This window comes from Cavia porcellus, unplaced genomic scaffold (genome assembly GCF_034190915.1).
Source record: "Cavia porcellus strain 051 isolate PalLab524CR breed Dunkin Hartley unplaced genomic scaffold, mCavPor4.1 scaffold_24, whole genome shotgun sequence".
Classification (NCBI taxonomy): Eukaryota; Metazoa; Chordata; class Mammalia; order Rodentia; family Caviidae; genus Cavia; species Cavia porcellus.
In genome coordinates this window covers 33,412,869-33,484,957 of record NW_026947507.1, presented here as the reverse complement: position 1 = coordinate 33,484,957, position 72,089 = coordinate 33,412,869, and the positions used below count along the sequence as shown (strand labels likewise).

Sequence of the window (72,089 nt, the reverse complement as noted above, 5' to 3'; positions counted from 1 at the left end):
AACAGCTCTCCTGCTTGTCCAGTTTCTGACGCATCCTGCAGATTCAAGAACTATCAGCCTTCACAATCATAAGAGCCAATTCCTCAGAACAGATCTTTCTTACCCCGTATGTTGTCCTATTGACTATATTTCTCTGGAGAGCCCTGATGTACTCTAAAGCATTGTTTTTGTAATGTCAGACGGTCATGGGAATCATCCCGACTCCATAAAGATGGTTCTTTGCCTTGTGTTTACAAACTCATTTATCTTCCTGCAATTTCTTAATCAAATTCATCTCGGGATGTTGCTAATCCATTTTAATAAGAGAACATATTTAGAACTTCTTGAAAAACTTTAAAAATAGTCACTATGTCCAGTGCAGTAAACCTCTAATTAGAATCCTCAAATAGCAGCCAAGTTTTTACTCTAATTATTATAAGATAATTTGTCTAAATTATAGGTGTGCTATTGTTATAGTTTTTAATAGCTAAATCTCATGTTATGTCTAACTGCCTTTTGAATTTGTTTTATTTTGGGCTGTTTGTTATTAAGAATATTAACTAGGATGCTGAATAATAATACAATAGTGCTCTCAGGCCAGAAGAAAAGTATAAGGATGGGTGTTTGCTCTTATGTAAAATGGTACTACACTTCTCAAGAGGAGTGTGCGTGTGTGCGCATGCGCGCAGGATCTCTGCTTTTTAATTAACTGCGTCCTCTATTGCAAATAGCAGTCACAGTACATGACCTACAGCAAGTTGTTTTACTTTTCCAATTTATTATGGTTTGGAAATTAGATATATAATGTTATTCAAATAAAGTATCCAGAAGATTGGACAAATTTTGAGGGGTAAATTCTAAGGTATGCAGTTCATCAGCTTTCATGCATAGTTCAGATATTTTGTGCAGGTCAGAGTACCTTAAAAATTAACTATTACTTCCTTTTTTATATTGTGAAAAAAATTTGAAGCTGTAAGTTTCTTGCAATGTGAAATTTAGAATTTGTTTGGCCATTATTAACTGGTTCAATCTCATCTTCACACTGAAGCTAGTGATAGCAGTTGCATTTACACCAGTGCCTACATCCACAGAGGAACCCACAGAGAGGCTGGGGGCAGCATTGTTTGGGTATCAGAAAAGGAACATGGTCAGGTGTGGTGGTGCAGGCCTATAGCGCCTGCACTCTGGGAGCCTGGGGGAGGAGGACTGCAAGTTTGAGCCCAACCTGGGCAACTTAGCAAGAACTTGAAAAGGACTGGGGATGTAGCTCAGCATGAAGCCCCTGAGTTTAGTCCTTCTACCTGACAGAGAGAGACAGACGGACAGACAGATAGACAGACAGACACAGAGACAGAAACAGAAACAGACACAACAGAGAAAGAAGAGAGACAGGAGACAAGAAAAGAGCCAGGATATCGTATAGTCTCATGCCTATTTCTTGGTCACCTGTGTTAGTTTTTAATAATTATTTCTTTCAGTGAATATTAAGAATGGCAAATTTAAAGAAGGCAGGAGGGAAGCAGAGGATAGACTCTATCCCAGCAGGATTCACATTTGGAAAGACAGTGGAAAAACAGGAGGCCAGCGACAGAGGGGATAGGGAGAAGGATAAAATCTCCAAGAAGCAGCAAAGACTAGGCCTGATTTTCTTTGAGCTCCTTTGCCCTGGCTTCTCCTCTCCGCCCTGGGGGTAGAGTTGGCTCTTGCTTGCAGATAGAACATATGTTCCTGGATCTTACGCAGTGACAATGCACCACGTGTAGTATGAAGAGGAAGCTCTGAGGTCACTGACGTCAATGATAGAAACCATTACACAAAAAGTGGGCTTCCTCCAACCTGCTGGACATTCTCCATCAAACATCATCTCACAGACTGCCAGAAACTGTGGTCTTGAGCTGCGACCTCAGTGCCCAAATGCTTCTCAGATGAGTTGCATCCAAGCTCTAATGTCCACACAAATTGTTCGGGGTCCAGTTGAGATGCAGAAGCTGACTGAGCAGCTCTGCGTGGGCCTGAGACTTCTAACGAACTTCCTGGTGAGGCTCCTGTGAATTGCTGAGGGCCACTCCTTGCAGTAGTGTTTAAGCTTTTACAACTCTGGTTGGATGAATGAGGAATCTTAGGAGGAAAGAGAACATAGATAGTTATCAAGCGAGTGCTGAACTTTAAAATGAACATAGAGAAGATCCAGATGGAGAGAGAACTAGCTGTCCCCAGACCCAAACTGCTGAGCAATGTACTCCTAAGACCCAAAGTCTGGGCCTCTCAGATTCCCATGCCTGAGTTTCCAGGACACCATGCTGCTTCGCCTGAAAGCAATGTCTGAAATCACTGAGAGGGGAATCTCTGAAAATGAAGAAGAAAATAGAATAGGGGGAAGAGTCAAGAGAGAAGAAAACAACTGTTTCTCTTACAAACTTGCAATCATGTAAAGGACAACTAAGTTAGAAGACATCTTTAAAATCTGGAATTTAGTTGAAATGGTAATAAGTGCAACTAAAATTTTAAGAAGCAGTCATTTGTTATGCATCAAATATCTTACTTTTGTGTCTCCTAAATGCAGAGCCTGAGGCAAGAGTTTGGGTGCAAGTAATTTAGTTGGGGATGTGATAGGCAGAATTCTAAACATGTATCTCTAAGATCCCCCCCCATCCCTGGACTGTGACTGTGATGGGATATCATGAATGAGATTATTTGACTATTATTTAGCAAAAGGGAAGCAAAAATCAGCTAGCTTTAAGTTCATCAAAAGGGAGATTATTCAGGTTGGTTTAGTCTAACAACAACCATTTTTTAAAAAGCACAAAAATTTCCCAAGCTGGTGGCAGAAGGGGAAAACCAGAGAGATTTGAAACACTTGTGTCGACGTGCTTTTCCAAGCTTGGGAAACGGAGGGGGAAAAAATGTGGCCAGCAGCTGAGACTAGCCCCAGGTGGCATTAGGGTTTCAGGGTCCTCAGCCCTTCAGCTGCAAGGAAACGGGTTCTGCCAACAACTTAAATAATCTCAGAAGCAGATTCTTTCCGGAAGTCTCCATAGATGCACACAACTTGGCTGATACTGCATTTGTTTTAGCCTGGTGAGATCCTAAGTGGAGAACTCAGGTGATCTCTCCAGACCTCGGACCCATGGAACAGGTTTTACATTTATTACAAGTAATAAAGATGTGGTGATTTGATCACGGTGATTAGTTATGCAGCAATAAAACACTTGCGCTGGAGGTGACCTCACGAAGTGGGCAGAAGAGAGTGGAGAGGGAAGCGGGGAAGAGAAAAGCCAGCCAGGGAGCACTTGATGGGAGGCGGTGGTTAGGAGCAAGGAGGGTTCAGTTCTCACTTGTTCACCTCAAAATATGCAGAACTGCACCCAGAATCACTCACCAAACACCACAAGGCGGCAGCATCTCCCTGCTGCCCCCCTCACCATGTCCCTTAGAGGATCTAACCTGGCATTTGAATGTAAGTGTAGGCCCCCAGCAAAGGGCAGAAAGACACCTCTTCAGGGTGGGTGGTGGGAACATTCACACTTGGACTCCCTCTGACTTCCCCTCCTGCCACCAGCTGGAGAAAGCTTTTTGCTTTCTAAAGGGATCTGAACTTGTATGGAAAGTCCTGGAAAGCTGCAGTTGGAAACAGAAGTAGGCCAAGGTGATAGGAGACAAGCGTTAAAAATAAAGAAATAAAGTAATAGCAGATTCACAAAAGTCCTGGTGTCAGATCTGAGGCTTGGAGACAGAAGCCTCTCTCAGAGGAGTCAAGTGTGCCCCGAGCAGGAGCAAAACGACAGCTAAGTCTCACGCTGGCACCGCGGCTGCCGCCCACGGCTCCTAGCTCCGCTGCTGAGTTGGATGAAGCAGTGTCAAACCTCAGAACTGCTAGGCTGTTCCTCGAATGTTCGTCATGCACTGGGCCTCATCCTTCTTTGTGCCACCCTGGACCATGAGACCTCTTCTACACCCCAGTTCATTTCACACCTCAACATGTCAAGCTTTGTACTAGTAGGTGTATATTTTAGAGTCACGGTGTATTAATAAAACAAAACCATGACAGGCAGCTTAGTGTTGCTTGCAAAGAATTATATATGAGAGTTCATGGGAAAAGTCAAAGTGAACTGATTTGTTTTGTTTTGTTTTTTGTACCAGGGATTGAACTCATGACCTCATGCTTGCCAGGCAGGTACTTACTCTGCTGAGCTAAATCCCCAGCCGCTTGATTACCTATATTTTCAAATTTGTTGTCTCTCTCCAACTGATTTGGAGTCATGTATACACTTTCAGCGTAACTTGACTTGCGTATTTCTCGTTCCTGGGGTGGCATGTCAGTCAGTGCTCACTAGAGAAACAGACTGAACATAAAATATATAAATATGTAAAGCTCCGGGTGTGATGTCCTATGCCGGTCAGCCCAGTGTTTGGGTGGCTCAGACTGGAGGATCACTATGAGTTTGAGGCCAACCTGGACTACATAGTGAGTTCAAGGCCAGCCTGAACTACCTAGCAAGACCCTATCTCAAAAAGCCAAGAAAAAAATAATACACATATATGGATTTACCAGGCAAGAGCGCAGTGGTGGCCTGCAGTCAGGGCCGGAGCATGTGGTAGGGCTGTCTGTTGCTGGAGCTTCAAAGGATCCAGTCGAAGGCTACTCTCCCCCAAAAGCAACAGATTCAAGCCTTCCTTCCCTGCTTCCCTTGTATTTCATTTGGGTGACAAGTCTATTGGTCGGCACCACTCACATTCCAGCTTGAGTCTTCTGTCTTCAATAAATCCCTTCAACACCTGGAACCATGCTGATCCAATTTGGTTAGGCATTTCTTACTCACACTGACACAGTTAACTATCACAAGTGAAGGGAAATTAGGAAGAAATGGACAAAAACAATTTTATGTTCAATTTCCTGTTGACAATATCTTGCTCACTGTTCTGGACCGGTCACCTTAATCTGTATCTACTGTATCTGTGGAAAACTAAGTCTACTCCTTCTAATCTGGGCATAAAGACATCCTACCCTGAGCAGCAGAATTTACATAAAGACTTGAGAAAGTCATTGACAGACTTCTTTCCATACCTTGGGAGGAGCTTGGTAAGAAGATTTCCTGAGCATCTCATCTTACTCATTTCAATTTGATTTCTTCTAGGGGTCTTCCAGTTACTCTTAAAATAAACCATTCACCATGCCCAGGAAGCATTTGCAACATATTTGAGCTTCATCCTAAATATCTAAGTTTAAAAAGCAAAAATTATGCAATCTGGACAGAAACCCCTGGATTTATAACAAGGGAAAACAAAGAAGTGATACTTCACAAAAGAGGAAGCAGAAACAGTTTAATAAGGGGTTCCATTAAGATGATGGGAAACAAACTAATGGTGATTGTGTTTCAAGGTTCCCTACTCAATGCTGGTTTATAAAACATCTCTGTGCCTCAGGTCTCAAAAACTTACCAGAAGTGAGCACAGCCCCCGCGCCTGGCAGAAGTACAGTGGTGCTTTGGATGGGACACATGTGTCCTGGCACAGGGGGTGACTCAGTCACGCCAATCCCCTGCTGGGGGAAAAGGAGGATTCCAAGCAGTGCGGGGGAGGAAACCAACTTTCAGAAGCAAATGAGCATCAACGGCAGGCCAGCGTCTGGGGAGGTGCAAAGTTCTGTTCTTATCACCATTCACCAAGCCACATTCCCCTAATTTCCTCTAAAGGTACAAAGGACCTCCTTATGTTTACATGTAATGACCCCTTAATCACTGAGCAAATATTTTATCAAGTCTCTTTCTTTGCAGAATGTCTCTATTGGGTTCTAATTGAAGGGGATGGCAAGAGTTGTAGGATAAACTGCCTGACCTTAAAAATAAAATCATGATTTCCCTCATCCAAGAACTTGAGCTTCAGACATGTGTACTGCTCTCTTTACTTTGCTCCTGCACGTCAGTATTCCATGATGATGAGGTTTTTTGATAAACCGCTACATGCATTTTCCAAACTTTAATCAATTTCATACACTTGACTCTTCCCTTTTCTCCCCACTCCTGCTTATCCCCTTCCATGTGTCCCGAAATTCACCTTCTGGCTTTCTGTCCTCTCTTTTGTCTTAATTTTTTATTAATTTATATTTTTAAGTTCTTATCTAAGAGAAAACAGAATGTTTAACTTTCTGAGTTTAGCTAACATCACCCAGCATCATGGTTTCTAGTTCCACTCATTTTTCTGCAAATGACATGATTTCATCATTATTTATGGCTGAATAATATTCCACTGGGCATATGTATATATACCACCTTTTCTTGATCTATCTATCTGTTGATGGGCAGCTTGGCTGTTTCCACAGCTTGGCTATTGTGAGTTGTGATGCTATAAACCTGGGTGTGTGACTCACTGTACCAGACCCATCCATAATTGTTTTGTAAATATGCCAAACAGTGGTATAGCTGAGTATCTTATAAAGAGCTGAATGCTGACAAACTGAGCTGAGAAGAGCTTTATCTGAGGTCACTCAGCTGAGCGAGGAGTGGAGATGACAGGAAGATCCCTTGACTCATAATTCTTTGCTTTTTTTTACTCTTCTCCTCACTGGTTGCTTTCAGCCAGCTCTCACAATTCATAGACATTTTTAAATTGAGCCATTAAATAACCTCTGCCATTGGGCAACTACAAATTATTCACTATCAGAAAATAAAAACCAGTTTCTGTTTTATTCTCCCTGTACTCACTGGACACCTCTTGTAAGCACTGTGGCAGTGTAACTTTGCTGGTCTTGTCCTCACAGCACTGTATGTGTTCTCTCTCTGCACCTCAAGCTGAAGCATTGTCAACGTGTCCCAGAAAACACCCCAGGGGACCAAAGAGCGAGTGCGCACTCTGGTTCAAAGGGGTCCTCAAGGGCAAGGGGAGGAAACTCCTGGCCAACCCTGCCGGGTTGTAGAGAGACTCTAACAGACAGTTCCCCACACAGGAAAAGGGCCCGGAAGAAAGAACACAGAGTGCGTTGCAGCAGAAGTGCAGAATCTGGGGAAAGTTTGCAAACAAAGGCGGGGGGGGGGGGCGCGGGGAGGGGGCAGGCAGCTGTGTGAGTGGGTGGCAGAGGCGGGGAGAGGCAGCTGTCAGGGCGGGGCAGCCAGACACCCAGGTGAGGGAGGAGAGCGGTGCCAGGGCTGGAGGAGCAGGTGTGGAGGGGGAGGTGAGCACATTCCAGGGGCAGACAGCAGGCGCTGATGACACAGCTGACGGGAGGGGAAGGTACCACAGGAGATAACCCGGGCATTTCCATTTGGTACCCACCGGCCCTATAGCAAAATGTGTGGTGCTGCCTAAAATCCACAGAGACAGACAACGTTCTCAGCAAACATCAGTCCGCCTGGGAGGAAATTTCCCTTGGGAGGAAAGTGTTCCATAGTTTAGAGTGTTGAAATAGACCTGGAGAAAGCGAACAGATTAGGTGGAGAACAGCGTCTCCTGCTGGCAGTCACTTAGCAACGCGACTCACTTTCTTTCAAAGAGCAGGTGGTGTGGATTCTTGTTTTGAGACAAGATCTCTCTATGCAGCCCAGGCTGGCCTCAAACTCATGGTCCTCCTGCCTTGGCCTCCAGAGCGTTAGGATTATAGAAATGCACCATCAGACCACGCTGGGGTTTTGTTTGTTTTCCAATCTTTACTTATGTTTTTATTATTATATGTTTGCAGTACATAATTATCACATTCCTCACGGGGAGTTGGTGCGTGTACCTAACACTTCTCAATTCTTTTTTCATCCTCTCCTCCTCCCTCAATCTCTCTTTATTTATTTATTTAAAGAAAAAAGAAAGGAAAACAAAACAGAAAAAAGGGTAGAATACAGACTTTCGAAGAAAAATATTAACAGAAATTACTAGTTGTTAAGTTACATTTGTCCTCTTAGAAATAGTTGTTCAGGTTACAAAATCAAAGCATAAAAAGTAGACTCTCAAACACTGACAGTGCAAACCATTCTGCTCAATGATCTAATGAAAACTTAGTAACATGGCCATCTATCTTACACACTTAAATGTTCATTCAGTAATATCCTTTAGAGCACTTTCTTTCCCTTTCATTTTTACAATATCTTTTATGTATTTTGGGTTTTATTACTCTTTCAGTTTTTATTATTTTAACTAGAAAGACAATGTGATATTTAAAAATGTGCGATTTATTTATTTCACTTCTGAAGATAGTCTCAAGTTGCCTCCATTTACCTATAAAGGCCTCAAGATCATCCTTTTTATAGCTGAGTAAGCCTCAAGATCATCCTTTTTATAGCTGAGTAATATTCTATTGTATAAGAATACCACATCTGGGGCTGGGGATTTAGCTCAGCGGCATAAGCGCCTGCCTTGCAGGCAGGCAGTCGTGAGTTCGATCCCTGGTACCGATAAAAAGGAGAAAGACCAAAAAAAAAAAAAAAAAAGAATACCACATCTTTTTCATCCACGCTGCAGCTGATGGGCATCTTAGTTGTTTCCAAGATGTAGCAGTTACAAGTTTTGCTGCTATAAGCATCGGTGTACATATATCACTGTGACATGACCTTTTCAATTTTTCTGGGAAAACACCCAGGAGGGGAATATCCCTCAATCTCTTGATTCTCTTCCCATTTGCCAAAGATCTATCTCCCTATTTCTTATTAACTATTTTTTATTTTGCTCTGTATATTTTATGTTTCTCGTGTAAGAGAATCCATATGATATTTAAGCTCACGTGTCTGATTTGTTTCATTTGATCTTATGGTCTCAAGGTACAGTTATTTCCCTAAAACTGACTTGAGTTTATCCTTCTTTGTGGCAAGGTAGTATGCCATTGTGTATAAATACATTTTCTTTATTCATCTGTGGGTAGACATATAGGCCACTATCAAGATTTAGCTGTTATGAGTTGTGCTGCTATATACATGAGTATGTACGTAACTCTCTAACAGGAGGTCTTTAACTGTTTCAGGAAATTACCTCAAGGGATATCTGGGTCAAGTAGAATTTCTAGTTTTAGTTTTTGAGGAATCTTCATAATGATTTCTGTAATAGTTGTATGAGTTTACATCTTGGTCAACAACTTAGATGGGTTCCTTTGGCTCTGCAGTCCTGCCAGCATTTGTTATGATTTGATTTCTTGACAATGGCCATTCTTTCTGGAATAAGATGGAGTCTCAGTATTGTTTTAATTTGCATTTCTCTAATAGCCAGAGATGTTGAACATTTTTTCATGTATTTATTGGCCATTTGTTCATCTCCTATGAAGTGTCTGTTCATTTCACTGGGGCTCATTTTTGATTAGGTCTTTTATTTTGGTAGAGGATCTAAGTTTTTTTAGTTCTTTGTATATTTTAGATATTAGCAAGGAAGAGCAGAATTTTCTCCATTCTGTAGGATGTCTCTTCATTCTATTGGTTGTATCCTTTGCTGTGCAGAAAGAGCTTTCTAATTTGATATAACTCATTTGCTGATTCTTGGTAATATTGCTTTTACAATTGGGGTTCTGTTCAGAAAGTCTTTGAGTCGCCTATGTCGTCAAGAGTTTTTCCTGCTTATTGTCCAGAATATTAAATGTTTCTGTTTCAGCATTCAGATCTTTGATCCCTTTTGGTTTTAGTTGAGTACATGATGAGAGATATGGATCTAGACTTAATCTTCTGCATAAGGCTAACCAGTTTTCCCAGAACCATTTATTAAAGAGGTATCTTTCCTCCTGTGTGTGCTTTTTGCCCCTTTATCAAAGATCAAAGATCTGACTGGGTTGGGGGGAGTCGTCTGCATCCTCTCTCTGTTCCATTAATCTGTGCGTTACCTGTACCATATTGTGATCTATTTTTTTTTTAATCATTGTGGCTTTGTAACATAACTGAAGATCTGGGATTGTGACACCCCTGTTTTGCTCTTGGTCTCCTGGATTGCTTTTGATATTCTGAGTCTTTTCTGGGTCCATATGAAGTTCGGGAGCTTTTTTCTAATGCTGTTGGTAGCCTGATTGGGCTTATGTGAAATCTGTACCAGTTTTGGAAACAGGGCCATTTAACTAAATTGACTCTGTTATCCAGGGATGGGGATATCTTGCCATTTTCTCATTTTCTCTTTGATCTCCTTTTTCAGAGAACTAATTTTTGGTGGAGAGAGATTTCATTTCTTTGGCTTAGTTAATTATCAAGTATTTCATTTTTCTTGGTGCTCTTTTGAGTGTGCTTCTTTCCTAATTTTTTCTCAGTGAGTTAATTATTGGTGTGCAGGAAAGCTATCCATTTTTGTGTATTGACTTTTTTCATCCTGCTAGATGTCTGAATTTGATTAATAAATTTAGGAGTCTTTTGGTGGAATTTTTGTTGTCTTCTGCAGAGGATCATGTCATATGTAAACAATGGTAATTTGGCTATTTTTTGTATGTACCACTTTTGTTTCTTTCTCTTGCCTCCTTGTTCTGGATAATGTTGAACAGGATTGGTGACAGTGGCTATGACTTGTCTTGTTCCTGACTTAAAGGGGGAGCTTTCAGCTTTGCCCACTTAACATGAGCTTGGTAGTAGGCATGTCATAAATAACATTCATCAAATTGAGATGGTCATTCACTATCTTTTCTTCAAAGTTTTTCATGAGTGGATGTTGAATTTTGTCAGAGGGTTTTACCCATCTATTGAGATGGTCATGTGGTTTTTGTTCTTGCTTCTGTTTCTGTGATGTATCACATTTATTGATTCGCATACACTGAACCGTCCTTGTATCCCTGGGATGAAATCTACTCAGCCATGATGTATGTCATCTTTCTAATGATTTATTGCATTCTATTTGCTAGTATCTTATCCAGGATTTTTGCATCTGTGTTCATTAAAGTACTTTTTCTTTTTTGGTTGAATCCTTTTCTGATTTTAAAATTGGGACAGTGCTAAGTTCCAGGAATGACTTTGGGAATACTTCTCTTTTAGTTTCATTAAAGAACATAAGGAGAGCCAGGGATTTAGCTCAGCGGCATAAGCACCTGCCTGGCAAATGTAGGGTCATGAGTTCAATCCCTGGTACAAAAAAAAAGAAAGAATATAAGGAATATTGTTGTTAGATCTTCCCTTAAATTTATGTAGAATTCAGCCATAACTCCATTAGAATCTTGGCTTTTCTTATCTGGTAGCTGGTAGACACTATTATTATTATTATTATTATTATTATTATTATTATTACTGCTTCAATTTTGTTGCTGGTCTTAGAATTATTAGAGGTTTTAGTCTTCTTGGTTCAATTTTGATAATTCATATGTATCTATGATAATTTTGATAGTTCATATGAATAGGAATCTATTCATTTCTTTTGAACTCAAAATCTATCGGAGTACAGGTTTTCAAAATAGTTGTAAATAATCTGGATTTTGGTGTTGTCCATTGTGATTTTGTATTTTTCATTTCTAGTTGCATTGATTTGGGTCTTTCCTTTTTTGTAAGATTGGATAATGGTGTGTCTATTCTTTTTATTCTTTCAAAGAATCAGCTCTTTGATTCATTGAGTTTTGTCTCAATTTCATTACTTATGCTCGATCTTCATAATTTTCTTCCTTATATTAATTTTGCATTTGGATTGTCCTTCTTTTTCCAGGACCTTGAAATGCATTGTTAGGGTATTTATCTGAAAACATTCTGTTTTTGTGATGTGACATTGACAGCTATAAACGTCCCTCGTAGCACTACTTTCGTGGTCTCCCATGAACTCTGGTATATTGTTCTGTTTGATTTCAGGAACTAATTTGCCTTTATTTCTTCTGTGACTCATTAGTTATTACAAAGTATATTGTTTGAATCATTTCTTTTGAATTCATCAATCTGTGGGCATACAGGTTTTCAAAATAGTTGCAAATAATCTTTGGGTTTATTTGGTGATTTCTTTTGACATTCACCTCTAGTTTTATTGTGCTGATCCAATAGTGTACATGTGATATTTAAGTTTCTTTGCATTTACTTAAGCATTGTGATGGATTACCTAGTGGTCAGCTTGTGAGATCCAGCTGAACTGAATTAGTGTAGTGCTGGGTGTGGATGACCCACCTAAGGATTGTTACCAACAGCATAAAAAAAACTGGAAGAGAAGATGGTGTGCTGTTGATTCTCCTAGAGAAGCTTGTCCCTCTGGATTTCCTGATAAGAACTCAAGTGTTATCATTAAAGAAGCTCAGGACCTCACTGTTGCTGACGATAGCTACGGTTCTTTTTGGGGAAGCCCTGGTCCCTACTTTGAGCATAACTTCCTGGCTCCAGTGCCATTACTTCAGCCTGCTGGCTTAGATCCATCATCCCACCAGCACAGACTCTCTAGCTTCCACTGCTGACCTTTGAACTTTCCAGTTGCAGACTCTTGGTATAGACTTGTATGAGACATTGTTGGGGCTTTAGGCCTCCAGCTGGACTCATGCAGGACATTGCGTTGGGCTGTAGTTCTTCATCTGAACTTGTGTAGGACATTGGCATGGGATCCCTCAGCTGATTAAAAGAAGTCTCTAGTCTGTGGACAGATCTCCTGCACTCTTTCACATTTGACTTTTTGGGTGAATATTATAAAATAGCCCTACAAATTATGTGTCCTGTATTAAATAGTTTCCCTTGTAAATCCTAACTATAGCAAGTATGCTTTATTAGCCAATATGTGGTCTATTTTGGAGAAAGTTCCAAGTGCTGCTGAGAAAATCCATAGTCTGTTGTTGAGTGGACTATTTTGTAGATATCTCTTAAGTCAATTTGGTCAAAGAATTGTTTCAGCTCTTATATTTTGTTGTTTATTGTTTTGTCTGGTTGACTTATTTATGACAATGAGGCATTGAGGTTCCCACTGCAATTGTGCTGATGTTTATCTGATCTTTTATGTCTAGTAGTGTTTGTTTTATGAAGTTGATCACATGGGGGTTTAGTATGTATATGTTTATATAACTGTTATCTCTTCCTGTTGAATTGTTTCCTCCAACAATATATATTGACTTTTTTTGCCTTTGCGGATCAGTTTTAGCTTGAAGTCCACTTTGTCTGACAACAGAATAGCTACTCCTGCTTAGTTCTCATTGTAAGGCATAATGTTTTCCATTCTTTAAGTTTTAATCTGTGAATTTATTTTTTGGATTAAATGTATTTCTTGCTTATAGCAAACTGTTGATTGTGTCTTTTGATCCATTCTGCCAAACTATGTCTTTTGATTAGGAAATCAAGGCCATTTACAATGATAGTTATTATAGAAAGATATTGACTTATTACTGTCACTGTATTGTTTCCTGGTCCTGATTTACTTTTTTTCCTTTCTATTTTATTGCTCCCCTTGCCTAATGTACTCACTCTATTGAAACTTTTCACATTTTAAATTTTTTTCTCTCATGAGAATATCTTTCAGAACTTTTTGGAGTGCTGATTTGGTGGTCATTAATTTCTTTAAATGCTCTTTATTAAGAAAATATCATATATTGCCATCAACTCTGAAACATAGCTTTCACGATACATCAGCCTGGATTGGACATTGTTTTGTTTTAGGGCTTGAAACACTTCAATCTCTCCTGGCCTTTAGGATTTGTGTTGAGAATTCTACTGTAATTCTAATAGCTTTACCTTTATAAGTGATCCATTGCTTTTCTGAAACAGCTTTTAATATTCAGCCCTTGTGTTGGACTTTTAAAATTTTGAATATATTGTATTGTGGCAAGATTCTTTTCTGATCATCGATACTATGGGCTCTATATGTTTCACTTAGCAATATGCTGTTACTTTCTCATATTCAGAAAATTTTCATTTTTGTGCCTTTTATGCTGTCTTTTGACTTTTAGCACATGCCAGTCAATCCCAAATTAGTCTTCACTGCCTTATCTAGCAGCTGTTGGATCTATTTTTCATGTTCTTATGTTGCTTTTTAAGATCTCCCTAAATAAGTGGTCTCAGACAGCAGCCCTGCTTTCTAGTTCTGACTCTCTGTCCTCACATTAGTCTCTGCTGCTGCCCATAGTTTTAACAGAATTTCTAATCTCCTGAAGAAAATTTTGGTACTTCTTCATGGACTCTTAATTCATTGCTAAGGAGCTGGTCATTCATGTTTTATAACGTTTTGATTAGCTCAGCTAGATTTTTATTAGTGCTTTCTATAAACCCACTCATCATGTAATATATTAAGGCCATTATCTGTTTAATTATATTATCTGTAGCTTGCTGTGACCCTTATTCAACTATTTTTAAAAAAATATCTCTAGCTTTCCTTTTGAATAATTTGGTTGTGTGGCTTTTGATTGCCTTTCCCTAAATGTCCATAAATCGGGTGCTGGGGGGAGGCATTTTGTCATCTTGTCTCATGTTTATATTGTTTGTTTTTCTTTTTATTTGTCTGCTTGCTAGGGTTTACAGATCGATGATAGTAGAAGACTTTGTTGCTAGAATGGTGGCCACTGTAGTTAATACTTGCTTCTCTATCATGCATAACTAACTATAGCCCTTTTCCTCTGTCCCCAAATCCAACTACCTCCATTTACTTTGGATGAGAGTATGCAGTGTATTTGGCCCAGCAAGCAGTTCTCTGGGAAAGAGCTGCAATGTTATTAATAGCATAAAGGCAATCTGGATTTTGGCATACAAAGAAAACCAGTTGATAGCAACAACTAGGTTTTCTTGGCAATAGCAATAAAAACAGCAGCAGAAATAGCATCAAAAAAAGTCCTGGATAATGACATAACCTAAAAGAAATGTATCACCCTTAACATAGTATAAACACTAAAAAAACCCAAATATCAGCATATAATAAATATCTCCTAAGTGAAACTATATCTCTACTAAAAACAGAACTGTATGCAACAGTATTAGGGCTTGTGTCTAAATGTTCTCCCTTAAAGCCTCATCAGTCATGGGGTGCAGGCTTTTCGGGAGTGGCTGAATCTAGTGTTTGTGATTGCTTCATGGTCCAATGCTGAGATTAAGGGCGTGAGTGCTACACCTTCCCTTGAGCAGCTAGCCTAAATAGCATATAAGGGACAGAAAGAGGCACACCTACCCCACCCCTGTCTTCCACCACCATGAAAAATTGCATCTCTGCCATGTCTCACCCTGCCCTGGAGCCATTTAAGGAGTTGATCAGGGTCTAGATCTTAGTGATGGGTTTACAGAAAAGGATTAAATAAAGACAACACAAATATGGTTTGTAGGGTGTCCAGGAAGATTAGAACTCTCTTGGAACACAGACAAAGACTTAACTGAATTGCTTGTATTTATTGGGTCCTTAACAGGAAGTGGTGGGCACATCTGAGGCAAAAACCTGAGAAAATGAGTAGACCTTGTGAAATAAAGGATGAAAGACATTCTAGGCAGTAAATCTTTCTAGTTGAGAAAATCATCGTATCTCTTAGGTTGGCAGTTGTTGCTCTGGAATTAGGAGAGAGAGTCTAGGATACTCGGCGCCTCAGCTGTTGTGTTATCTTGTCTTTAGGGCACTGTGGTCAGCAGCTTACCCTCACATTGCCCAGTCCCCAGTAAAGCTAGCCTCACAGACTGTGCACTAAATAAACCTTTTCTCCTTTAACTCTGGGTGTGGAGTATTTTGTCTCAGCAATGAGGGAAAAGTAAGACAAACAGTGATAACGAATTAATTATCAAAAGATTTATAAAGCTTAATGGTTATACTGGCAAGGATAAAGCAGGTGGGCAACCAAGGAAGGAAATAAGTAGAATTTGAAAAATTAATCAGTGGAAGATGAGGAGAAAATTGAAATAAAAATCCTAAATGAGAAGTAAAGGCAAATTAGTAGCGTTACATAACAGTGATAGAAAAGAACAAAAAAGAAAAAGAAAAGCTAGAAGTCAAAATAAGAAAAATAGTTGAAAAGAAAATTAAAAGGGAAAAAGTAAAAGAAGAAAGGAGAAAAAACCTGAAACCTCAAAAAGCAATGACAGAAAAAGAAATGAATAAAAATTTTTCCCAAATTTTAATTCTTCCTTTTTTTAAATAAGTGGTTTGTTCCCAGCATCTGCAGTCTTGTAACCCACCAAGTCACAGTTTTCTCTGACTAGCTCCATGGCTTGTGGGTGCCTGAGATGTCCCCGCCCTCTGCTCCAGAAGGCCCTCTGTCTGCGTGCCCCAGACAGTGGCAGCCATCCAAGCCAAGCTACTCCTTCGCTCATGTTAGTAGGTGAGCAGAAGCCAGCATGCCCCTGCTCTCTGTTAGATGCAGCCAGCAAGCCAGGGGTTCACCCAGAATTTTAAAGCAGCACTTTCAGATCTAGTTACCCCTGAAAGCCACACCACCCAGGCCTGATGTCTCCTGTTGGAGGGTGGGGCTTGCTCCTAGCCAGCCTGAGATTAAACCTCTCAGTAGGCTGTTATGTCTAGCTCACACTCTCTCCGTGAATGTCTCCTGTGACTCTCTCTCACCCTGTCACTGTAGGAAGCTAATACTGAAAACCCCGAAATGGAATGGTATCCGGCGCAGGCGCTCAACATACTCCGCCCAGGACCAAGAGCCACGTCAGCTTCCGCAATGCATTATGTCCCTCTCCAAATAAACTTCTCCGCAGCAACTAGTGATGTTTACTCCGTGGCAGCTTGGGATTGGCCACAGTCAGATAGGCAGCTTGTGATTGGCCACAGTCAGATAGGCAGCTTGTGATTGGCCACAGTCAGATATATAAGCCAGAACCCACCTCAATAAAGCGGCAGTTACCTGTTACCCACATGAGCGTCCTCTGTCTCATTGGGGGGCTGTGCCGGTCAGAATGGTCCACTAGTTGTTCTGTAGCTCCATCTTTATTAACCCCTTTCCAAAATGGTGCCTGATTAAACACTCTCTGGCAATTTGGAGGGTACTGCACTAGGTTCTTCTCCAATTCTAGCTCACTATGAATAACTCTCAGTGTAATCTTCATTTGATTGTGTAGTTTGCAAGAGCTATGGGCTTTTCTTGGGGCTAGCACCACTGTCTCAGTCCATTATTCTTACCCGAAGCTTCTGACTCTTTGGAGTTTACCTTTTCTCCTGGGGCACAGGCCTCATCCACAATCAGGGTAGTTGGTTGGTAAGGATTATGTTGTGCACCACCACACCTAGGTGGAACTTTAAACAATAATTTTATTTAAATCTAAAAAATAAAATATGGAGCATGATATTAGAATCCACAGCAGTTAACACTGAAAAAAAAGCTCCACAACCTCACAGCCTCCCTTTTTCTCTTTTCTTCTTGTCTCTTGATCCCCAAATATAATAAGTTTTTTCAACCTTTTTAGCTGCATTTTCATGTATTTACTTTTATATATCATTTTGATAAAAATCAGAAAGTGCTACTTTTGTTATGTCACTTTTAGGTACTGTCTATTGATGTCATGCTATGAAATGACCATATAACTTTCCTTCTTATCTACCTCAGTCACACTAAATATTCACTTTGTTGTTTAAATTAAGCCAGGGTTTACATTATGACCTTAAGATATTACAGTGCTCTGTTACGTTTTCCTTCTGTAAAGGAAATATAACACAAAATTGACATCTTCCTTTTACTCTTTGCTTTTCCTGAATTACCTTTTGTGTTTGTTTGCATAATTTTCTGTTAAACATTGTATTAGTTTTTCCCATGAATGCTACTATATTCCTGCTCATGGTTTGTTTGTAGATGCTCACACACAGTAGCTATCCTATCAGGTTCCTTCTTTCATGGGGCCCTCCATCCCTAAGTTTTATTCTTCTTGCCAATGGTGGGGCCAGTTGCTCTTGGGCCCACTCAATATTTGGTATCCTGAATCGCTCGCGACCATCTTTCCATGGTTTTCTCCTGAGTCACCAGTTTCCTTGGAGCACATTTTTGAGTAGCTTCTGAAAAAAACAATCAAGAGAAGTGATGTATCAAGACCTTCTAAGAACCATCATATCTGACTGATAATTTCCTAGACATGCAATTACATCTTGAAAGCAGAATTTTAAAGGATTCATATAATTCTCTTACATATATGGTACTGCATCTAATGGTTTTGTTTTCTCTTCCTTTGAAATCTAATTTATTCTCTGGATATACTTAGCACCTCCATTGTCATGCTTTGAACTCAGTTTAATTTTTTTTGCTTCAGGTATTTTATAATTAATTTTGCTGAGTCCTTTTGATCTGAAGACTCATGCTTTTTGATGTTACAAACATTCTTGTTTTCTGCTTTTACTGATTTTCTCCCTACATTTTACTTGCACATTTTTTCTCAAATTCCCATGGATAAGATGTTAGACTTCTTATTTTAATATTCACTTCTGTTTCTTTTTTCTTACTTTCCATTGCTTTATCTCATTGTGTATTGTCTGGTACTGTCGTATCTTTACTTGAGTTTTCTAATTTTTCCTCTTTCTTTGATTACCATATACATTTGTTATTTCTAAGAACTGTATGTCTCCAATTCTTTTAAAGTATATTGGTCATGCTTTCTGGATCACTGTCCTTTGCCATTTCTTTAAGGATGATAATACTGTTTTTTTCACACGCCTTCTTTTGAGTCTTGCATTAGTCAGCCTCATTAAATTTTGGATTTTACCTTAGGGTCCCTGGGCAGTGAAAGCTAATCCACTGAGGGATTGTTATTATTTTAGTATTTTGCTTTGGCTACCAAGCATTTCTGGTGACAAACTCATCAGTGTGGCAGAAGTTTTCCTTTGTGGGACAGCACAGGAAAAGTGGGTGAGATTTCACTGGCACAATATAAAGACTCACATCTAATGCTGTTGTTTTGAGCTCTTTGTCCCTCCTCCCCTGTTGCTATATGTGATTTTCCTCATCAGGGAGCCTCTTTCTGTCTTTTTAAAAAAATTCCTTCCTCCTGTAAAGTAGGGATGGGGCATAGAGGGCACAGGAGTAAGAGTAGGGTCTATAAATGGTTCCAAATAAACTTTAAATGAATTCTTGAATTTTTTGTCCAGAGTCTCACCCTGCATTCTTGGTACCTTGGGGTTCAATTCTGAGATTTTCCTGGGTCTGTGCAACACAAATGCTCACTACTATCTGTATGTTCCTATCTATGACTGAAGTCATAGACTTTTTCACTCACTAGGTCAATCATCACATTTTTTCTCTGTAAATATTCAATTTCTCTATAAAAATCTCATGTCCACTGCTAAGCATTCTCTCCCTTTGTCTTTGCTTTTGTAGGTTTATATCTCTATTCCTCTGTTTCTTTCTCTTTCCCAGTATCTATTATCATGTTATGGATAGCTCAGTAATGAAGGAGTAATGCATGTATCTACCTACCCAGTTTAACTAGAAAAACTCCCTAAAATGTAATCAGATTATGTCACTTCACTGATTTGAACATGGCAGTGGTTTGGTATTCGATTGTCCAAAGCCTTCTCCCTGCCTGTCTCTCTGGTCTCCTCTTAAGCTATCCCCGTTTTAAAATCTTCTGGAATTTTAGTGCTTGAAGTGGCTTTAAAGATCAGCCAGTCCAACTGTTCCTAAACCCTGTCCTTTGGAGATTCAGAGATGTCATGGCGGTGCCAGTTAGGTGCTGACAAGGTGTGAGGAATGGGTTGAGACGTGCCAGGCAGGTTCTGACCTTTTAACCCCCTGTTAGACTAAAAGCATCATGACTGTCAGTTTTATAAAGTGAATTTATACGAGGGAGTAGGTTTAGAAAAAAACAGTTCTTCAGTGAAAGAGGGAGAAGCTGAAGAAGAAAGAAAACTGCCGATTCAAACCACTCATTTTCAATTGAGACATGGTCAGACAATGCCCATCTAATGGTCATTAGGTGCATATCCAGGTCCAGACCCAGCAGTCTTTTGTTCTGAGCTACTGCCTACAACAGCATCAAACAGATGAGTGTGGGAACCTGGATGTGGATAAAAGCAGACGAAGCCCATTTCTCTCTCGCTGCTGTGTGTCTATCACCTATCATACCAGTGAGGCTTCCAACATTCCAGCACACTGCCATGGACACAGCAGACCAAAGATCCTGCCTTCAGAGCTACATTATAGAGTTCCTGGGGAAAGAGCTAGATGCAAGTACATCGATGAAAGATACCATTTCAAACAGAATTCTGAAGCACAGGAAAAAAGAAAAGCAGTAAAAGAGTAGAGGGAGAAACAGCAAGAGACAAGGGTCACATCATTTAGGTGGGGGGCACTTTGGTGGCAGTGACAGAGACTGGTACCCAAGGCTCTCTGGGAAAGCAGCCTTCAGGCAGAGCAAGCTGAGCTATAGGGGTACCCAGGGAACAGCGAGTCCAGCCTGGTTGAGAAGCAGAAATATGACCTCTAAGGTGACATGTGATGGCAAAGAGAGAGTGTCAGGAAACAGTTTGGCATCAGTGACCAAGAGTCAGTTCACTGAAGCCTTGTGGCATAATGAGTTTGGGGTTTCTTCCAAGAGTAATGGGGTTTTCTTCTGAGCGTTTAGGGGTTTTACCTGCCAACAAAGAGTAGTTCAATAACAACCTGAGTACTGAGATTTTCCTCAGTACTCCCCATCCATAGATTCTTACTTTCTTATTGTAAAGATTCGATATACTACCAGAGAAAAGTTTTTTAAATGATTATCTGTGCATAGGTTGTCTCCTCATTCTGACAGGTGAAAAGAGGCATTTTCATCCCCTGAAAGTCTAAGAAACTTAATAGACCTTGATTAATTGAACAAATGAAAATCTACTTAATCCAGGGGACAAAACAATGTTATCATTGATAATAGCACAAAGTATATCCCATCCTAAACCCTTGCCATCATACTAAAATGCTTTCTGTAGGACAAACCCTATCCTGACTGAATTTGGAGAACTATACATCTGAAAAAACAATATATTACTCAAAATCACTTTCCCTAAAAAGAATTAGTCACATTATTTATTGGTATAAGTTATGGTTATTTTGTCCTCCCAAAGTCTCATTTAGTCATAGAGATGACTGAATCTAGCATTTGTGATTGGTTCATTGCCTAGCACTCAAATTGATGGTGTATTCACTGGCCCAGAGGTAAAGCCAGTGTAAAGGCAGAAAGAAAGCCAGTCTTTCGCTTTTGTTTTTGCTTTTGCTGTTTGCAGCAGCCATGACGGGCTGCCCCGTCATGCTATACTGCCTTGGAGCCAACTGAGTATAGACTAAAACCCCCCAAAACTGTAAGAAATAAACCTTTCCTTCCCTAAGTTTGGGTGTCAGATATTTTGTCTCAACGAGGAGTAAAGGTAACTAAGACAAAATTTGGTTCCAGGGGTGGGATGCTGTGACTATACCTGACCATGTGGCTCAAGAGGCTTTTAAAATGGCTAGTGGGCAGAGTTTAAAATGTTTCAGAGCTGTTGTCTAAATGCACAGAGCTGGAACAGCTTACACTGTTCTTTGGGGAGGTTCTGGTCAGAGCTCAGGAGACCCTAAGGCTGGTGGAAAGTCTGCCAGTAAAGATCAGGCTTGAGAGGTTTCTGCTAATAAGAAAGACTGTATTGGTTTTTAGACTCCACATGATGTGTGTTATGGCTTAGCAGAAAGCTTTTCTGCATTTTTCTCCAGAGACTTTTGACTTTTTCTCCAGAGACACTGACATTAAGGCCGGCAGATTGATAAATCTGATAAAGAAAATTTCAAGGCAGTCAAATATCAAGGTGGTGGCATGGAAAAGTTTCTAGCCAGATTTATGTTGCAAATCAATAGCAAAGAGCCCAGCAAGATAATTTAAAATGCTGTGAATTTGAGAAAAAAACTCCAGGAAAGCTGTAGACTATAAAGATAGAACCAAAGTCTCGATTGCTGAGAAAAAACAGAAATAAAAAAGATGACCTGAGGCCATCCCTGGAAACAGTGAGTCTTCACCTTTTGCAGCCTCAAATCACCAAAAGTGAAAGACTTTGCTCAGAGGAGAAAGTCACAGAGAGCCACGTTCCAGATTAGTCACAGAGATCACAGGAAATTCCAAAACGGTGTGACACAGAAAAGCTTTTCCTTACAATCAGATTCAGAGAGCTCAGTGATCCAGGCACTTGACCCCTATACCCAAGAGAAAAAAAAGCCTGGCTACTGCTCCAGCTGGCAACAAACCTTGGTGGCATCCACGTGGTGCTGGTTTTATGTGCAAAAAAAAAAAAAAATGGACAAGTTCTGAGAGTGAGACAGCTTCCACTCCAATTGCAAAAGGCCTGGGAGGTCTCGCAGTGTGCTCCAGAGATGACAATATGTAAAAATATAAGGGTAAAGCCAAAGATGCAGTGGAGACCCCAAAAGTTTTAAAAAGCCAAAAATGTGAGTCATCCAAGGAAAGCTGCCAAAACCAAGCAGAAGGTGCTTAAGAGAAAAGCTGCAAGAGTTAAAATCCCTAAAAGTATTATGTTGGTAAAATCACCCAAACTTTTTAGAGCCTACAGCCAAATTCCTTCAAATGCTGAGTGTAAAACTCCAGGACTTAATGTTTGCCTTGCTGGATTTTAGACTTGTTTTGGTTCCCATCCGTGGTATTCTCCTGTTTGTAACTTTTAGAATGATAATGTTTATCTTGTGCCTTTGAATTTTGGAAATGTTTAACCTTGTTTCATTTGTTCAGGGGTTTACAGTTAAGAGTTTGTCATAGATCTTGGAGGAGACTTGAGACTTAGACTTTTCAGCAGTGCTGAAATTGTTAGGACTGTGACAACTCTTGGGGATGGACTAAATGTCTTTTGTATAAAAAAATACTTGAGTCTTTGGGAGCCCAGGGGTGGAATTTGTAGTTTATTTAAATGTCCCCCAAAGCCTCATTCAGTCATAGAGGCAACTACACCTACATTGGTTCATTGCCTACAGCTCAGATTGGTGGTGTGAGTGTTTCACCCCGCCCAGGGGTGAAACCAGTGTAAAGGCAAAAAGAAGGCGGTCTTTCTCTTTTGCTTTTGCTTTGCTGTTTGCAGTGGCCATAAAGGGTTGCCCCGCCTTAGAGCCAACTAAATATAGACTAACACCCAAAAAAACTGTAAAACATAAACCATTTCTCCCCTAATTTTTGGCATCAGATGTTTTGTCTCAGGAGTAAAAAATAAAGATGGTACACTTTCTTCTGCAATTTGACAAACACTACCCTTTGACTGAACTTGAGTTGGGCTCCGCCTGGCTCCAGATGTGGCCTCCTGAGTTCAGTTTCCACAAGGAACCCTACGAAGCCAGAGCCAGCTTATCAAGAACTGTCCCCTTGACATCTAATCAAGCTCCTCCTAATCAATTTCTTCTTCCTTCCTTGTACCATTACACCTAGCTGAAGTTCCTCTTGGTAATTTTCCATGAACTTTCTGCCTCCATTTATTCATAGGTTGTAAATCTCCACTTGTTAACTTCAGTCTCTCTCCTTATTACAGTAGTCTTCAATAAAATCTACTTTGCCATTTCTGATAAGTGTCTGGTGATTAATTTCTGTTTTACAAAGCCCAATAACCTTCACAGAATGATTAACAGCATAGATTTAAAGCAGAACAGACCCAAAGGCTAAGGCACAGTAATAAAAAATTCTTTGCTTTTTCTATTTTGTTTCATTTAAAACAAACTGTGCACTTTACAAAAAAGTGGATACTTCAGTTATAGAAAATTGTTACTCTTGAAATAAAAATAGGCATGAACACATTAAAAACAAATAAAGAATAAATTACTCTGTCAGATACCACAACTTACCACAGTGTTACAATAATTAAGTCAGGGTAGAATTAATGTGAAGATGACAAATAGATCAACAGAATAGAATTGAGATGTAGAAGTAAAAACATATATATATATATATATATATATATATATATATATATATTACTTGCTGATTTGTGACAAAATCTCTGCAGTTTATTGGAAAAAAGACAGATTTTTAAATAAATCTTTCTGGGTAAAAGTGGCCCCCTTAGGGAAATCAAAGAATCATGATTCTTTTCCTTGTTTCATATATTAAAAAAATCAACTCATAAGTGGGATGTAGATTAAAAGTAGAAAATAAAGCCATCATTTTTCTAGAAGAAATCATAGTATATTATCTTCATTACTTTGGTAAAGCAAAAGATGCCTAAAACAGAACAAGAAAAAAATTATTTTATCAAAAAGAAATGAAAATTTTTCCCTTTTTTGAACATTAAGCTTAATTTTTGTTTTAAAAGATATCATCATAGAACAAACAGAATCAAGTACATAAAATAGAAACATATAAAATAAAATTCATATCAAGTCCACTGGGAAAGTATAGTTATGATACATACATCTGCTTTTTAAAAAGTGTTGACAGAATTTTAATAAGCAAAGAAGAGTCAGAAAACACCACAGAAACTGAGAAAAAACCAATAATGAGAATTTGTCAAAACAGAAAAATGACCATTAAACATTTCAAAGTCTCTATTTTTCTAAGACATGTAAGTTAAGCAGCTGACGCACTAGAATATACAACTGAAACTCTCACATTCTAGTAAGAGCATAAAATGGAAATTGCTTTCCAGTTTCTATTCAAATGACATGTGGACACCCTGCAGCCATGCAGACGGACGTGCACCAAAATTTCACAACAGTCCCAAGCTGGAAACAGCCACAGGCCCCTTAACAGTAGATAAAATAAACTGTGCTGAACACATCCACTGAACATTACACAGGGCTCATCAAAGAGCCAGTTTGGGCCACCAACTCTTTTGTAAATAAGATTTTTGTGGACCATAGCCACGCTCATTCATTCACACGTCTCTGGCTGCTTTTCACTCTAAGGGTAGAGAAGGAGTCATAACCAAGATTAAAACTAGGGTCCCTAAGTCTGAAGCACACACTATCTAGCCATTTGTATCCAAAGTTTTCTAGGTGTGCAACACAAATGAGTCTCACAAAACAAAGAGGTGAGAAAAGAATACTTACCTACCATTCATAAGCAATTACTACCGACATGTGAGATTCACAGTGGCTAACGCGATTTTATGGGCATGCTGCAAATTTCCATTTATGATGTCAACGCTGGATACACAACTGAGTTGAATTTGAAAATTCATTCTGCCATGTCAGATACCAACACTTACCACAAGGCTGTAGTAATTAAGTCAGTGCAGAATTAATGTATAGTATTATATTTTTAAATTTACTCTTTAAAACATTTGTCACAATGAGTCAATAAAATCACTTCTGTGATTTATAAAAATTCAGAGCAGAGAAATTACATAAAATGACTGTAACTAAATATCAAGAATTAAGGTTTCCCAGAAATATTTTCATTCCTCTATATGATTTATTTATTTTTCTGGTATTGGGGAAATTAAGTGTATAAATCTTTTATGAGAAAAAATAGTGCATAAAGTTCTGTAATTCTTTGAGGCTATTAAAATAACACAAATAAATGAAAGCTCACGGCACTTGTACTATAATATAAACAATAATGCAACATCTGAAATATCCTCAGTTGCCTTCATGGGAAACCTCAGCAGGTCTATCACAATGCAATCTTTCTTTCCTGCAGCAGAAACAGTGACTCCATGAGCTGCACGTGAGACTACATACTCACACAGATGGATGTGGTGCACTTTAGAAGGATAAATTTATATGACATTAAGGTTGGATATTTGCCAGAACTATAGCATTACGGAAGTGGTTTAATGCCTTAGGTAAGCCTAGCAAATAATTTACCTAAGTCATCAGCAATAGGAAGAAAACATTTATCCTTCCAATTTTTTTTGCTTCCTTCCCTTTCTTATACCCACCCTTTGCTAACTATGCTCTTGGTCTTTAAATTATTTCCTTATTGTTTTTCTGAACCTATCCTCTAACTGTTTCATTCTCTGCCTTTGTGTTTTTATAGTATGGTTTTGTTTATTACATTTTTCATGAAAATGAATATTTTTCATGTCATATAATCATGTATATCATGAATTAGGATTCAGTCTCTCATTCAAGGGGACAGAGATTAAAGCTTTGGAAGTGCCAATTCTCAACAATTAGAAATTTATCTTGTATCCTATAAAATGTACACTGAATAAAATATTGTCTCTCAACTTGTGACATTTATACTGACAACTGTGGTATCATGCCATGATTGCCTTTTGTGACGACTAGAATAAATAGAATGTAGTCTACAGGTTTCAAAGTGAAAGGTTCCTGTCTTAGTATAAATTACTGTACAATTATGGCCTGGTCTAACGTGGCGAAAGGCCAAAGCCGGAACGCCTACCACGTCCTGCTTCTTCTTCAGCCCCAATTGCAACTCCTCTTCCTGTTTGCACACACAGATAATTCCAATCGGTTCCTCAAAGGTCATCAGGATCCGCCCCGTGCACTTCAATCAGAGGTCATGTAACTCTCTGGCCCTCTGTATCTGGTTGGAGACAGCCCAGCCGCCATAGGTTGTGCATTCCTTTCCATGTCCTTAACCCAATAAGCCTGTTCATTTTGTACTTTTGCTTCTCTATTGTGCCAGAATATTCTAACACAAAGTGCTTCTTGTTAATGCCTATAATATATCAGACACTAAGTTAGGAGCCAGAGTAAAGACAAATAAACAACAGAGAGTTACGGAGTAAGGATTGAGGAAAAAGACAAACCAGCAGTGACTACATTATAAACATCAGGAAACCAAAAGATAAAGGACATCCCATCCTGTCAAGATCCTCAGCGACAGGCAAAACCAAAAGTCCATTTCCTACCCTGCATTGTATCTTATTGCTATTATGGTTTTAGAACCCCAGTCCACCCCATGGGCTGTGGTTACAGTGACAATTCCTCTAAAAACCTTTCATTGTCAAAAACTCACCCATCTGACGGTTGGGCCAAGTTGGATAACGTGTTGGGCCATTCAACATCTGTTAATCTGACCAGCTCATAGAAATTATCAGTAAATATTTGTACTGTCTCCTAAATGGATGTGATCTTGCTCTTCTTAAGTAGAATTGTTTCAGAGCAGAAAGCAGTTCTGTAACCTATGAATGTGAATTAGCTATTTTCATCTTTCTCTTAGAAGACGAGCACAGTGAAAAGGAAATTCTTTACTTGCTCCAGTCTTGCCCTGGCCTCTGGCAGAGCAGCTGGCATGCTGCCCTGTAAAGTTAGTATGGGGGGGATTTTAGGGGGTGAGGTGATATCACCATTCCTGGAAGGATAAACAGATGAGGTCATGTGGGTCACTTGATGATAGGGTAAGTTCTTCAGAGGAAAAAAATTGAAAATCAACAGGGCTGCTCTCACAGGCCATCACAGGTAAAATTTCCAGGTAATCAGTGTCAGTTATTTATCACTTAAGTGTAATTCCACTATAATTTCTGTGTTGTTTTGGTTTTTCATAGATTTAGAACTTTAGTAGGAGCTCTGTTTAATATTGCTCATAAGTAGCAAGTTGAAGACAACTTTAACACAACAGAAAGAGAAACGTGAAGGTGCCCAGCTTGCACATTTTCTCCCTCCTGAGTTGCCTCGAGGTTCTCTTGATTTGATTTGATGTATTAAAGTAGCACATTCTGAGCACTGCACCAGATATAGCTGAAGACTTTGTTGTTCAAGATGAGAAAGACACTTGCATCAGTATGACTGGTTATAGAAACAGCCCATGGACTCTTTACTAGAAGGACATTCATATGCGTGTGTGTGTGTGTGTGTGTGTGTGTGTGTGTGTGTGTGTATGTGTGTGTGTGTATTCATGAGATAGATCCAACAAATTGGACACACACTGAAATACACAGATACTGTTATTCATAATCTTTCCCTCTAAACTATCCTATTGAGCAACTAACAATTATTGAACTCAGTTCTCTCCATGAATGTATTAAAGCTCCCCAAAGACCTTTTAAGAAAGATCTGGAGGTTTACTCAGTCTGTGGCATCTCTATTTCTATCTTTGGCTACAAAGAGAAAAATTTGGGGAACAACAAGCCATCTCAATGGAACTTTTCCTGGGAGAGATAAGAGGTTGGCCATGGAAAAATGGACAGAATTTCAACAGGCAATGGATTAGAGCTGTGTTTCAGGGAGACAGATGAGTTTGACACAGGGTGTGGAGTTTGGGGAGCTTGTCCAGGGGAGGATTGGGAGGGGTGGAGAAGTGGAACAAGGGAGCATAGCTGTGCTCATATGTAGTACACTTTATCTAAGGGTGGGTGCTGTGTAGGTCCAGGGCACATCCACTATGCTGTTTAGGAGCCAGTAGCTTAGTTGATACAAATCATCAAACCTAGAACTCAGAAGCTCTCAATGCCACAGCTCTGGGTAGTGTTATCATAATGCTCTCCACAGTGTGACAGTGCTGTGTGTTCGTTATTTATTACTTGATCCTAAAGCATTCCTAGAAAAAACATCTTGGAATTTTCATTAGAGGCTTATGCAGGAAAAATAACAACTGTTCCACACCCAAGTCTGGGCCTTGGGTGATGTTGCCAAATTTGAGTCAACAGAGGGTTGGAGTGTGGCGAAGAAATGAAACCAATTGGCTTGAGTTGTTTTGGAACTGTGGTTCCTTCAGACAGAGGAATCTGTCCTCTGTGACTTGCAGCCTTCCTGTGTTTAATGGTGAAACAGCACTAACTGATACACAGTGCTTAAGATGTAATGTCATGTTTCTTTATGTTGCATGTTAAATTAGAATAGGATCAAACCCTCTCCCATCATACTGGCAGGAAATCCAGTTACACTCTTCTGGTTACTCTGTAAATTCTGGGAATCTATGAAGTCCCTGAGGAGGTCTACTAGACTCCTCCACCAAGTAAGGAAAGGCCTATGACCTCCCTCTCCCGTACTCACATTGCTTTTAGTGCTATGAGCAGCTGCCACCCTTCACCATGCCCCATTTTGGGTCAGCCTTTGCTTCCTCTTCCCTGTCCAGGACAGAAGAATAAGGAACTGTGGTTGCTTGATCTTTTCTTAATATTTGGCATCCTTGTTTTCAGCCTAAGTAGTTAACTAATACAAAGAAATAACACTAATAGGAAAGGATGTAACTGGATTTCATAGCTGTAGACCAATTGATGGTCCAACAGAGATATAGAATGTGAGTAAGAAATACAAGTCATTATAAAATGTTGAATTTTCAAATTACCATATTAAAAACAAGTAAAGAAGTAAGTAAAAATTAAGCTTAATATTATTCTCTTTAGTATATCTAAAATGTTATTTTATTTTACAAAATTAGGTTGTTTAATATTTTCTCTGACTCAAAAACCTCTTTATGAATGGACACAAAGAACCAACATTGTGAAAGTGGCCATACTCCCTAAACTGTTATATAGATTTAATGCAATATCAATCAAAATACCATTAGCATGATTCACAGATCTATAGAAAACATTCCTAAAACTCATCTAGAACCAGAAGAGACCTAGAATAGCAAAGACAATCCTGGGCAACAAAGATAAGGCTGGAGGCATCACAAGCTGACTTGGACTTGGAATTATACTACAAAGCTACTATGATAAAACCAGCATGGTGCTAGCAAAAAGAAACAAACAAAAAAATAGACCTGAGGATCAATGGGACAGAATAGAAGATGCAGACACAACTACAAACACACTCAGCTATCTTACCTTTGACAAAGGGGCCAAACATATTCACTGCAAGAAAGACAGCCTCTTTAATGAATGGTGCAGGAAAAACTGGCTTCGTACATGCCAAAGACTGAAAGTAGATTCATGCCTATCATCATGCTCTAAAGTTGAAATGATTCAAAGATCTAAATATTAAAACAGAAACACTAAATGCTATTATTTTAAGATATAAAAATAAAAAATAAGATATAAAAATTATTGAGATGGATTCTCATCAGATTACAACTGAAACCTAGCATACATTTTACACTTACAGCACACGTCTCTTTGGGCCAGGCTCATCCTGCCTATTCGGGGGCCTCCTGTGAGTAGCCATGACTGTTCTGCACATCTCGGTTGCAGATTCAGGCATTGGATGAAGACCTTGGACCAGCTACAGGACATCCAAAATCTCTTCCAGAACAGACGTTATTTCATCCGATCTGTTTTGGGGAAGATGATACTGTGTTTTTCGCTCATACCTGTGTTCATTTAAGGAATGTTTCCATTGCATCAGTAATATAGATGTTTGGTTTCTGTTTGACTTCCTACCTTGAAATATTTATGTAGTAGCTATGAAATGACCATCTAGCTATCCCTGCTAAAAATAAACTAGATAAATAAAGCTACTAGATATGCATCCACTGTGTCTGTTTATGAGATAATCTAATCTAGCGTGAAGTAAGTTTACTTTCTTATTCCGGCTCTGCCACGGGCTTGTGGGATGATCCCAGGCTGAACTTCCTGGCCTCAATTTCCCCCTGTATATATAAGTAAATCTTCACAACAAAAAATATACATATGCTTGTATATATCAAAGGAAATAAAACAATAAAATTATTCAACTATTATAAAAACACAAGTCATTACAAGTCAAAGTTACCCAGTTTCCCAGACTGCCTACTTGAAAAGACATTTTCAGGTGATCTTTCATTAACAATCTTCAGTGGCAATGTCTTCCACTGTTCAGTATGTACTCAATGAAGTGCCTCCTGGTATTTTTTTTTAGAAACATATCAATTTGGCCATTAGAACTTTGATTTCTCAACTGCCTTCCAAATAAACAAAGATGCATCATGGCATTTCAATGTAAGCTCCAATCATGAGAAAATCCTCTTAAATACATCATGTTCTTTCCCTTTTTCATGCACTTGCAGTTTCTTTAGTTTCCAAGTTTCTTATGAAAAAAAAATGGCAGTCAATTTAAAAGCAGGCTTCTCTCCCTAGACACAGATAATAGAACAGATAATTGTTCTACCTTTTATTACAAACCAGAAATACTTTGTATCTTTGCCTTCACCTCTAGCAGGTGTCCTTGAGGGAAAGTGATTAATGTGTCACTGTATAGTTACATCCTCCCATTTCTGCAAGTTTATGAATGTTGGAATGGAAAGAAGGGGCGTCCAGAGAGAGTCATATATTCCAATGCCAGCCATTCAAAAGAAAAAAACATTCAATGCATAAATTCTCTCAATGCATAAATACTTGCCGTTGCTTTGTGTAATCTGTTTTATGTGCAAGAGGGGAATTGAAGGATACAAAGAGTACCAAAAACTTCAACTAACTCTGAGGCATGGAGGGAGTGATGCTATACAAACAAACAAAAAATAATGAAAGACGGAAATAAAGTTCTGAGGCTATCACTGATCGTGTCCCCTCAAATATGTGGAAGTCCTAAACCTCAGTAACATCAGCCTCTGACCTTACTTGAAAATAGGATCACTGCAGATGCAGTTAGCTTAGATGAAGCCATTCAAGAGCGAGGCAGATCTCCAGCATGACTGGTGTCCTCATGAGAACACAGGGCATGGAGAGAGACAGGGGAAGGAAGAGGATATGGAGTCACGAAGTGATGATGGAGGGGTAAGGCTGGAGCGATGCAGCTACAAGCCAAGGGATGTCAGCAACCGCTGCCAGATCTAAGAACAGGTAAAGGGTTGCACTGGTTTCAGGGTGAACATGGCCCTGATGACACCTTGATTTTGTATCTGTAACTCCCAGAACTGAGACAATAAATATCTCTTCTTTTAAGCCACCCAGTTCATTACACTTTTTTTTTTTCACAAGAGTCCTAGGAAACCAATACCTAGGGACTAAACAATCTTGCATTTGTGGTAAAAAGAAGAGATTATGAAAAAATTCATAAGGATTTTTTATGAGAGATTAAAATTGAAGGGATATTTAGCCTGAACCAGTCTTTGAAACAGGTCTCTAGATCTTGCGGTTTCTTACAGTTTTTATATTGCCATTTGTAGACATGTGAATGAATTTAGAAAACTCTTCATTAGGAAGACATAGTGTTTGACATTGTACCATTGGGACCAAGTAATTTTTATGATGAGAGAGGCAAAAATAGAACCATTTTCATGAAGATGTGTGTGACTGATTGAGCTTCTTACTTCCTTTGACAGGGAGAACTAGGCTGAGCTCTAGGCTCATACTGAAGTTGAAATGATAGGAAAAACCCAGGAGACTGGGAAAGATGGGATGGAGTTCCAAAAAGGGAACTCAGAGCCCACGGAGGTGGGATGATCACCAGGCTGTTGATTCTGTGAATGTAGCAATTGAGTAGTCTTGTTAATTCTAATGCCTCCAGCATTGGCCAAATGCCTGCTACTTACCAAAAAGGAGTTTTTAAATGTCAGCACGTTTGGAGCATGCTTATCCTCCTAATAAGGATCCACTTCATAGTTAAAAATTCAGAAAGTCCATCTTGGCAAAGCCTTCTCAAACCTTTCCTTTCTCCCTCAGGACTTCATCTCTAAAACACAACCACCACAGGCACAATGAAGTCTGCAGGAGTTATGTGAGGCTCCCATTATCATGTCCTCTAGGTAGAAAACACACCTGGAGTTATTTCTGTGTTTAGTTACTTATTCCCCAGAGTCCAACATCACAGCAAGCACACAGAAGCTTTCAATGAGTCTAACACAATGGTTGGAGCCAGAATCCAATTCTTCAGGCAGAGACCAAACTCTTATCAGTCACTAGTTATGTGACTTCATGCCAGAGACTGAAACTTCCTGTTTTGTTGTCTATACATAGTCCTATTTGCCTCCCAGCATCGTTAGGAGTATGAGAAAATATATATGAAGTGCTTTGCACAGTGTCTGGTATAGTTAATGATCAGTTAATGTCAGATATTATTCCAATCCAAGTGAGTTAAAAAGTAACCACCGTTTCTACACAACTTGGTGTATCAGAGTTAAATCTATCACCTAACTTTTAAGACCTGATCTCAGCTCATGTTCTCCTCTCTGATGCAAAGTTGCTAATTCTTACAGAACAGCCACTCTGGCAGAGTCCTGAGACACAAAAACCTATCACAGAGAAAATGAAGTACGTTCAAGGTGTGAATTCAGAAGGCAGCCCCGGTAGACAATGGGAAATGCCTCCACCACAAACCTTATTTTCTTATTTTTTGTTTAAAAGCTGCTAAGGTGTTGTTTATTGAGTGCCAAGTTTAGCAGGAAAACCCTTAACCTGCCCTCACAGTTAGTTGTCTTAAACTTCTAAAAACAATTCTTTTTCCTATTTGCAATTGTAACCACTGGATCCTATTAATAAGATGTCCCTTGCACAGATGCCTGAGGTGTCAGTATATAACTGAAAAGTCCAGAGCCTAATTAAGCATTTCCTTTAATAAAAGGGTGAAGAATTAAAGTCAAGAGAAACAAAAATTTAGGAAAAACCAAGAGCCAGAGAAGCTGCACAAGAAATTGAGGTGCTTCACAGTGGAATCAGTGTTCGTCTGTTTCTGGCTGATTTCATTTACCCTAATGTCTTCCAGGTGGGTCACCGTTGTTGCCTAAGACAGGATTTCCTTCCTGTTAAAGGCCTAGTAACTCTCCGTGAGGATCACACTTTCTTCAGCCCAACTCACAGAAGCAGAGAAAGGTGGTTTTCAGGGACGGGGGAGAAGGAATCTGGAAGCTGCTGTTCTACAAGTGTAGGTTTGGGAGAGGAACTGCCAGGAAGCACAGCACAATGCCCCGCCCATAGTTAATATTGCTCTGTGCGCTTCAAAATTTGCAGAGGCTGGAGCTCATGTTGTGTTCTTACCCCTTAACAAATCAAAACAAAACAGTGGGGAAGAAAATTCCTTTCTGGTAGCAGGGCCAAAGAAGAGCTCCAGAAAACAGGAAGGTCATCTGCATGTCTGAGTCTTTTACTTCGTTTATTCTTCCTCCTTTTATATACACTGAACTCTTCAATAAAGCTTTCTGCTATTGGTTTGTCCTTTCTGAAAAAGCCTGAAGTGTAGAATTTTGCAGTAGACACCAAAGGGCCAAAATGCAAAAAGCAATGTATAAGCAAGGATGCTGCAGCAGCTGATATCCGGGCTACACGTCAGTATCATGTCTGCTTGGCTTTTGCTTTTCTTTGTAGTCTGACTTATTTTTAGAGGGGAAAATGTCCCTTAGCATTTGTTCTGGATTTCACCCAACACTAGCTTGGTACTTCTTTTTATATTATAATATCTCAGTGAAACAGAAATGATAACCCTAATTTAGCTGCTTGGGAAACGCAAACTGAGCTTCAAAGCTGCTGTGCAGTTTATTTTCACGTCTAGCTGGTAAGCATGAGGGCAGAAGCCAGCAGCACAGTCCTGTGCCCGAGGTGTGGCTACTGACTTCACCCTGTGAAGTCAGATAACTCATGGTCCAGGAAGAGTGGCACTATGCAATATGGGAGAGATGTTCTGTTTTTAATTACTGGAATAGGGACAATATTCGTATCTCTTAAAGAAGTGCTTGGCAGGACCTATAAAGCATTATCAAGGAGCGGGGAAAACTTTCTACTGACAGTTAATCACAGGAAACACCTAAGACCAAGCTTTTAAAATAGTACATAGAACTTTTGCAGGATACACATCTAAACCAGCGAAGTCAGTTTAGCAAGAACCCTTTATCTTTGTGGTAGATGCCCAAATAGACTTGTAAGACCCAAAGGATGCACTGCCTGGAAAGGAAATGAAAATGTTTTGGAATTAGAAAGTACAAACACTCTGGGGTCTGTGGCAACACAACTGCCTTGGAATTCCTCCTGTGTGGGTATGCAGGTGTGCATACGTATGCAGACGGTGCCTTTTTGAGGCAGAATGAGGCACACTGAAGTTAAACTGCCTTTGGTTGTACAGTGAGCAGAGGGCAGGGCTGGTCTTACACCAGCACCCTGCACAGAGCCCCCTGGCTGGGCTGCCCTGCCCTGGAGCAGCAGCAGGCTTTCCTGAGTCCCAAGCAAGGTGGTTTCTACCTCCACTTCCCTGCCTTGACTTTCAGATCCCCCGAGCACAGCTCCTTCCGAGGACTGTCAGTGGGTACAGAACAGGCTCAAGGTCAACTCCATATAAAGGTCTTGATATAAAACTCTCTGAATGACAAGGTCAAGTACTACGCTGATTCACATTTACTTAACTACAGAAATTAAATCTCAAGGCCCTGGGATGCATATCTTAAGGAGCCATAGTCAACCATGTTGGACTTTCTCTTTTGCTATACATTTGTCAAAGTAGAAGAAAAAGGAACTCCTAGTTAGAAAATTGTAAGAATTAAATTTTTTAAAACTTCAAATTTTAGAGTGAATTTTATTTACAAAACAGTTTGATTCTCTTGCTTTACAAAAATTACAAAACACAACTCTTAAAAATAGAAATAAATTCTCAGGCTCTTGGGAACTACTTTTAAGCAAGCAAGGGGCTGGAAATCAGGTGCTCTCTTCATTTTGAGAGCTGTAACGTCACTACTGTGTGTCTTCTCTCTCAGCCACACAGTGACCAGCTGTCTCTGGCGCAAAGGTCTCTCATCAGGTCAGAGTCTGAAGCAGCAGGATCTTCTCGTTAATGCAGAACCTGTGCAGCACCACCATCAGATTCTCGCCACAGCGGGAGACTTGGCGCTCCATGGCCAGACGGAAGTCCTCTTTCACACCTTTAGTGATGCCTCGGGTGACCGTGTGGTGCCTGAGGTCAGCGACAGGGGAACAGACAGAGACCAGGCTTTAACAGCAACATCACTGACGAGCAGTACTTAAGTAGGAATAAAGCCTGCATCATATCTAAGTACACATAAGTAAAAACTACAAATCAAATTTAAAAAGAAAAGCTGCAACCAAACAACCACTCCTACCCATTCCTGCTCAGCCAGACTTAACACTAGAAACGCATTTTTACCACCCATATATCTGACACATCTATGTTCAGAGAAATGCTATTGAATTCCCGAAGCTCTGATCTCATGTATCCCTACTGCTGGCTTGCTCACGGTGCTGATAGGTGGTGTGGGCAGGTTGCTGTCCTCACTGGCCACAGAGCACTGGCGTCCAGCCAGGCCAGCACACTGGAGAAGCAGCAGCAGGGAGAAAGAGATCAAAGAACACCAGTTCCTGCCAAGGCTCCCCCAGCTGGGGCTCCCTGAAGGGCTTCTGCACAGCCACTCGGGTCCTGAGGCACCTCTTTCCCCGTGGTGCCAAAACAGGGTGGCACCTGAGTTGGGCCCACCCAGACTCTCATCTGTTTAAAAAAAACACAGGGGGTTCAGGCATCCTGAGGCAAGAAAGTGACACAGGTTGGGAACGGGCAGGATCCTGAAAAAGTCAGTGGCCTGCAAAATCCCAGGAAGACAAGCTCTGTCCAGGCACTCAGAGGGAATGTATCTGTCAGGGGGGAGCACAAGTAACACAGTATCTCACTGTGCCCCAAAACTTGTTATGTAACAAAAGGAAATCACACACAAACTCTCAGAAAACTGAAGACAACCAAATGAGACAGGAAAGGAAAACCAGCAGAACATCAGTGGGCTCAGTTAGGTGGACAGGAGTTTTAGCTACTATGGCAGTTCCATTACATGGAGGATTTAGACAAACAAAACGCACAGCCATTCACTGCCTCCTACTGCTGCCTAACTTCCTCAGCCAAGGCACATTTCAACACTGGCTCTGTGCTGGGCCAAATAACCTCTTGAAATCACTCTAAATGTTTGTTTTTTTAAAACACTGACTATAAAAAGTAAACCGGAGTCATAAGATTGAAATATAATAGAAGAAAAAACATCAGGCTTAGTTACACTGGTGAAGCTGTTACAAAACACTCTACGATGGCCAGGGACATTTTCGAGAACTACGTGGTGACACAGCAGGGCCATGGAGAAAATGCACAGTTCTGTGTGGACATCCCAAAGCCATGGTGTGATACAGCGGCAGGGAGGTACAGTGCGAAGGCCCCATGGGAGTGGATATAAATCACGCTGCGCTGCCATGAGATTCTGCTCTTACAGGTCCTGGGCTGCAATCCCAACCCAGACCAATGGAAGACATTGGCATTTGTAGGCAGCAAGCTAACAGGCAAACTGTCCCCTTACTGTGACTGAACACAATTACTATCACACCCTGCTGATCACGGTCTGGTGGTATTTTTCCATACATGAAGAGCAGCACAGCTCATTTCTATTTCCTTAGAGCCTCTATCCCTCTAACAAGTTTGGGGAAAGACAAGAATCACAGTCACACGCCACCTAACAGGCTCTGCTCAGCAAAGGAGCATGCTGTCCCCATATAGGCTGGGTGTGCAGCAGGTCTGTGTGTGTGCACTCTATGATGTTCACGCAAACAATAATGAAATCACCTAAGGATGCGTTTTCAGAAAATACCCGTACAGGTAAGGAATGTATGACTCTAGTCAACTATTTCAGTTTAAGAACAGGATAAATTAGCTAATCAGCATGTTATTTTAGCTTACCAAATATTTTCAATTCAAAAAGCAAGGTCTGAGAACAGTACTATTGGCTACAGAAAACTGCTGATGTCCACCTAAACCAACACAATATTGATCCCTAACATTAAAATCCTTCAATAAAAATTTATGTCAAGTAAAATTCAGCATCTTTAAGTATTTATGACCAAAAGCCTTATGTTTTATCAAAAGAGAATCATGGTTTAGCACTTCACTGAATGTGCATTTAATCAATCTAATACAATTTTATAAAACTTCCATATTTTTTCCAGATCCATAATGATTTTTAAATTGAACACAAACACACTGGCAACTTATGGAAAAAAAAATAAGAAATGTTACAATATTACAACCAGATGGTTTGCCAAGGAATGCAGAACAAATTAAAAAAATAAATAAAGCATGAAAAAGAGCACTGAGGAACAAAGAGCTGAAACCATGGGCTGGAAAACATGTGGACGAACAGCACACTATGAGCAGGTGTTTCCACGTGGTACCTGTCAGCAGTCTGTATGCTGGGCTGAAGCACAGGTAAGAATTCCTGCTGCAGTAACCCCAGGGGAGGGCTAGAAGGCCTTTAAAAAACAGCAAACAGCAGCATTCAAACACCCACACCGGCTCACCCTGCACTGCAAAACAACACTCCGGAGAAGATACACAAGACTGAAGCGGACTGTACAGAGACTTTAACTGTGACAAGCCCCTGGCTGCGGTGAGTTCCAGGGAGACTGGGGAGAAGCCAGCGAGCCCTCACTGTACCGGCTGGCTGTGGAGTGGGGCCAGATGCCTCTGGGTTCCTGGCCCAGAACTCAGTCCACTGGAGATTTGGTACTAAAAGCCACCAGTGAGGAAGAAGACAGTGAAATGCACCTGGATGGCAGGGGAACAGGGTTATCACTTGGTAGGACATATTTTTAAATCCAGCCTCCTCAACTGTGCTCTTCTCATGCCCACGCCAGTCTCAGAAACACACCTGGTGACTCTGTGGGACATCTCTGACAGGACTGAAGCCCCAACTGAGCAGCCCTTCCCAGAGGACTAGAGGGGCTGGCAATGTTTTTGATAAAGAAAGGGTCAGTTTGAAGTTCAAACAAGTATTTAAAAAAAAACCACTGATGGAAATAGGGAGGGAAAGAGTCTGGGACCCATGGCTTTGCAGAATTCTGAAACAACAAAGATTTAGCATATTAGCTGTGATCACCTCATAGGATTTACTGTTTTCCATTTCAGTCCAGTCTAACACAACTCAGATACTGCGAATATCAGCATAGAAACATTTCTCTATTTTAAAACAAGAGCAACATGTGTATGTGACACGAAGAAGTCACACCTCCTTTCGGTCAGGCACTGGGTGCCTGCGCTGGTACCATACCTGCTCGCAGCCAAGGTGCCACAACTAGGACAGACTCACAACCTTACCCCAGGGAAGGAGCTGAACTCTGCTCACAACATCTGCCACTCAGCTGGAGGGACCACCCAAAAGGTCTGCAATGGCTTCAGAGAATTTGTTTGGAACCCGAAGGGAAAAGGAATATAGATAGTTTTATTCACGAGTCTAATGAGACCTCAGTTAGTAAAAGCTCTCTGTTTGATGCAGTTTCATTCTCCTATCCATTAGCTGAAATGTAGGCTCCAATTCACTTTGAGACCCACACAGGCCGGGAAGACCCAGCAAGTTCCTACAAGGTGAGATTAGCAGGTAACAATCCCTATTCCCATTTCCAAACTGATGAAACATAGGTTTCCTAAGATGCTTGTCTCCTCAGCAATTTGAAGAAATTAAGGGTCAAATTAAACAAAGTAGGAGAGCCTGGAATTATCCTTCAAAGGTCTTAAAATGCAGATTGGGCACTCCTTATACAAACAACCCAATTAATCTTTTCCTGGGGCATTATCTGGACCTCACGGGGATTGCCTGCATGTGCCCATGACACTGTTCAGTTCAAGAAAATCTGGGACATGGAGAAAGGCTCAGTATACTGAAGTCTGAGGTGCAGCTGGGGAGTTTCTGATAACTTATCCTCTCACACGGTCAGAGTTAAGCCTCTCCAAATAACAAAACGCTCCTCTGCAGGTTTATTCCCACGTGGGAGGAGGCTGGTGCTACTAGGGCCATCTTTACATTATGACAATTTGTTTGGTGACTATTGATTAACTAAAAGGTATGCTTGCACATTCCATTTCAAAACCTAGAAATCGTAACACAAAAGGGGTTACCTGGGTTCCCATATAAAACATTCATCTTTATTCTCATACAGCAGTAAGAATATTTGGAACCATGCAGTTGTTCTCCTGAGAGCCTTGATCCTGTCTCAGGACAGTAAATGGGGAAGGGAAGATGAGCCCGCCTAGTCCATCCTGCTTAAGCAGCCTAATGTATAAGGGTCTCATATTTTCAAACAGGATCATTTGTCCCTTTACTTTAAATATTTAATATCATTTATAAGATCAAGGGGAAAAACGATCTTTGCACTTTTTAGAATGGATTCCTCTATTCTTGGTAGGATATAAAAAGAAATGCACCAAGTTACTGAGGTTTTAGAAATCCAGAATGATTATCTCTCTCCCTCAGTATTTCTAAGACTCTATAAAGACATGAATTTTTGCTTTTAACAACTAGACATTTCTTTACTCCACAATTAAGAGAAAAAAGAAAATGTTTTTAGTCTCAGCAATCCTTTCTCCCTACTCGGGTTCCGTCTCTTGTGGGAACTCCAACACTGTGACTTACAGACACATTAAATGTGCAGGAAGCAAAGGCAGAAGTGTGGAAATAAAACTACACGTGGCACTCAGAGCAGAGGGCATATTACTCAAACCACAATGAGGATTGAGAAGCAAGAGTCATGAGCTATTTAAAAATCATAAATGGTTGCTGATGTGACATTTTCCTCTGGGTCACCTGCCATTTCAGCAGCACTCTGTGGTGGCAGGGGTCTGCTTGAGACCATACATGCCCACTGTCATTCCTGCATGTTCTCAGAGGCACGAGACCCTGTTCTTGCACTCTGTGCTATGAGCAATGAAAACTGCTTACAAAGGTTTCAAATTATGATTTTTTTTTTAAAAAAAGGTGCCAGAAATCAAACTCATGACCTCATGCATGCCAGGCAGGTGCTGTGCCACTGAGCTATAACCCCAGCTTCAAATATAATTGATAAATAAATGCAGTTTTTCCTACTGGACTTTCCTAATCCAGTGCAATTTTAAACATGGCTGCTCTTACCTGTAAGCATTTTCTAACGCTAATCAGATATTTATAAGATCAGTCTGTAAATTCTGGAAAGGAAAAAATACCAGGAAAGAAATTTCTATCTACTAAAAAAGTTTCAAAAATAACAGAAATACTCCAATTTAAACAGTATGGTTTTTTTTGAAATTAGTTAAGGAAACAAGTCTTTCCAAAAGTACTCACAGTCAAATTGACTCTCAAAAATAAAGACCACATTTGCATTCATGTCTATTAAGTTTTTGAAGGACACAGAAATTTACAAATAGTGCATAAAACAACAAAAGAGAACTTGGAAGAGCAAGAATCTGCTTACTTGATCAGCATTCCTTGATTGGGCAGCAATTCCAGATGGATCTTCCCACCTTCCTGAGTTCTCAAGTAGGCAAATTCCTCCAGCATATCAATGTCTACAGCCAGATTCAGGTTAACCACATGGAGAACAGGGTGCCCCGCGCACTCAGGTGAGGAAACAGGCTCTTGGGGGCTCATACCCTGTCCATTACCATTCTACTGACTGCAGGATGAGGATTTGAACATGTGCTTGTCTGATTCCAAAATCTAATTCTTCGCCCAATCAAACTACTATAAAGAGAACTCCTGGCTTAACATGTTAGGACAGTATGTTTTCTCTCTGCAGTTAGTTTAGCACAGTCTATATGATCCTAAGAGCACAATTTTTTTTTTCTTAATGAGAAATCAAAAAAGATGGTGGGAATGAGGACTGCTTTTGGTTACAGAATATGAATCATAAAAACAGAGAGACTGTTTCTTCACAGGTACTGTGCCAAGTTTTTCAAAAGCTCCAGAGGAGGAAGCTTCTGTGAGTCCTGCTAATGTTAAGCAGTGAGTTCCTGTAAAAAGTTACATAACTTACCATTTCCGACTAAACATAAATCTTATTAAAGATTTAACTTAAACTCTCATTAAACGGTTTTGGCTAAAACAAAAACTATATGACTTTCATTAGAGTCTCTTAAGGCTATGTGTCTGATATAGGGCACTTGAAAAAAAACAGCATGTATCTCACAACTGAAGACTAAACATAATGCCATAAGCAAGGGCTTTCCAAGTAAACTACTAGACAAAACACGACCCAGCACAGCAAGCTCTGCCAGGGACAGCAGCGCCAGTACTGCTGGTACTAGAACAGCTCTGGCCTGGTGTGCTAATCACTCATCCAGGTGACAGAAATGCCCCAGCATGGGCTTCAGGGCATCTTACGACAGATGAGCGCCCAGAACTGTTCTAGTCTACAGCTAAACCAACCACTCTGCTGGCAGGAACTCGTGGGCTATTACACGTGCCATCTTGGGTACTTTATGAAAGGTTAGGTAGAAGTGAAAGTAGGGAAGGCCTGTTAATATTCTTGAGCTCCTGAATTATATCTTTGAAGTTTCTTAGGACTTTAAGATCAACTGGCACAGCATTGTTTTTAAATCACCATCCCTCTTCCTCCCTTCTGAAGTGGTAAAAACCAGTATTTCTATCTAGAATGGTTCAAAAAAAAATTTTGTATCATAGATTCATTAATTCTAGGAAGTCAGAATTTGCTTATACAAGAAAAAGGATACTTGTAACATAATTGAAAAAATTCTCATACTGGAAATTTCCTTGTTGGCAAATCTTATTGACAGCTTTCAAGAACAGATTCTCTCCTCGTGGCCACTCCTGCTGAAGCAGCACAATCACATGCCCCAGCGCCATGTCATCTCTGTTGTCGGTGAAAGCCCTAAGCTGTGAAACAAACATTTACACAGGGGAAAGCAAAGTATAGGGAACCAAATAGCACACACCAACTATTAACTCCTAAAAAGGGCTGCATATGCAAATGTGTGACTGTGTGACCAAGGTCACTGGAGTAAGAAGGTACCAAAGCAGAGGGGAAAGTGCTGGGAAACACCAGGATAGCCTCCTAAGGAGCGTGGCTCCTAACAAATCAGCCCGAGGTTCTCTGCTATGAACACACTCCCTAAGTGTACTCAGATAGGAGCCACACAGGAACCCCAAGCTTTGGATCCCAGAAAAAGGGCTAGAGAAAGGTGAGTCACCCTATTTATACAGAAAGGAATCTGGAGATATCCTTTGAGCAGACAGCTGTCCGTGGACGGTGGGTAAAGGCTCCTTCGGAGGGAAGAGGAGAAGAACAGGGGACTCGGGAGAAAGAACGGTATGAGCAAGAAGGAAGCGTGAGCTATAAAAATGGCCAGAAGACTGTGTCCTAAATGACCAGCTACAAAGAAAATCACATTTTAAACCGGGTCTGATGCCCCCAGTGGTTGGGACGTTGATGCAGTTTGGGGTTACTGCACTAAAGCAGAGGCCCAGTCTGCTCTTGGAACATTGAGAGCATCTCTCCCACACACTCTGCTCTACCTGCAGCATGGCCCTGGCGTCCTCTCAACAGTCCACAAACCTTCCTGTGGCTGTGGGACCTCTGCTGCTGCTGCTGAGCCTGCTAACTAAAATGCTTTCGCCCACCCATCTTGATTAAACTCACCCTCTCCTTATGAACGCAGCAGCATTTTATGTTCCCTTCTTCTACAGCTAATCAATTCTGACCCGTATACTAATTTATAAAATATTTACTGAAACTACTATTGGTTATTTGCCTGTTTTACTGTTATTGGAAAACTTTTGGAGCTTGAGGTTAGTTTCCACTCACCTCTGTCTAGTATTGTTACTTAGTAAGTACTTGTTCATTCTTAGCCACGTGTTTTAGTCACTTTTAGTCACTGTTAGCAACCTGCTCTTTAAATATACTAAATTCACAATCATCAATGAGGTTCTCAATTCAAATCATCCCAACTTATCACCACAACACCCTGAATTACATGTCCAGGTCAGTCCACTGCACGCTTACCTTAAAGCAGGCCAACATCAAGTGTAGACAGTAGGGCATAATAGCTTTGCTGGTGCAGGGCAGGAGCTTCAGGTCCGAACCTAGCAAGTCCACAAGAGCACTTTTATGTTAATGAGCACCATCATCAAAGAAAAATCTCCGACAAGTAAATGTTTAAGATGGTTTCCTTCTAAAACTAAAAAGAGTAAGTAACAGTCACACAATTCCTAATACAGTCAAACTACAACCATATTTTGTGACGGTGAAACTGATTTTAGAGTGTCTCTATAATTTATAATTTCATTTTTCAATCTTCTTTCCTAAACACGCAAATATTTTTTTTTTACTATAAAACACTTAAAATATACAGAAAATTCTATAGAGCATTACAAGCATTGGTGTAATCATCACTTAGCTTTATAAAAATGTCAGCATTTTAAAGATTTTAATACAAATTGTCACAAAGTCAGTTGAAGCTCCTTCTGTGTCCTTCTGATGCCCAGTGTCTTTGTGCCTCCTCAGAGAAAGACAAAATGCTCAAGGTAGTGGTAGCTCCCATGCATACAGCAGGCACACTGTGCCATGCACGCAGCAGTCATAACAGCACAGAGGAACATTTGCAGGCTCTCGTTCAGTTGTACTACATGGTGTCACAGCATATAAACCCCTTTGCGAACTGCTCTTTTTCACTCACCCTCATGTGTTTCAGGTTTATCAACTGGACACATATAGCCCTCACTCAGTCAGCATTCTATTGTTCACATGTATAATGATTTGCCCTCCTTATTGCAGATGCTGGATCTACCAATTTTTCACTATTAAAACCAATGTCAAACTAAACATACAAATAATTTTCTTGTGTACTTGTGGACAAAAATTTATGCAGTAGTATTTATGATCTTTTCCTTTATGGCTATGCTTTTATATAGCTTAAATCCTTCTCTACTCAGAAGCAAGAAATAGCACAAAGTGAATCCTTTTTTGGCTCCTTCCTGCCAAAATACATTATTTTCAATATCGGTATTGGGTCCACACATACTTAACACTTCTTTATATAAATAGGTTCATGAAATAACATTTATCCTTTTATTTGGAATGCAGTCATTTACAAGAAAAGAACATTTTTCTATCTCATTGAAAAAAAAATCCCACTTGAAACTCATTACCCCATGGGAGAGGACCTGGTCTGGAAACTTCTGACCTACAGTATACAATTAAGAGATGAGTATTTGCCAGGTAATGGTATGACTGTTTGATGTCCAGAGTGGCATATGAATTAACACACAAGAAGTGTAAAAATAATATTTTTTTCAAATCATGAGAATCTTCCTTTGCTTATTTTTCTACAGGAGGCTAGTTCTTACTGATCTGACAAAGTACTTTTAAACTTTTGAATGTTTTTGTTGGTTTTATATGCCAGACAATTTTCTGGCAGTCTAGCCAGTTCATTTTGACCATAATATATTTTGTATTTTAATCTTAATCTGACTAAATTCTCTAATCCTTTAGTTTCATTTTTCTTGTTGTTGTTGAGACACAGTCCTGCTATATGGCTCAGGCTTGGCTTAAACTAGTGAAACTCCCAGCCACCCTAGTACCTGGGATTATAAGCGTGTACCAGCACGCCCAGCTGTGTGTGTGCTCTCTGTAGTATAAGTCTGCACAAAGGTTTTCTTCTATATTTCCAACAGTTTAAATTTTCATATTTAAATATCAAATTTTAAAGGATTTTTATATAGTACAAAGGGGGGATCTCTTTTTGCTGTTATTTTTTATGTCTAGATAATCATTTTATTATCAATTACTGGGTAAATGATTTCTTCCCCCACTGAATTGTAATGTCATCTGTGTTTTGTTTGTGTTTTCTCTGGAAGCTGGGTCTTCACACAAGCCCGACAAATACTCTGTCACCAAACTGCATCCCTTGCCCTCTCAATTAGTTTTAGAACCTTTCTACAGATTTTTCTTTCCTACACAGCCAAATCTGCAGTTGTGAAATCACACCTGTACACAGCCTTTTTCAACCTTTTTACCTTCATGTTGTCTTACTGTTCTGGCTAAACTCTTCATCATGTGAAACAAAGTGGTGAAAGTATAATACTTGTATCAGGGAAAAGCATTCGATATTTTATAATTAAGTGTGGAGTTGACGGAGCTTTCTAGATGTGAAGATTTTTTTAAAAATAACATCAATAAACAATATTTACTAAGATTATTGTGTTTTTTCTTCTTTGATAATTTGATGACTTACACTGATTTGTGTATCTTTACATTTGCATTCCTAGTATTCTGGTTATTATGTACTACCCTTCTTCAATATTCACCTTGCTAATACTTACCTATATGTATGATGGATTACTGCTATATAACATTCTTTTCTTGTAAAATTCTCATTCTGCTTAGCTATCAGGTTTATGGTAGCCTTAAAGTATGATTTGGGAGTTTGTCTTTATTTTCTGAAAGAATTTGTGCTGGACTGGTGCTAGTTCTCTTAAATACTTGGTATAATTCACCAGTAAAGCCACTGAGACTTAGTTTTCTATGTAGGAAGGTTTTTGATTTTAAAAACTTAACTTCTTAACGATATAAGTACATTCAATTTTTCTATTTTATTTTGGGTAGTTTTGGTAAGCTGTGTTTCTCAAGGAGCTGTCGTTTTAACTAAGTTATTAAATTTATTGGGATAAATTATTCTCTTATTGTCCTTTTGATTTCAGTAAGATCTGCAGTGACATTCGCCTTTTCATTCTTCATATTGCTAATTTATGGTCACCTATATCTTCATCAATCTTGCTAGGGTTTATCAACTTTAAATTTTTTTCATAAAAATAGCTTTCAGTTTTCTCTATTTTGGTTTTTGCTCTTGGAATGATTACCTGTCTTCTACTTTCCTTATATTTAATTTGTATGTCTTTCAAGCAATGTGAAATGAGATGACACTGGTTCAACAAAGATATAACAAGTGAAACTTTCTAATCAATCATCTACAAGTTTCCTAGAATTGGACAAGAGAAAAAAATTAACTCGTATTTTTCAAAGAAGTAATAAACTCAGGAAGTGAACTTTGAAAGAAAGATTTATAGCTGCTTCTGAGAGGAGCCAAGAAAAAAACATGGAATTAACTTTTCACCAAGTACAATATGTCAAGCCCTGCAGACCACGGTACTGTTATCTCAGTAGGAGCTACAAAGCATTTCTCAGTCTTGGGTCCTACTTACAAAATAATAATAAAATTTGTTGCTGTACCTTTTCTAAACTTGGGCTTTACTTTTGAGGGTTCCTCCTGAGATTTGCCTCCGTCCTGAATGGGTAAGACCATGTAGCACATCAGGTCTAGGACTTTCTCACATGTCATCTAGGGAAGGAAAGACCAAAGGAACTAATCGTTTGCTTCCCGAACTGAAGCCAAATAAGCATCGCACTGAACATCTGCAGCAAACAACCAGGCAATGGGCACCCAGGGAGGTCTGTGGCTCTGCTTCAACATTATCCTCTCGGTGCAACCATCACGGCTTGCTCAACGTTGCACAGAGAAAGTAACAGGATGACAGAGTGTTACAACACTCTGACAGAGTGACAGAGATACAAGAGGGTGCAACAATCCACTGTTTGTGTCAAAAATCAAAACAAAACAGAACAAAACTAACCAGGTAGTAACTATGTTTAATAGCACAGTGGCATCCAAAAAAGGGTAGCTTGCCAAACATTTACTACCTCAACAGAAAAGTCACTGAAGATGACATACAGGAAACAACTAAGTGATCTGTTACAGAGCACTATGTAAAACACAGTCAAAATACACACAGGCTAACCCAGCAGAAGTGGGCAGCTTATCTTGATGAAAGCCTTAAAGAGCTCCCTGAAAAAGTCTTCCAACAGAGTAGACCAATGAACATGAAATGTGAAAAGTTACCCAACCACAGTAGCACATGTATATAATCCCAGCACTCAGGAGACTGAGGCAAGAGGACCCCCATGCATTTAAAGTCAGGCTGGCCTATTTAATTCAGGGTCTGCCTGAAATACTTACCAAGACCCTGTCTCAAAAAAAAAAAAAAAAAGAAGAAGAAGAAGAAGAAGAAGAAGAAATGTGAAAATTCCAGGGAAGTTACAATAAAGGGGAAATCAAGTTTAAAAAAACCTTTGTGATTTTCACCAACAGATTAAGTAATAAATCTAGGCAGGAAGATCAAATGCAAGCACACATGTACTGAATTAAGTCATTCTAGGAGAGAGAGAAGGCCCAGGTGATGCGGTCCCTGTGAGGGTTCCATGCCAGTGTCCAGTGCTTACCCTGTATTCCCCCAGAGCAAAGTGACACGTTGCCAGCTGGATGAGCGCCCTCTGATGCTCCAAGGTCCCCTGTCCTGCAGTCTGTGGCTGAGAAAGTGACCCTTGGAGAGCAGCCAAATGATGCAGGCTGGCTATTGCCTTTTTATATTGCCCCTGAGAAGACAGAGAACAAGGAGGGGAAAACTTTACCAACCTCCAGAACTAACCAACCAACCATTCATTATAAATAAAGCACCTTTATAGGATCACATGAGGAGAAAAAAGGAGACTTAGCAACAGGACGAAATCAACATACTTGGAGCCAGACGAAGTTACTTCTAAGTACATCCATCCTGGAAACCTTGAAGGATTGATTCTGGGACCTCTGTGGGCACCCATGTCTGGAGGCACACACTCCTACATGTAAACCCTGCACACATCATTTGGGACACTTTAGCTCTCATAATGCATAATGCAATGGTAAACACTTGGTATCCTGTACTGTTCAGGGAATAGTGACAAATGAAAGTCTGCACAGTATAGCAGCAATATTTTTGTTGATAGTTTCACCTGGGCTGGTTGAGTCTGGGGATGTGGAACTACAGGTAAGAGGCCCAAATGTACAAAGATTATTCTTTCTGGTCTTAGGTCTTTAAAACTAAATAAAATAACACAAATCACGTGACAATAAAGATTGGGATCTACCATGCCTGTGGAAGTATTTCTCTGTAAAATCACTGCTCTTTCACGGAGGATGGAAGAAGCAACCTGTCCACTCCATCACCTGATTAAATGAATTGCCCACGCCTGTTGTACTAGCTTTGAGGCTCGGGTGACGAGAACAGTAAGGCAGGCTCCAGCAGCACCGAGGAAGGGAGGGAGGTGTGAGAAGTATAGACCGTCTCATGAAAAGTAAAAATTGTACTTTTGTACAGAGCAGTGACCAGACTACCACAAGTAACAAAGAAGGGATGGCTTTATCATTTTGGAAATTCTTTGAGATGAAAGTGGACCACACTCCTCAGCCACTAAAGACTAAACAGGCCAGTCTCAGAGAGGGAACACAGTCATGAATAGGAAACATGAAAAGTCAGCTAGGCGTGGTGGTACACGCCTGTAACCCCAGTACTCAGCAGGCTGAGGTAGGAGGATCTCTGCAAATGCAAAGCTACAGCTTAAAGCTGGTTCGAAGAAATCATCACCCTCTCTACACGCAGACACCTGAAAGGTGTATCACTCTACCTGATAGATGATCATATCGGTGAGGAATATTCTTAACCACAGCCAAGTCTCTGTCTTCCACGCCAAACAAATTCTTGTAAATTCTGGGTAAGAATTGAAAGAAACTCACCAAAAATATATACCACAGAAACAGAGGGAGGAAAAAAACTAACAAGCCCAGTAAAAGGAAGAGATAAATTACCAAAAGATGCACAGTAATTTTAGATTCTGATTTTTAAAACAACATCTCACAATTTCAGGAAATAAGTTAGAGCCTAACATTATCAATAATACACAAATAAGATTTTTATGGGCACATTTAAAGCATATTGTGCCCAAAACTGTGCTTTTTATATATTAAATCATTTATCTTTAAAATTACCTTGCTCTCTCCAGTAAAGTTCCATCTTTACTTTTTTGTTTCGTTTTGTTTTTGGCACCAGGGATGGAACTCATGACCTCGCGCTTGCTAGGCAGGTGTTTATGTGGCTGAGCTAAATCTCCAGCCTCGCATTTTACTTTTACTCAGTTACACAACAATGACACTAAAAAGTTTTACTTATTTTTTGGAAGGCCAACTTAGAACAAAAGGAAAAATATCTTTCAAAACAGTTACACACATTCACAATTCTAGACGCAATAGAGAAGACCTGAATGATGCTAAATTGACTTAGAAAACATGACATAACACAGCTGACCAGGGGATCTGTGCTGGCACATGAATGTCCACTAGCTGAAAACAGAGCAACGGGCCTGGATTTCAAAATAAATGTGCAATGGTCAGCAAAGGGCTAGTGATTTTTAAGCTTCGATATTATGGAGATAAAATGCCCTCCAGTATCTATACTAAAAAAAAAAAATGGGGGCTTTCTCCAACTTTTGGATTTCGGGTTTCCCAGGCAATGGTACTCTGGGACACATTATGTGTGAGGAACACACAAGGCAGTAGAAAAGAACAAATAAAAAAGAAACAAAACACCAGCAATATAGACATTAAAAAGATAAAAAACTCCCTGCAATTTCATCCTCAGAGACGAAGCTAAAAGTAAACAGTTACTTGAGTATTAACTGATTAGATTTCTTGCTCCAAAAGAATACTATAAAATATGTAGTCAATCTAATTAGCCATAAGAGACTTGACATTTCAAGTAGCATGAAAATTTTGTTTAGCATAATGATTTTATATCAGTATTATAAGCACAGGCTTACCTTTGTCAAGAAATTCTAGGGAATAGAGCAACTCCCAGCTCTCCCGGGCCAGTTTAAAGCTTTCTAACACTTCGGCAGAGTTAGTGAGTTCTGCTTTGTTGACTACAATGTGACGGTTTCTTCCTTTTGCTGAACCATCTTCATCATCTGAACTCTGCTTAAAGAATGTGAAAACCTAGTTAACTAAAGTATAGGCATTTACACTGCAACGTTCATTTACTGCTACTAATTCTGCCTATTATGTGTTTTATATGCAAGAATACAACATGGCTACAATTAATTTTTTAACACTTTAGTTTTAAAAATGACTCATACATTCAATTATTAAAGGTTTTTTTTCTGATGATAGTTCTATTTTCCAACAATTTCAAATCATCAATTTTATAAAAGCCAAGAATTAGATTCTTAGATGGAGAGATAAAAACTTAAGCAGTTTCTTTACAGTTCCTTTTATACTTTACTTTTGCACCTCAATATGTGCTATTATTTAATTTGCTTCCAAGAACAGCTTGTCAGGCAGTGGACTAGAATTAAAGCTGGAGCCCATGAGACACGCCGCTGGGGAAGCACGTCTTCCTACATTACTTGTTCTTCATCTTGAATCATACAAAAGGCCAAGAAAAGTGAGGCTGCAGAGAAAGGCGACTGTGACCACGCCACTGGGCATGACCAGACACAACACCAAACGCAGAGGAGTAAAACAGCGGTGATTCTGCTAAGAATGTCTTGAACCTTTTATCCCCCTATGCTGTTTTATTATTTCAAAACCTCAGATCTTTATTGTACTACAGTAAGTTTTAAATATGCAGAAGTGTGTCAGTTAGAAGCTCTGTTCCCTAAGCCAACCTCACAGGGACAGGCAGGACTCTGTGAGGTCTTCCTCCTGCTGCCAGCCTTTCCCCACTTCAGAGCTTACCCTGCCTTGTGCCTGGGAACTCCACCCTGCCCCACCTGCTTTCCATAGGAATGACACATTCTCCTTAACCAAAACCCACAGGTCAAGTATCCCATTTCATCAGGGTCCCGTTCCTTGCCAAGTAGTGGCAATCTACCATCACACACTAACAAGCTTGGTGCATTTGTTAGCATGGCAGCCCACAGAAAACATTTCTGTCTCCCAAATGAGACTAGGAATTATGAAAGGACTCCAGATGTGGGGGAGTACTGCAGCATTACAAACAGTTGGTAAAACTTTGAGAAATCAATTTTGAAATGTGGTAACCTACTCTAAAGCTCTGGAGGATGCTCCGAACAACAGTGCAACTGCAGGGAACATACAGAAGCATGTGCCAAGTGGGAAGATTGCCCACAGGAGAGGACTGCCACCAGCCCCGGCCATCTGGGCTGCCACATGAGTCTAGCCACACCCAACTCCAGCTGTGGGTCAGTGTTATGGGTATCTCTGCTGTAAAAGGACAAGTTAGGAATCTGGATTACCATGAGAAATGCTATGCTTCTAATTCTACATGCTAAATGATTTGCAAAACAAAACCATAAGCACAGCAAACACATCTGCGTGCTGACCTTACAGGCCATCAGGTTGTTCTGTACAATGACAAGACACATCTGGCTGGATCTGATTAGGCAGAGGCAGACGAGTATGGAAACGGAGTAAAAACCAGGATGAAATCTGTTAAGAGAAATCCAAGATGGGCAGGAAGGCCAGAGAATGAGAAGAGGGGCTGGCAGAGAAGCACATGATGGCTAGAAAATGGAAGAGATGCCCTGAGGGTTCCTGAGATCCCACAGCCTGTGCACCAACCTGAGTGCCACGGAGCTGGTGCCCTTGAGGGGACAGAGATAGGGAACTGTTAACAAATGAACAAGAACAAATGAACAGCAATGAGGGTTCTGAAGTTAAAATGAATAAAAAGGAAACACTGGGCAGTGCCTTAGGGGAAGCCCCAGAGGGAGGACCGTGTGGCCTGGGACCTGAGAGGCAAGGACGAAGCTGCCTGGCAGAGTTCTGAGGGAAAGCAGCGCATCTGCAGCGCAGTTCAGATGGGCAGGGGCCAGCGGAGGCCTGGGCTCAGAGTGGAAGAGCTGTGGAGACCTGCGTGTCCACACCCTGGGAGGCCCGCTCAGGAGCACTCTGTGAGCTCTGTAACAGGAAGAGGCAGACACTGTACAGCAAGAATGATGTCTGATACGTGTTTGAATGGTCACCCTGCCTGCCACACAGAAAGAGATTTAAGAAGCAAGGAAGGAAGCATAGACAGAAAGATCACTCTGATTGCCTAGCAAGGAAGTTTGATGGCTTAGATCACAGAGTAAGTGATAAGAAAGGAAAGAAGCTAATCTTTGGGGCTACATTACATACCCGGAGTTAGACAGGAACATGCCGTTACTCTCAGTCAAAACCACTAGAACCCAACATGTTTAGCTGTGTGGAAGAAAGGCATCTCTGGGTCCTCAGGGAGTTTCTGGATAAGCCAGAGCATTAAGAGATAGAGTGGTACCTTGGTTCACAAACTTAACCCATTCCACAATTCTGGTGAAGATAGCTGTGGTTATGTACCTCACGTGGTGCAGTTTACAGACAGAAGCAAAATTCTGCTGAATGCTTCTATCTGTGCACTGACTTGTTCAAGAGCAAAAGCACTAATGAACCGAAATATCCAGCAAGAAAGAAGTAAAAAGAGTAGGCAGAGAGCATCGAAGAGAGTTTAGTAAGCACAGAGTTCTCAACCTAGGGCTCGTGGTAAAGTTTCAAAGCGTCTTGCCAGCTACTGAAATAATCTACAAAACTGTGCATGCACGCATTTTGGGGAGGAAGTTTACTAAAAGGGTTAATAACCTTACATACTTTTTAGAACAGCTTTCTGTCTTCCTGGCTCCAATCCATCCTATACCACGGAGCCCAGAAACGTCAAATTAATCTCATCTTCATGCACACTTGTCATCATCCTTAGATTCCAGGAAAATGCTACCCAAGTAACAAAAAAGAGTAAAGACACTAAAAACAGGGAGGAGAAAGGACAAGAAGTGGCTAAGGCCCCTGACTCCCCTTTGGGCATTTCAATTAGAGAGGGATGAGTAACCTATGATCTTCAGGCTTTTACCAATAAAGTCCCATTGAACATGACTGTGCCGGCTGTTTATACACTGCTTATTGATGTTTTTAACTTGTAATAGCAAGGCTGAGGAGTCACAATAAGGGCCATTTGGCTTGCACACCTAAAAATATCATTAATTGGCCAGTGACAGAAAAGGCTGTTGCCTCCTGAACCAGGGCATCTCCACTTTTGCGCCACAGTGTCATTTAGTCAAAACAGTCAAATACAAAACAAGGCCTTCTCAAGCTGGTCACTACTGACCTTTTGTGCTATCCTGTGTGTTGGATGGTAGGCACCACCCCCAACCTCTGGTGCATACATGTTAATTAGCAACAATTCCCCATCAAGAGCAGGAATGTGATGATAGAAAATATCTCTACTATTTTTAAATGTCACTTACGGGGCAAAACTGCCTCCACTCCCTTCTATAGTAACTACATAGCTTAATTTAAAATCCTATATAACTTATTTTTTCTTTGGTACCAGGAGCCGAACTCAGGACTTTAAGCTTCCCAGACAGGCACTTATGTCGCTGAGCTATATCCTTGGCCCTTCTTTATCAATTTAGCTTCAAAACCATATTTTACAAAATTCTTCTCTAGCAAACTATGTAACTAATCTGTTAGTGATTATATCTGAAAGGATTACCATGGTTTTCTCTCTTCCCTCAGCTAGCTTCCTCTTTTTATGTATGTGTTTATTACGATCAACTTCTACATCACCATACACATTTGATACATCTTCAAGAAGGACCAGGGGAACTTGGTTTGGAGCATTAGGTCCTATGGAAGCACAGAAAACGGCAACATTAGAAATGAGGAAAGAAAGAGAATACTTAGTATCAGCAAGAAGTTTACTCAACTATCACATGACAATAAAGGCAACCAAAAATAGGTTCACAGGAGATCCCAATTAGGCAAACAAACAGGTCTACATGTATAGGGAAAAAATACAGCACAGATATGCACCAAACTGTTAATAAATGTTCTTTCCCAGTGGTGAAAACAAATGTATTTGTATCTATAATTTTTTATAATGATCACAAATCATATATTATAAAAAGTTACAAAATTACATGTACATTATGATTTTGAACACCAAATAAAATAAATGTATGAAAAATATATTCATAAGGCAATATATACATTTTTATATTGTACCTTTTTGTTTTTAAGACTTTTTAATAATTTACAGTATATATTATATATGTATATAATGTACTGCATTTTACTTAAACCTTTGCCTATTATGTCCTTGTAAAAATATACTTCAAAATATTTTCACATGTTTTTTTCAAAACGTGGCATTCGAATCTGTATTTAGATTCACAGTACATTACTAACCCTTGATATAGGAATTTTTAATCAAACTATTCTTATGAAAAACTACCAAGCTAAGCCTAATGGAATCATCAATACAATGAGCAGAGCACTGGCACCACCCCAGTTTTTGGATCCAACAGCAATGGTGAGAACATTTTTGTCCTCCCACCATCACCACTGAATCCTGTTTCTAAAATTTGAAAACCAACCTTGGAAGAGAGATGGCTGTATGCTGTTGACATACTGGAATGCATTCTTAAAGAAGACCAACATAGTGGAATAAACCACTTGGTTTTTATATTTTGCATGAGCTTCATTATCAAAGTTGTTCATGTATCTGCAGAGATCCTTCATCCGATGTAATATATCACTATAGCTTCTGGAAGAGAAAAGATGATAAAACTTACTAAAATGTCTGGGTCTGTCAGCAAAAGGTTTAAAGCTCTGATACAATCTCTACATTTACCAAATGAAGCTCTAAGTATTTATGCCTTTCTAAAGTTGAATTGTAAAAAATCATTTTAATTGCACACATTGTTTTGGTACAATTTGGTAATTCAATATACATGTACCGTGTTCTATAATCAAATCCGGGTAGTTAAAATTTCTATCTCCTTAAATATTAATAATTTTTTATTAACACGTAATAACTGTACACATTTACCAAGTATAGAGTGATATTTCAGTAAGGCTATACCACAGGTTCTGATAACATCAGGATACTTAAGTTTTCATCTCATCAGTAATTCACATTTGGATCCTTTAAGTTCCTATCTCCAATTTATTCATACAATAGATAATATCTTGTGGTGGGATTGGGACCTGGCTCTGTAGTAAAACACTTGCCTGGCTTACCCAAGGCTCTAGCTCAGATCCCAAGCACCACACACACACACAAAAGTTACTGTGAACCACAGTATCTCCTCAGTTCTGCACATCAGGACTTACTTCTATCTAACTGCAATTGGGTATCTGTTATCTAACCTCCCACTAATTCCTGGTTGGACCTTTTCCAGCCTTCAGTAATCACTAGTCTACACTCTAACCAACCTTTTTTCTTTTACATTCACATATGAGAAATAACATGTGTAATCTGCCTTTCTGAGTCTAACTTAGTTCATATAATATGCTCCAGTTCTATCCATTTTACCACAGATGGTAAGATATCATCTTCCTTATGGCTAAACTTTATCTACTGATGGGCATTTAGATCAATCCTGTATCTTAGCCACTGTGAACAGTGCTGATAAACACAGATCTGCAGGTGCCTCTGATATGGTGGTGTCACCTCCCCTGGATATGCACCTGGTGCAGGAGAAATTGGATCACATAGCAAATTTCTTGAGGAATCTCCTTACTATTCTCCATAGAGATCACACTAATTTAAATTTTCAACAAGAATGTAAAAAACTGTTGTTCTCTACACTGTTACCAGCATTTATTATTTTTTGTCTTTTCAGTATCACTGTTCTGAGGTGAGATGATTTCATTGTGGTCTTGACTCACATTTATCTAAAGACTAATGAAGTTAAATACATCTTCAGAAATTTGTTGGCAATTTGAATTTCTTTTGAGAAGTACTGATTCATGTTAAAATTATTCTTTATTGTCTGCATGTGAATGGCAAACTCTTCCTCCTCAATCAGGGCAGTGATCAGCCCAAGATTCACAACAGAAACATGCCAAGTTAACTTCTCTTTTCTCTGAACTACCAAGGACAGCTTCAAATTCAGTATCATCTTATGAATTAATGCTTCAGTTAGGAATCTTCTGAAAACTGAAAGCCACACTCTTTTGCATAAATATTGTCACAAAATCTGTCCAAAGAGAAACATACCCAAACTGGTTTTAAAAAAATGTTATTAACTTTTACAAGGATACTGAAATTATATAATCTAAACATTTGATAGACAATTTAAGAAATAATGTATCTATTACCGTCTTCCTTTATCCATCTGCCATTCACATCTCATTCCAACAACATTCAAAATCTTAAACAACCTCTCCCAAGGGTCCACAATTTGGGATGATTTTTCAGTCAGTCCTTCTATTACATACTTCTGGGAGCTACGTTTGCTGGGCGACATTAAATCAGATGCATCTTGGGCACCTGAGATGTGAAAAAAAGGATCCTACAATTAACACTGTTGCTTATTATTTATATAATGCTTGACAAAAAAGTCTCACTCCATCATTTAAAAGAAAAAAGTACACACCCTAATATGTGACAGTTGTCTATCACATAATGATGCTTCTATCAATGAAGGACTGTGGTGGTCCCAAAGATTATAATGAAGCTGAAGGTACCTACTGCCTAGTGAACACAGAGCTGAAGAGGCAAGAACAAAGTAACATATAGTAGAAAAAGAAGCCCCAAGAACATTCACAATGATGGGCTTAGCATCAGTTTTTGCAATATCCAACAACTACCCGAAAGTATTTGAAAACATGGATCCCAACACCCAAAGTTTTCCCTAATGGAAAGTTGATGGTGCAATTTCTGCTGACAAGCTGATCTATGACAGAAAGCAGCATGAATGGGGGTGCAGTAGGGAGGGAAGGAGAAAAACACCATGAACTATTTCTGAAATTTCTGAACACAGTAACACCTGCTTAGGAAGTTTACGACAGGTCCCTCAGGAGGACTTCAGAAGGTGGCTTTGTTACCAGAGCTGTGCATGTTATTGTCCTGCAGACTTTCTAATAGGGCCACCAATGCAGGTGGAGACAGTGATTAAGGATCCTGGCCCTGTGTAACCAAGGCCATGTGTGTATATTTCAGTTTTAACAAAAAGCTAGAAGTTTATAAAACAAAAAAGTAAAGAAAAAAGTGTTTGTACAATGTATTCATCATATTTTAAGCTAAGTGTTAAGGAAATCAAAAGATAAAACCATTTAAAAATGTGTGAAGATTTTTACAATAAGCTAACGTTAGTTTACTATTGAAGAAAGAAAAACTTCTTTCTTATAAATGTAGTATAGCTTATATACAGTGTTTGTTAAGCCCACAGCAACATACGGAAATGTTCTAGGCTTCCATATTCACACGCCTCTCATCGACTCACCTGGAGTAACTCCAGTTTCATTTAAGTTAAGTACCCTTAACAGGTATGTTATTTTTTATTTTTATAATGTATTTTTACTGTACCTTTTCTGTTGGGTATGCCACATACACAGATACTTATCATTGTGTATCACTGTCTACAGTATTCAGAACAGTAACATGCTGTAGGTCATGGCATGCAACCTAGATGTACAGCAGGCTATACCATCTAAGAGTGTGTTACAGTTTATGTCTGGATGTCCCGCAAAGCCTCATGCAGTCACTGTTAAATCTAGATGGTGAAATTGATTCATAGTACAACACGGGAATTAAGGGTTGGTGACTGCTGGACCAGTACACTGACTGGATTGGCACTGTCTTAATCCCAGTAGACTCAATACAATACAAGGGACAGAGAAGCTTGCGTTGTTCTCTTTCTGTTGTTGTTTTTGTTATCTTCAGCTGTCATGAACTACTGCCCCTGTTGTGTGCCTTGGAACCAGTCAATTATGGACTGAAATCTCTACAAACGGTGAACTAAATAAACTTCTCGTTCTTTAACTTTGGGGTGTTTTGTCTCAGCAACCAGAGAAAAATAACTAAGGGTGTAAGTATACTCTATGATGTTCACACATTAGAACTGTCTAACAATGTACTTCTGAGAATATATTCCTTAATTAAGCAACATGTGACAAGAAACAGCCAGCCACTGGATTAAGCAAAAAATGAATTTTAAGCTGTAGTATCTATGAAGTTGAGGGCAGTATTGTTATACTTCAGCAACCAGACTATTTTAATCAAGGGATAGAAACTATTCCAGAGAGAAGTCTCAGATTATAAATGTAGATATTTTTTTAAAGTAAAATGTTTAAGAAAAACTACAGAATGTACCCAGAGAAGAGTAATCAGTATGAGGGATTTTGGAATCTGCAATTTTTCTAAAGGCTGTCTAAATAAAATTGCAGGACATTCCCACTTACCTTGATGCTGATTTTCTATTTGAGTAGACCTAGTGACATAGTTGATATAAAATTCAGCAGCTTTGTTCAAGTATTTATATAATAAATTGGCAGGCAATCGAACATCATGATTGTTAATTATTAGAGGAAGTACATCACAAACTGTTGAAGGGGAAGAATAAGAAAACAACTGATCAAGTTGTCTACCACAGGGTTAGCAAAAACAAAATTTAGAGTTCACTTACTATAGCATCTAAAATATAGTGGGGAGGGGCAATTCCTTATGTCAGATTTATTTTAAAACTTCCATGGAAAGGGGTATCAGTGGAAGGCGGTAGTAAGCAAACTCACTGGCAGATTCATCAGTGTGGGTAAAGGTCCATTAGTCACACTGATGGTAGCCTCATTGGCTAGATGTTATATGTTTACCTATATTTCTATCCATATGCTTTCAGAGGTATCAAACATCACAAAATAAAAGTTTAGAATTTAATTAATAGTCTTTCTGAATTTAAAGATAAGCAAGGATTTAAGTTTCATAATATGAAGCACTCCTTTACTTTCTACATATAACCTCATCTCATCATATTCTATTTCTTCCATAAGGAAGTCATACAAAATATGATTTTTCTTACCAAATAATTTTCTAAAGCAGTTAACAGGAGACTCTTGCTCTTCAAGAGTTTCAGCTTCTAATAGTACCTCCCCAAGGCCAAACTGTTTCAAAATACAAATCAATTTAAATGTATACAGTTTAAGATATCAGAATTACATAACAGGTTTTTTATATTTCAGCAAGTTTGTATAATTAAATTTCTCTGAGAAAAAACTATCACACTTCAAAGACTAGAAAACATAATAACATCCATAACATAGACCAAAAGACTAAGTTCACATGACCACCTGACTACTTTATTCCCAGTTTATTCTCCTTTTAACTAGCAAAATTAAGATACTAACAAAGTTTATAAAATTTCAGGGAAGTACTGGAACTAGAATTAGAATAATATAAATGGAGAGATTTTCCAAGAAATGTGAAAACCAACTTTATGTTTTACATCAAGATGCATGTGAAAAACAAAACTCATTCTTAAGAGTTCCCAGGAGTCACCAGTTACATAGTCTGGGCATGCCTGGATGGAAATGTCTGAGTTTTAAGGCCATCTTTCCATCACTAACGTGCTAATGTAATAGAAAATTATTTATTATTATATAATTATTATTTATTATTTATAAATTATATAAATTATTTATAAATTATATAAATAAAATTATTTATAATTTATATTTATTATTATATAATTACTATTACAAATCCTACTAAGTGTTTAAATAATCTTCCTTGCAATCACACAGGCATGTTCTGTGGTAGGGATGGAATAATAGAAAAAATGACATTACACAGAAGGTAAAAAGTCAAGAATAATGATCAGGGAGTGCACTGGCTTAAACAGTGTCCCCCAAATTCATACCCACTGAGAACCACAGTCTTGTACCACTTACTAACGGGGACAGTCCTGAAGATGTGTTTGTCACTGATTACATCATGGTAAAATCATCACAGAGTATATTTACACTAAAATGGCTCTGTCTTCCTAGCTGGTACAATGTTATGAAGTCACTGTCAAATTCTTCCATAAGCCCGAACATCATTTTGGGCTGTGTGACTTTATACTTTACTCTTACAGAAAGTAGTGCTTTTGTAAATGCAATTGGTTAAGAGGAGGTGATACTGGATTAAGGTGGACCAGAAAACCAACAAGTGGTATGCTTAATGGAAGGCCAAAGAAACAAACAGGAAGAAAGACCATGTGATGAGACAGGCAGTAATTTCTCCCCTATGGTCTTTAGGGGGAACATGGCCCTTCCAACATCTCGTTTTTATGAGAGCTTTTGAATTTGTGAGAATTATGAGAACTGCTAGCGTTTTATTCTACTTTGTGTCTGGCACTTTGTAATGGCAGTTCCTGACACTAACGTAAGAAGAATGAAAAAAGGCTAACCAGGGCCAGAAGCCAGAAAGATGGCATGGGAAAGAATAACCAATATGACTTTGAATGTAAAGAATGTTTTAAATTTTGACAACTGATTGGCTATAAGAAATTACTAAAATATTAAGATGTGGTTTCTTTAGCAACTCCTTAGCACTTATTACACCCTCCAGTAGCATTCGGTAATTACCACAGATGTAGGGAAGTGGCAAGAACACCGGGAGAACAGGGTCCACAGGGCAGAAGCACATGAATAACCTATATGTTAAGACTGCAAACTATGGTTCTCATTTAAACTCAAACATAATGTCAAATACAAAGGAAATGGATTTTTTTAAATTCTAAAGATTGCAAATAAATACTAAGGCAGAGTTTGGTGATTATTTCTTTACACTGGTACGAATTCTCTCCTAGAAATGTAAAGCCAATGCCTAATAGCAATGTTGCCTTCTTAGCTTTACTGACCAAGAATCTTCTGATATAAGTTCAATCTTACCCAGAGCTCCTAGGTTCTCTATTTTACTGTCATATATGCTAGAGCTCCTACCATATTGATGAATCTATTGATAACCAATTTTATTTCCTTTAAAAGAAATAAAAGGAAAAAGCACTCTTACCCCATGTTGCACTACTGTCTCAGGGAAGCGCCTCAAAAGTAGGAGTAGCATTTCTGATCGTTCCAATGTGTTGAAGCATTGTTCTGTGACCTTTAATAACATTTCACACTGGATCCGGCCGGGAAGAGTTTCAAATAAACCTGCAAACAACACATTTCGCCTTTAGAAATTCTTTCAGAAAATACTAAAGCAAAAGTGGTAAGGAAGGCATTTGCATGTACAGAACAGCACAGAAGCACCATGGCCAGGTTTTACCTACAACCTGGCAGGCTTTTGAATTTCAAGGTATTTGGCAAGACATGTTTGCTGAGTAATCATAAGATACTTGGAGCTATTACTGGATCGAGAAGACAGACAACATGTAACAACACTGCAAGATAAAGAGTATGCACTTGTTCAAGTTGAAATGAGCTAACTAGCTCCTTTCTATTTTATGCAGAATTCTCAATCTTTGATTGCTATAGCTACCAAAACAGAAGTTTAAAGAAAAAGGTCACAACTTAGAAAAGTTTCTCTTCTATTTTTCAGAAATCTGGTTTATCTTACAGATGCTTTCTGGCTACGATAAAATGTGTTTCAAATATATTAAATTCCCTGGCCTCACTAGTAGGTCCACATCCTTTTAAGGAACCTCAAAGGTATTGATGCAAATTCTCAAAGGACCAAGTGACATTACAACAGACTTCAGTTGCCAAGAATAAAACACATATATGGGTACAAAACTGACTCTTATACGCCATTTGTGGTATATAAGTCACAAGTGTGACTTTTTAGTGAAATTTTTGTGCATAATTTCATATTTCAGAAATGGCAATTTGTACACATTTAAGATGTCGCTCCATTCTTACTTCTTAAAAATTGGGTCTGCTTATCCTGTGAATCATTCCTTAATGCTGATGTAATAATGCTGATTTCTCTCCATACCACCGGCTGGTCTGGGAAATTCACAAACCTATTTTTAAAATAAATATATTAAATTAAAATCCAGACTCTATACAGTCACCAAAAAGAAAAGAATACTAGCATTTGAAGAAAACACTCAGGTATTTTAAGTGAATTCTAGATACGCCAAAATAAAAATAAAAACAGAAAAATAAACACATTTACAAAAATAAGAGTTCTTACAAAAGTTTTTAAATATTTTTATAAATGAAAACACACGAAACCCTAATACACAAAGAATTTCTAAAAATCAACAAGAATGAAACGAAGTACCCAAAGAAAAAACACACAAATTCAAATTATATAATACAAACGGCAAGAACCGAAGAAATGATATACTTAACTTTATTTGTAGCATAAACAGTAAATATTTAAACATCAAAATAGCAAGACAGCGTATTTTGTTATATATTGGCAAGAATTAAAAAGACTGATAAACCAGGGATGGTGATGAATGCCTGCAGAGCCAGCTATTCAGAAGAGGTAAAGATCACTCTGGGGAACAGAGACAGACCCTGTCTCAAAGACAGAGAGAAAAGGAGAAAAGTAGAGAAATGCTAAAGACCTGAAATATCTGGAAAGGGTTTTAAAGCAGTGGGTGAAGCAAGCAAACTTCAGAATTGACAAATTAGATCTCCTTCTCCCAAAGGCTTGTTTGTACTATGTGTTAACACCAGTTGAGTTCAGGAAGGACTTTCACTTTTTATCCTTGTCAAATAGTTTGAACGTTTGCAATAAGCATGAGTTATCCCCAAATGAAATAAATCACTAGATAAAAGTTCTAACAAGGATAAAACATAAGGATGAAAAGCCCTCTCTGCAAAAGGCACGTCAGAGATTCAGGGCAGGCCTCGGTCATCACTGGGCAAGCTCTGGGTAGCTGATGATCGACCCCTCCCCCTAACTTTCACTTCACAGACAGAAACTGGCCCCCAGCGCAGCCCAAATTGAGGGTCCCCCGGGCTCACTCACAGGTCATACAGCAGCCTTCCCGCGGTGGCCGTCCGCTCCGCATTGCGCTCGATGGTGTACATCTCATACTAAAAGGGTACAGTGGAGGGGTCACAACCCCGCGCCTCACTCGCTGCCCCTCGGCCCAGGCTGCGGAGTGGGGCGCGGGCCTTTGCCCCGGGTCGGCTCCCAGCCGTTGTCCCGGCGGGACAACGTCTCAGAGTACCAGGCGCTGAACGACTGGCTGCCACAGCGATGGGAGAGGGACAAGACGGGAGGTCCGCGCCAGACCCAACTTCCCACCTCCGGGCCGCCGCCCTGCACCCCGGGTCTCCCGCTCTAGAGCGCGCGGCGGGCTCGGACGGCCGCAGGGATGGGGCGGCCGCGCATCCCCGCCTCTGCCCCCGGCCCACGCGGCCTTCGCCTCACCTGGATGTTAAAGTCTGCGGGGTAGAGGGTGCGAGCCGTGATTAGCCACGCCTTGGCTGCCCACAGGTCCTGGGGCACCAACTCTCGGGCTCGCTGCACCAGGAACTCGCTGTCACCCTGGGCCGACATGGCCCCGGCGACAGGGCCCGTAGGCTACAGAGGCTGAACCTTCCGGCTCCCAGTATACAGCCCCGCAGCCGCCTCCGCTCGCCAGCGGGGGCCACTGCGCATGCGTGTTGATGCGCGTGGCGCACGGAGCGGACGGGAGGGCGAGCGTTCCGGGTTTTGCAAGCAGCCACCCTCGTTCGGCTCTCGGCTGCCGCTGGGAGCGGGCATTACCGTGTGGGCCCTTGCGAATCGCCTGGAAACTCTGGAGAGATGGATTTCCGTCCAGAATGATCGTCGTCGAGTCAGAGAGCATGCGCAGGAGCTCAGCGATGTCTTAGCTCTGTATTGGTGCTCCGATGATCGGTCATCCTTTAGAAATCGCGGGCTCTGTTAGCGGGGTGGGAAGGCCAGCGCTGGGTGTCCCCGGGGCTCCCGGGACCCGGCCTGGGACAAGTTTGAGAGGAGACGCGGAGGTAGTCAGAGAGGCGGGAGGAAAGGAGCGAGGCCCTGTACCCAAGATAGTGAATCCTTTCCCCCCCCCCGCCCCCCCCCCCCGGGATTCCTCTCCGGTTCGGCGGCGGGAGGTGCGCAGGGCGGGGTTATGGGCTGGTCCTGCATGGTCTGGGCTGGATTGTTTTATTTTTAGTAAACACACCCGCGTTTTGTGCTTATCTCACCTTTATTCACTAGTTTCTCCAAGGAGCGTATGTTGGAAAATTATTCTTAATAATATTATTTTTACAGTTAGCATTTGGAGACTATTCTGTTAAGTGCTGCGAGAGCTGCGACCAAAATCACTGACTCCGTGAGAGTTGTAACACAATTTAAATTATCGCCTCCTGCCAGAATCATTGCACTTTCACCAAAACTCTAGATTTGTTTTCCAATTGAGAGAAAGGGAAAAAAAAGTACAAGTTCTGTTGAGAAAGTAGTAGCCATCTGCTACATGGGAAGAAAGAACCAGAAAGTGAGTCCTCAGGCATATTGCTTTTCAGTCTGAGTTCTATGTTCAGAATTTTATCAACTTCTGTTGTCTCTGATATTCATCTAAAACAAAGAGAACTCAAGCTAGTTTAAGATACATATATATGCTAAGAAATTTAAATAAGATGAGTATATGCTTATGGTACTGTATAAAATAAATGATTAATAATTCGTAACCACTTTTATTTGAATTAGTCCACCAATCGTAGACATAAATATCGAAGTGCATACACAAAGGAACCAATATTGTGTAAGCAGTAGTATTGAATCCATCAATATCCAAGCTCTTATTTTGCTGTTCTTTAAGAGTTAAGGAGACTCAAAAAACTTCCACTTGATTCTTTAAAACTTGGTTTTGTTTCCCTTAGTAACTCAAAGATTGCTCAACCACAGTCCTTAGCAACTACAGTTGCTTAGCTACAGTTAATAGCTCTGAATTATTAACCTCATCATTCTGGGCAGTATCTCTCGGGGCACTGGAGTATTAGTTCCAAGGATACTGTTTATTTTTCATGATGATGCCATGAACAGCTAGGTCGTGTGACCAATAATAGACCAGGACTCCTCATTAATGGAACATTGTTGGGTTTGTGGAGTGGAAGAAGATAGAAAATTTACGTAGAGATTAGTGTAATAATTTTTGTCTTACAATAAAAATAAACATTTTTTATTGTTTCATGAGTTTTAATATATGAAATATGTGATGAGAATTGTTAAATGGCAGAAATGACAAATTAGCTCCTTAAATTTTCTGTTTCATCTTGAAATTAAAACCAAAACAAAACCTTGCATACTTGTTCCTGAATCTTTAGCTCCATAGCATTGTAAATTATAAACTTACATTTAGAATGTTTTTTAGACATCAACCAGATGAAATTGCCTCCATCTTTTAGCCAGAATACAAGACAAGGCTCATGGCCATTTTTAATTCAGCTTCCTAATTCTGAGTGTTTTAATATGTCGAGTTTTCATGTTGACAGCTCAGAATGCTAAATGAAGGTACCACAGGTGCCTCCCTCATAATCTCCATAAACTCTAGCCTAGCCTAGCGTTGCCACAAGTTCCTGGAACTCACTCAGTTCAGTGATTTGTATTAAACTCTTACTGCTTTTCCCCTTCCTTTATATAATCTGAAACCCTATGCCCTTTAACGTACCCTTTTAATTTTCCTGCCTTCAATTCTCTTTGTTGGCCGTTTTCAGTAATTTCTGTATTTCTCTCCTCCTTGACTTTACCTTCAGAAATCTCTTCTCCTAACACGCCTATGTTTTTCTCTGCCTTCTGCTGGACTCTTTACCTCCCGTGCTTAGAACTGTGCTTAGGCATTCAGTACTGTGAGTGCCTCTGCTTCTTGTCCTATCCCTTCGCCTTGCTAACTCCATATCCACCATAAGGAACATCCTCCTGAATGATGAGACTTTGAAATAGTGGGTGTTCCAATAAATACACTTTCAGCCACAATTGGGGCGGGGACTGAGTACGGCTGGAGAATAGTATACAAATGCATAAGTCGGTATGGTAACAAACGCCAGGTTTTAGTGCCATTTGAGCCTCTGAGCCATTATTTCAAGCCTTTGTCATTTTTTTCAAATGTTCATAATGTCTTCACCTTAAGCACATGACCTTGCCTTTTACGGAGAAGACTGAGGCCATCAAGTCTTGAGTTCCTTCTGTTGTGACACTATACCCCTGTTTGTCTCTTAAGACCAGGCATCTGGTCATGTGTGTTGTTAAAATCCTGTGATGCTTTGCCATTATCTGCTATCAGGATTGTAGCTCCAAGTTATCATTTATTGCCACATCCCTTTACCAGTACTTCTTGTAGTTCTTTAATACTATATGTTCTATGTCATCTCCACCCATTCCCGTATATCACCTATGCTCTGCCTAAGGTATTCCCACTGCCAACCTCACAATGCCTCTCCCCCACTCCAATATTAAGAGATTGAACCCAGGACCTTTGCACTGAGCCACATCCCTAGGGGAAAGAGAAAAGAGAGGAGAGAGGAAAGGAGAGAGAAGAATCAAACTCAAACTATCAGGAATTATCTTGCAAAATTGCAACATTAATTTATTCATGAGAACGAAGTAATCCCCTGTTAAAAATACCACTTCTCAACGTTGTGTTGGGGATTAACTTTCCCGACATGTCAACTTGAAGGACTCACTCAAATCATAGCATGTTGCTTTTAAGGGATGCCATAGAGTTCCTAAGACATTTACAATGAATGTCGGTCCACTTTTAGAATTGCTTCATGAGAAGTGTGAGAACCTTCAAGTAACAACCGCTCACTGGAACACTCATTCTGTTTCGCAGAATGAAATGCTGTCCAATTCTAGGGTCACTAATAAAAGTCAGTTAGTTACAACTTTAAACTAAGTGCCTTGTAATGTTTGAACCATAGCTCTTTAAATCTGCTGGTAGCGGCTGCAGTGGGAGGGGTATTAAACAGTCGTGGTGTGATGGTGGGCTGTTTGCCTCATGTCTGCTTCTCTGTGATCAGAAGCACTTGACACTTTTAAGACAAAGTTCTTTTTGCTCACCTTAGCTCCTGCAAACCACTTGAGGAACATGGAGCTGCTTGCCAAAGGTATGTGGGTAGGAGAATGCATAGTTTGTATTGTGCTAGTCTGAAATTGATTAAATGTAACCATGTTACTGGAGACTTCCCCTACAAAATTTTGAAATACTTACATCAGACAGATTCCACCAATACAGTGTTACGGGTGGAGAGAAAGATTGCTGGGGATTCCTACTCTGTTATCTTTCCTGCTATCCCAGTCTTGCTTAGTGTTGTATTCTGTTGTGGTTCATTTTAAATTCTCAGTGCCATCAATTCTATTTTAACATTTATGAAAACTGACCTGCAGGTTGCTATGTGGAATTTAAAATCATTGAGTTTTAACTAGAAATTAATTTCTAGCAACACTTTAGGGACCTTTTCAGATTATTTTCCAGATTGTTCAAGGACAAAGAAAGCTTGGTTGTGTGTGTAAAAAGTAGATGTTGATGTAGCATACTAATAGAAAAAGACTGGGTTCCTGAGAAATTACAATTTTGAGTTTATCTTATCATTATTGGATTGCCTCTATAGTGAAAATAAGGCAGCATAAATTTAGATTTAAAAATCTTATGTTATTGTATGGTGACATATGTTACAGGACAGACTGCTAGAGCTATAATGAGGAAAAATATACAATGTTTGCATTTCTTTTGTGCTTGACCACTTTTATGGCTTTGTCCTATTTTTAAATCCATTTTCTTTGACCCCATATGATTGATACATTGTCATGCATTTTGATATAAAATTTGTCTTAGTCTGTTTTGAGTTGCTGTAACAAAATATCTGACACTGGACAATGTATAAAGAAAAGAGGTTTACATGACTCAGTTTTCTGGTGGTCTGAAAGTCTGAACAATATAGCATATGGTATCAATAGCAAATGCATAAATATGCAAAAGAGATCTGGTGTGAGGAAGCAAGAGACAAATTGAGAAAGCTGAAATTGCTTCCAGACAACCATTCCTGATGAAAATAATTACCTGGTCCACTGTCCAGGGACAACATTAATCCATTCATGAGAGTTGAGTTCCCATAATTTAGTTATCTTCTGCTGTGCCCCATCTCCTTTCAGTATAGTTGGTTGAAGATCAAGTTTGAATCTTTTGGAGGCAAACCATAGTATCTTGATTTATTTTTTCAAGTAGATGGCAATTTCTTTGATGTTAACCATCATATTTTAATTTTATGCCATGTACTATTGATGACAATTTTTGTTCAACTAATATTTGACAATTATCTAGGATAGAAAAAACTTACCACCTTTTAACTTGTCATTTATCAAGATGGAACTACTTTTATTTTAGAAAAAGGTACATTTATTAGAGTTCTGATGATATTGAAAGCAGAAAATCTTCTTATAGGAGTTTTCTTGTCCTAATTATAGCTCAAACTTCTCCCATAATTTTTATTTTTGCTGGGTATTATTTGCTATATTAATAATTCATTGGCATCCACATGTGTTGATAACTTGATGTTTTCAATTTTGTTCTAAGTCATTAAACAAAGTAAATGAAACCATTTCAAATTGGAAAATGGCACATTATTAAATTTTAACTGTAGAACACCTTGTAGTAGTTTGACGATCGTTACTATAAATCATTCAAATATCCCATGAATTTAATAGTTCATCACTCAAACTTTATTCCCTGGAGAGATCTTTACAAAAGCCTATTACATTTATTACAATTGCACAACATTTAACTTTCTGAAAATAATACATAATCATTATAGGAAATTAGAAAAGGAAGAAAATATAAATCACTCATTTCATCACAGAAAAGTAACTATTTTTGCCATTATGACATACCCATTAGTCTTTTAAAAATTCATTTTCTTCACTTATATTCTGTACTTTTAAAGATGAAGACAATCCAATAGAAAAAAGGTAAATAAATTTAAATACTTCATGAAAGACTAATTGTAAATGATCCATAAAGCCACTAGAAATAAATAAAATGCAAGTTACAATTTAAATAAGATCCTTCTAAATAATCATGTGCCTATCAGAATTAAAAAGACTGACAATATGATGTACTTTTCTGATCTGAAACAGAGGAAATTCTCTCAGTCCTGAGGAGAGCAGCGGTAGTTTCAGGCCATTTGGAAAACTGCCTGAAATCCTCTAGCAAAACTGAAGATCTACATATCGCAATTCCATTCCCATATACTTATTCAACAAATTGTGTACTCTTGTACAACCAAAGACAAACAGAAGACTATTTGTGATAGCACTTTTCATTTATTAAGATTAAATGTTGCCACATTATTGTCCAAACAAGTTACACTCTGCGTTCCTGCCGACATGGTAGAATGTCAGTTCCTCCCATCCTCAACAACATTAGGTATGGTTATTTGATTAATTTTTCCTAATTTGATCAATCACATTCTTATTTTTGCTTGAATTTGCATTTCTTTGGCTCATAGCAAAATTGATCATTTAAAAATATGTTTACTGGCCATTGTGGATCTTTTATCAAATGTCTTTGTTCATTTGAAAAAATTTAAATGTAATTCCAAAGTTTACTCTTAGATGTTCTTTTATTGATGTTAAAAAGGTTATTAAAAAATAATAATGCTGATCTTTTGCTATCTTAGACATACTTTTCCCTGGATGCCTCTTAATTTTGCTTTTGATATTTTAAAAATATTTTTGTTGTGAAAGAAAGCATGCATACAGAAAACCATATAAAATAGAAGTATAGCTTAGTGAATTATTCTGAGGCAAATATCCTTGGAACTAGTTTCCCAGGGAAGAAACAGAACTCTGTCTTCCCAGAAGCCGCTTCATGTGCCCATAGCTATCTCTGTCTTATCCTTCATAAATACTCATTATGCTATTATAAAAGAACTTGTGTATTGGAATAATTGTATCATGCAAGTGTACATTCCTAGACATTGTAGGTTAGTATTATTCATTAAAATTTTCATTTCTCCTCATTTGTTTTTAATTTGAAATGATTCACATACCATAAAATTCACTCTGGTAAACTGTAAGTCGGTGGGTTTTAGCACTTTCACACCATTGTGCGCCCACCAGTGCTCCCCGACTCCAGGGCAGTTTTGTCAACCCCAGGAGAAGCCCGGTGCCCCTCAGCAGTCTCTCCAGCTCCCCTTTCACACCTCTTTCACAGTCCTGGCAACCACTGATCTACTTTGTGTTTGTATGGACCTGCCTATTCTGGATACTTCATAGAAATGGGGTCTTACAAAATACAGCCCTGTGTGTCTGGCTTCTTGCTCTTAGCATAATATTTTTTCAAAGTTCCCTCATCTTATGTAGCATGTATTTCTTTCCTTTTTATGGTCAAATAATATTCCATGTATGTAGACACCACATTTTGCTAATCTATCCATGGACTGCTGGACATTGTGTTTCTGTACTTTGGGATATATAACTAATGCTGCTACAAAGTTGTTTTTTTTCTGTGTGAACAGGTGTCTCAATCTTCAGGGCGTAGAACTGCTGGATCATACAGTGGCAATGTGGCTAACCTTTTGAGGAAATGTCAAACTGCTTCCCAGCATCTGTATCATTTTATGCTCCCAGAAGTAATGTACTAGGGTTCCAATTTCCTTGCCCAACCTCCTTGTTTTAATATGGTTTTGATGCTCTTTTTATTCTATAGTGCTCCCTGCCCCCTCTCTTTCTTTCCTCAACAAGTTGTCTGTTGAGAAAACCAAACTATTGCTAATTTTCCTATAATTTGGATTTTGCTGTGTGTATACTCATAGTGAAGCTTTAAGTGTCATCTCATTTCTAAAAGTCAGCAACTGTATCCAGAGACTGGATCAGACTGGTTAGATGTATTTGGCAAGACTAAACAGTGGAATGTGTCCTTCACTGAGACATGCATAGTGTCTAACGCTGTCTTGTATTGTAATGCTAGCAGCTGTCGATGCTTTATGCCTAGATCCACCCAGATCCGTTAACTCGCTTGAAGCTGAAAATTGATGATCCTCAAATTCTAGCATTTCTATTTCATTTACTGGCTGGAATATACTTATAAATACAATTTCGGCTATCTTCGTGATATAGTTCATAAGATACAGCTCATATTGGAGAGGAAAAATAAATATAGATTTCCTTTATTAACAAATTTTCCAAAATAACTGATTTCTTACTAAATTTGCTTGCTAAATTAAATTTGATTTTAAAAACATCATTTGGTAATATTGCGAACTATTACATGTAGTTTTATTGATGGATTTCAACTCAGAGTCTACAGTTCCATCGTTGGCCAGCGGGAGGCATGGTGAGTTAGTGCCCTGTGGCCAGAGCACTTTTTCACAGCTTTCCTAGTTACCTGGTATAAAAAGTTACCGGGTAACTTTTCTGCATCTTCTATTTTAGGCTTCTTAGTGCTTCCCGCAGTAAGTCTTTTTGTTTTGTTTTGTGTTTTAGTAGGATATCCATCCTACCTTTAGTGTCCATTCTCAAGGTGTTTGCGAGGTTTTACAGAATATCTGTTGGGTGTCTTACGCATGTTTCTGTTCTCACAGCCATCAGATCGATGTCGTGTGGATTCCTTCTGTTTCCTCTAGTAAAAATGCTAAGACCAGACAGGTGTTGTGGCAGTTGGTGGCTTGTATTCTGAGGTTTGTGGGGATACTGTGTTGCCCAGATGTGCTGTTAATGTGACCCATTATTTTCACTTTGTTGTCTAGTTTTTAACTGTTTTTCCATGACTATTCAGGAAGCACCAAAATCTATGTGATCTCACCACCATTTTTCCAGAATCTTTTTTAACCTGCAGAAGTCTTAAATTTTAATGTAGTCAGATTATCAATCTTTAACCTATGGTTTTATACTTCTGCTTCTATGCTTAGAAAGGCTTTTTCATCCTAAACTCAAATAAGTAATCTTTCCAATATCTTTAAATACTTTATTGGGTTTTATTTCTGTACTTTAAGAAGGGAAAACCATCTGTAATTTATTTTGGTGTTTGATGAGATTTAAGGACAAGCTTTTATTTTTTCAAATATTTGTTTCCAACATCAATCATCTCAGAAATAATTTTAGAAGCCTCATTTATCATGGATTAAATACTACATTGTAGTTATGTCTATTGCTAATCTCTCTAGTCATTTCTGTTAATTTTTTTGCTTTACATTGTTTTAAAATCGAAACTTCATAAGTTTTCGTATTTGTAAGTGCAAGAATCTTCTTTTTGTTGTTCCCTTTTAACATTTTTGTAACTATTTTTTCTACTTATTCTTTAAGATAAATGCTAGAAAATTTTATCATCCCCAT

At 39.4% G+C, this 72,089-nt stretch overlaps 1 protein-coding gene across 7 annotated transcripts; it reads right to left on the bottom strand.

Annotated features, from left to right (window-relative positions):
* Positions 1 to 34,937: 34,937 nt before the first annotated feature.
* On the bottom strand, positions 34,938 to 63,416 carry Ints10 (integrator complex subunit 10). 7 transcript variants are annotated; one of them, XM_063234834.1, is made up of 19 exons: positions 63,183 to 63,415; positions 62,775 to 62,842; positions 61,709 to 61,812; positions 60,861 to 61,000; positions 58,888 to 58,969; positions 58,274 to 58,414; positions 56,189 to 56,360; positions 54,460 to 54,629; positions 53,577 to 53,710; positions 49,873 to 50,026; positions 48,685 to 48,767; positions 47,464 to 47,616; positions 46,417 to 46,525; positions 43,192 to 43,271; positions 41,903 to 42,065; positions 40,645 to 40,738; positions 38,519 to 38,593; positions 37,597 to 37,674; positions 34,938 to 35,332 (listed from the first exon to the last, which is right to left on the bottom strand). In XM_063234834.1, the coding sequence occupies exons 1-19, from the start codon at positions 63,309 to 63,311 to the stop codon at positions 35,176 to 35,178; spliced, it is 2,286 nt and encodes a 761-aa protein (XP_063090904.1). In that variant the 5' UTR covers positions 63,312 to 63,415; the 3' UTR covers positions 34,938 to 35,175. The 7 variants fall into 7 exon arrangements, with proteins under 7 accessions (XP_063090904.1, XP_063090902.1, XP_012998993.1 ...); XM_063234832.1 differs by lacking the exon at positions 37,597 to 37,674 and having other exon boundaries at positions 49,873 to 50,029; positions 63,183 to 63,416; XM_013143539.3 differs by lacking the exon at positions 38,519 to 38,593 and having other exon boundaries at positions 49,873 to 50,029; positions 63,183 to 63,416.
* Between the last annotated feature and the right edge of the window lie 8,673 nt (positions 63,417 to 72,089).

Bases quoted from the DNA above. Each gene is read 5' to 3' on its own strand.
- Ints10 (XM_063234834.1), bottom strand. From the start codon at position 63,311: ATGTCGGCCCAGGGTGACAGCGAGTTCCTGGTGCAGCGAGCCCGAGAG. The intron at 53,711-54,459 runs GTTGGTTTTCAA...GTGCTTCCATAG, and splicing joins ACAGCCATCTCTCTTCCAAG to GACCTAATGCTCCAAACCAA. The intron at 43,272-46,416 runs GTACAGCAACAA...TGGACTTGCTAG, and splicing joins AAAGCCCAAGTTTAGAAAAG to GTTCGGACCTGAAGCTCCTG.